Source organism: Coregonus clupeaformis, chromosome 10 (assembly GCF_020615455.1).
Source record: "Coregonus clupeaformis isolate EN_2021a chromosome 10, ASM2061545v1, whole genome shotgun sequence".
Classification (NCBI taxonomy): domain Eukaryota; kingdom Metazoa; phylum Chordata; class Actinopteri; order Salmoniformes; family Salmonidae; genus Coregonus; species Coregonus clupeaformis.
This window is the reverse complement of record NC_059201.1, coordinates 8,151,350-8,223,438: the sequence shown is the minus strand read 5'-3', so window position 1 is coordinate 8,223,438 and position 72,089 is coordinate 8,151,350. Positions and strand designations below refer to the sequence as shown.

Genomic DNA, 72,089 nt, shown 5'->3' with positions numbered 1-72,089 from the left:
TTCAAAAGAGCAGACGTTGAAACAGCTAGGGAGAAACAGCTCAGCATATTTTCCATCTCAGATATCCAAATTCTGTTGGCTTGGCACATCCCTGGCCTGTTAGAGTAATGCAACTGTCGTCTTCTCAGATTATTGCCACCAAGAGGGTGGTAGAGCTCCTCAGTCCAAGCATGGAGCTAGCTCCCCAGTTGTTAAGTGCCTAAAGCACTCCCTTTGATACTGTGGGGTATTTTTTCAGTAGACCATACAGAGCTATGGTACCGAGTGGTACCCAAGGTCAGACCATAGGTTAAAAATAGTAAATCTTTCTAGACTATAAATATTAAAATATAGCTAATTATAAAGACAAGCAGTGGTACAGAGGATGAGGCAATAAGACTAGGTGAGTGTGGTACCGAGTGGTACACAAGGAGGGAGTCTGAGCCAGAGTCAGGAGATGGCTCTTGATTGAGTATACTGTTATGTATGAGGCAATGCATTAGGAAAGTCTTAAATGTATATGGTTGAGAATGGATTATGGATCTGCTATGTTTAAACCATATTCAAGTATCGATTGATGGGTTCTGTTATTTTTTACATGAGAAAGTTTGGTTTGGCCACCATTGTATCCAAACTAAATAAATATAGGAGGAGAAGTCAGATTTCACCACTATCATAAATTAAGAGAGTGGGCGGAGCGGTCAAAAGATGAACGTTTGGAAACAATGGTGGAGAAACTGAACTGGGAGGGTTTAAGCTAAAAAGTATGTAAAACAAGCAGGAATGGACATTGTATATAAACTGAGGGCCGAGTGTTGTGAGTTAGTTGCTCTGCAGACCAGCTCGGCTTTTGTTGCTCTATGTAATAAAGTCTATCTAGATTCTACAAAAACTCTGGAAGAACTTTGATTTTTAATAGGTATAGTGATCATTTTCCACAACAATACCTTTTGGTTGCATGTTTTCACCAGTGTCTTCTTACTGTGCATTCAGGAGAAGTAATTTTTAGTCTTCCTCAATGATAACTGTTAATGGTTAGTCAAGCATCTTAATTTACCAACAAGCTCTCATAGTCTCACTGCAGAATTAAACATTTTTGCACTTTTCTCCAAACGTCAAATTGCAAAGTTGCTCCAAATGTCAAATTTCAAAGTGTTTTTGACATGCTGGGTTGCTTCTCTTGCTCCACATCGTTCCATTTCTCCAAACGTCAAATTTCGAAGTTGCTCCAAATTTCAAAGTTAAGGGTTAAGGGTAAGGTTTAAGGTTTGGCATAGGGTAAAAAATCCCTATGCCAAACACTGGGATTGAACCCTCGACCTTCGAATCCAGAGTCATAGGATTACACTCATCCCCCACCCCTCATCCACAATGCCCAAGCCTACTTGATTGTAATAGCGCTCACTGTTGCCCCTAGTGGCTGGTGGTGAAGGCATTTCCCTTCAACCTCAGGACATGGACAGACGTCCAATTTCGAAGTCAATCTTGAAGCGATCTGGCTGAATTTACAGCAATCATCATGGAATCAAGTTAATTTACTGTATACAGTGGTAGGCCCTGGATTTTGTGTTTTATTCAGAGTCAAAAATTCAGAACATACAGTAAAATAGAAATCTAAAAGAATTGGTAGACCTACAAAAAAAAAGAAGATCGATTAAAAAGTAAGTTATTTAATCAGGGATGTAAAGAGAGAGATCATCAAATGTGTAATGGAGAGTTTTAGTGGAGGGGAATGAAACCTGAACCCCAAGGACTTATACGAGGGACTGGCTGTCCCGCAATAGGAGTGTCCAAGTCCCACAGTCCCACTGTCAAACTTAACCGTTGGTCCACCAATAGAGGCATCTGGTTACCCACACAATGGAAAGACTTCTAACTTTCCCACAAATCATTTGAAAAATGGTTGGGATGTGTCTGCTATTAACACAGAACACAGATTCAATTCGGAAGGTTTGGCATAGAGTTGACTCCCTAGTCAGAATGCGTGCTGGAGAGGTGTCAAGCCAGCGATGGTGTGATGGTGACAAGTATAATCGTACAGGGCGGGGTTGGGGGTTGGGGACATTCCAAAGTGTCCACTCTACACAGAGGGGGTGGGGACAGGGGAGGGATCTAATGTCTCGTATGCCATCTAAGTCCTTTGAGATGACCAGGGACCCAGTGTTTATTTTTAAATATGCCACAGACTCTGACAGGGACAGGGCAGTTCTCTTTTGACCTGATCCCCCATAAGGAGTGTCAAGTCGGGACGCTCCACAGAGAAACACACCTAACTCTACCATGACCATTCCCCAGTGGGTTGGTTGTTTTTTTTCATCCATTTTCTAATAGCAGCACATATTTCTGCCTATAGCACTGGACATCCAATGGCACTAGTGCATAGATTTGTATAGGAGCGGGTTCGCAATTATAGTTTCTATGTTCTGTTATTGGTTAGTTACAAATACAACAGTTCTGTCCATGTTTTAACACATGCAGCAAGCCATTTGCTGTGATTGATGTGTTTGTGGGGAACCCTATGGTCTAGGTAGAATCTACAATACAGTATCAAGCAGAGTATGATTCTTAATGCAGCCTGTTCAACCGTGTGGGCTGGGGTAACTGTAGAGTATGATTCTTAATGCAGCCTGTTTAACAGTGTGTGCTGGGGTAACTGACCTATTTAGAGTTCTGATGCGATGGTGTGATTTCAAATAGGACATATTTAGAGCTCTGATGAGATGGTGTGAGTTTAGATAAGACCTATTTAGAGCTCTGATGAGATGGTGTGTTTAGATAATACCTATTTAGAGCTCTGATGAGATGGTGTGAGTTCAGATAAGACCTATTTAGAGCTCTGATGAGATGGTGTGTTTAGATAATACCTATTTAGAGCTCTGATGAGATGGTGTGAGTTCAGACAGGACCTATTTAGAGCTCTGATGAGTATAACTCTACTAGACTCAGCAGGTGGTTGGTTCCCACCCAACTAGATCTGGTCTGGAAGACTGGAGTACAGGATAATCTGTCTCCAATGTACATAAAGTGGGTTTTGAGGATTTTGTTTTTTATTAATATCTGATAAACATTCAATTGCTTGCTCTGAAGTGTCTCTGAAGTATCTCTGAAGTGTCACTGAAGTGTCTCTGAAGTGTCTCTGTAGTGTCCTATCCATAAAGTGTGTCAGTTTCAGTCATTTTACTTATTTGAACAGGTTGATTATTATTGTTATTCGTAACCTATTTTTGTTCCGTCTGTAGCTCGCCCCAAAGTCCGCCTGCCTCGTTTCCTGAGGCAGAGGTATGTCAAGAAAGTCGGTGAGAAGATCAACCTTGTCATCCCCTACTCTGTGAGTTTGCATTATGAGATGATGAGTGGGGAGTTTGTCTAGACGACATGACCTGAGCAGGATTAAAAACATTGGACCCTAGCTATAGTCACATTTACTATTTAATACAACTAGGGGCTAGAGTTTTATCACATTGTCAGGAAAGACTCCTGGCCATGATGATGTAAAATAATTTGATGTTATAGCATGTGTCCATGCAGATGGAAGTTAGACCATTGATTGAGCCCGGCCTTGTGTTCTTTACTGTCCTAGGGCAAACCTAAGCCGGTGGTTAGCTGGTTAAAGGATGGAGGGCCCCTTGACCCAAAGAGGGCCAACGTCCGTACATCTGACACAGACAGCATCCTGTTCATCCGTCAAGCAGAGAGAGCGGACTCTGGCTCATACGAGATGTGCGTGAAGGTGGACGACTTTGAAGACAAAGCTGCTATCATCATCCAGATTATTGGTAAGTCAAATTGTATTAGACTATCCAACCTTGTTTTCATTTCCAAACAGATCATGATGTAGCATTAGCCTCTGACTGTCATGGTATATTTTTTATCATAACTAGGGCCAGGGGTTGTTCCTGGTCAGGTCATGTGATCAGGAAGAAGTCCTGGACCTAGTCCTAACTGATCTGGAGAGTGATTGAGTTGTTGTGAGTTGACTGATACAAATGATGCAACCTTTTACCTCTGTGCCTGCTCTCCCACAGAGCTGCCTGGGCCACCAGCCAGCGTTAAGGTTGCGGATGTCTGGGGATTCAACGTTGCTCTTGAGTGGACCGCACCTAAAGATAATGGAAACACAGAGATCACAGGCTACACCGTCCAGAAGGCTGACAAGAAAACCGGGGTGAGAAACCCGCCGCTTACATTACAATGTCAAAGTCAATGACAGCTTCTGTAGCCAACTCGTTTACACAGTTCCCATTGATTCAGTAGCAAAAATTTTCCCTGTAATCAAATCTAATCCAAACTAACTTTATTTAAAGGTACATCTCAGTACACTTTACACAAAAAATAGACCCCAAAAGAAAATAAAGTTCCTGTAATAAAATATAATTAATGCTAATATGGTGTCTTGCCCAGGACTGGTTCAACATCCTGGAGCACTACACCAGACTAAACGCCACAATCTCAGACCTCATCATGGGCAACACCTACACCTTCAGGGTCTTTGCAGAGAACAAGTGTGGACTCAGTGAGGAATGTGCCGTGACCAAGGAAGAAGCCACCATTGTGAAGGAGGGTGAGACATTCTCCACACCACGCCTTTCTAAAAACATCCCCCTGCAACGTTAGAATGTTGGAGACGGTTAGAACGAGTAGGACAGAAAAGTCTCCTTGTAGCTAGTTGCTCCTATTTAAGACCTAATCCATGCTTGTGTCTCATTATTTTTCAGTTATTGACTACAAACCTACCCCGTTCGTGGAGCGTGACTTCACCGAGGCTCCCAAGTTCACCACTGTTCTGAATGACAGGTCCACCACTGTTGGCTACAGCACCAAGCTGCTGTGCTCTGTGAGGGGATCCCCTAAGGTAAACCTTCCCTCTCACAAACTCTCATACCAGCCCAGTACTGGAGGTTCTTCATGGAAAGGAAACCTGTGGGCTAGTCTAGCAGAACTGTCATGATTCTAACAGACCCACTCATTGTTTGTTGGGTGAGATTTTAGTGCCGATGGCTCCACATGCCAGGCCCATGAACACATACAGCTGCCAGTTGCGCCTTCACTTCACCTACACACTGAAGAAGGCTGTAAAGCCGAAACGTCCATGTACGCTATCTCTGATGCAGTGAAAATACTTAAAAACATCTAATAATGAAGTAAGCTTTTTTTTTTTGTGCGGATCCATTACATATTTTTGTGTGCCTTCACTTTTTCCCTGGAAAATATTATTGGATGGGGATACACATATATGTATCACACACACGCACAGACACAAACAGACACACACACGCATACCCCTGTCCATCCGTCCCTGTCAATATATTTACTTGTAGCAGAGTTGGAATGAGAGGGATCTTTAGTATCCTTGTCAGCCTGCTGTCTGAACCTCCAGCTTCCAGCCTGTCCCCTCCCCTCCCAGCAGATACACTGGGTTGCCAGTTGTCACAGCAGAGCAGCATTTGGCATAGGGGGGTTGGGAATGCAGCTCCGTACAGGGTTAGGTTCTGATAGTCTCTGAGCGGAGCCCTGGACCTCTGGACCCCTGGCCAGCTGGGTGTGTGGGTGACAGAGAGGAGGGGGTTGAGGGGTCAAATGTGTGACATTCCTGCCCTGAGGGGACCATGGGGGTCATTTACACTGAGCCACACGGTGCCCCTGTCACTGGACCCCCTGGCTCATGCACCCCAGAGAGAGTGTGTGTCTTCCGAATAGCTGTTACCATCAAAGAAAAGGGCTTAGAAACCAACATAGCTAGCCCTACATGAGTGTGTGGTCCTGTGTGGCTCAGTTGGTAGACCATGGTGCTTGTAACACTAGGGTTGTGGGTTTGATTCCCATGGGGATCAGTATGAAAAATAACTCAAATGTATGCATTCACTACTGTAAGTCACTCTGGATAAGAGCGGCTGCTAAAATGTGATGTTCCTTTATTGGGGGATTTGATTGATTGTTCATAGAGGTATGTTCCCTTTGCGATGCGTGGATCAGATTTGAGTAAGGTGCATGGTAAAACATACTCCAAGTACACGAAAGCTCAAGTAAACAATTGTGACTTTAACCACGTTTCCATCCACAGTTTTTATGAGTAAAGTCATACCGTATAAAAAAAAATCAATTTTATAAATGCTGACACTGTCACGATCGTCATAATAAGCGGACCAAGGCGCAGCGTGATAAGCATACATTCTTTTATTTAGTACACACACGAACAAAACAATAAACGATACGTGAAGTCCTAGGGTTAAACACAAACCTTACGGAACAAGATCCCACAAACAACAGTGCCAAACAAGCTGCCTAAGTATGGTCCCCAATCAGAGACAACGAGCCACAGCTGTCTCTGATTGGGAACCACCCTGGCCAACATAGAAATAAACGATCTAGAAAGAAACACATAGAAAACACAACATAGACACTACACACCCTGGCTCAACATTTAAGAGTCCCCAGAGCCAGGGCGTGACAGACACATAATTTGCTCGTTTGACATGGTGGGATCTTTTTGTGTCTGTAAAATTAATTATGCGAGAAATGGCAGTGGAAATGACTTTATGCACAGATATTGATATAATAACCATCATATCAAATTAAACTTGGAGTCACGCGATGACATGTTGTGTGGTCCTCCCACTATGATTCAGGAAAGCATGCAGTTTAGTAGGCTACAAATGAAATAAGTTATGATGAACTTCACAGAGTGGTGAATGTGCAAGGAGCTTGATGCTCCTTTCCAATAAATATCGAGGGTCTTATTCTGGTGACATGATGATCGATGCTTGACTGCCGTTTGACAAATACAAATATTCTCGGTCTTATCCATAATAATGTCATCATGTAGACTAGCCTACCTGCACAGCCTACCCACACTGTATCTGCAAGCTGTTGGCTAGAGCGCATGTGCCAAAACCAGCGTAGGCACATTTGCTATTTAATGCAACAGTTTGTGACAAAACTATCGGTAGAGTTGAAAATGGGATGGAAATACATTGAACTTTAGATTTTTATTCGGTACATGAAAACTGAAGCAAAAAAGTACATTTTGTGTGCACTACGTCATCACGCACTGATTTTTATCTGTAACAAGTCCGTTTGGTGGAAACACACCACTGGTGGGAAAATGCGCATATTTCTTTGGCGGATTTTAGAACATTTGCGTGATTGGATGGAAACCTAGCTGCTGACAATAAAACTTGAAACTTCAAACAATTGATCTGAAATGTAGAAATCACTTATTATGTCATTGCAGCCTAAGATTATGTGGATGAAGAACAAGATGATCCTCAACAACATGGATAACCCCAAGTACAGGATGATCAGCACAGGGGGCATCTGCACCCTGGAGATCCGTAAGCCCGGCCAATACGACGGTGGAGAGTATGTCTGCAGAGCTGAGAACGAACTGGGGAAGGTCGACACCGGCTGCAAGCTGGAGGTCAAAAGTAAGTAGTAGTTGTGGTAAAAAAAAATTTGCACTTACAGTCTTTTCCTACTAGTACTGACTTTGCTGATAACTTCTGTACTATTGAGAAAAATGTACTCCAGGGTCTAACATTAACACCCGCCACCGACCAAATGCGGGTAGATTTTGGTATTGGCGGGTAGAATGTTTATTTCAGCAGCCACGTTGGCTGGTGGTCACACAGAGCAAAATTAAGAATATTAAAGAATTGGTATAAGTTTTTCATAAGACATGAACAGAATACATCAATGATTCTCATTTCCTGCAGTTTTCTGAGGAAGCAACAACATGCGAATGTCTGTAAATCAAATCAGTGTTTATTGGTCGCGTTCACAGATTTACAGGTGTTATGCCAGGTGCAGCGAAATACTTGTGTTACTAACTCCTACACTGCAGTAAAATATCTCACAAATACACAATATTGAAAAAAATCTAAAGAAGAAATGAAGAAATAACAATCCAAGTAGGTGTATTACAGTGAGACTATACGTACGTGGTGTGTGGAGACTGAATATCATCTGGAAAATAAAATGGAACAGTATGTACAGTAGAAAAGGTATAACAGGATGATATATGTGGAGAATATAGTATATACATACACAGTGAGTAAACAACAGTATATAAACAGAATATGAGGTGACCAGCGTTCAATGACTATCTACAGTGGGGAAAAAAATTATTTAGTCAGCCACCAATTGTGCAAGTTCTCCCACTTAAAAAGATGAGAGAGGCCTGTAATTTTCATCATAGGTACACGTCAACTATGACTGACAAAATGAGGAAAAAAATTCCAGAAAATCACATTGTAGGATTTTTTATTAATTTATTTGCAAATAATGGTGGAAAATAAGTATTTGGTCAATAACAAAAGTTTCTCAATACTTTGTTATATACCCTTTGTTGGCAATGACACAGGTCAAGCGTTTTCTGTAAGTCTTCACAAGGTTTTCACACACTGTTGCTGGTATTTTGGCCCATTCCTCCATGCAGATCTCCTCTAGAGCAGTGATGTTTTGGGGCTGTCGCTGGGCAACACGGACTTTCAACTCCCTCCAAAGATTTTCTATGTGGTTGAGATCTGGAGACTGGCTAGGCCACTCCAGGACCTTGAAATGCTTCTTACGAAGCCACTCCTTCGTTGCCCGGGCGGTGTGTTTGGGATCATTGTCATGCCGAACGACCCAGCCACGTTTCATCTTCAATCCCCTTGCTGATGGAAGGAGGTTTTCACTCAAAATCTCACGATACATGGCCCCATTCATTCTTTCTTTTACACGGATCAGTCGTCCTGGTCCCTTTGCAGAAAAACAGCCCCAAAGCATGATGTTTCCACCCCCATGCTTCACAGTAGGTATGGTGTTCTTTGGATGCAACTCAGCATTCTTTGTCCTCCAAACACGACGAGTTGAGTTTTTACCAAAAAGTTATATTTTGGTTTCATCTGACCATATGACATTCTCTCAATCCTCTTCTGGATCATCCAAATGCACTCTAGCAAACTTCAGACGGGCCTGGACATGTACTGGCTTAAGCAGGGGGACACGTCTTGCACTGCAGGATTTGAGTCCCTGGCGGCGTAGTGTGTTACTGATGGTAGGCTTTGTTACTTTGGTCCCAGCTCTCTGCAGGTCATTCACTAGGTCCCCCCGTGTGGTTCTGGGATTTTTGCTCACCGTTCTTGTGATCATTTTGACCCCACGGGGTGAGATCTTGCGTGGAGCCCCAGATCGTGGGAGATTATCAGTGGTCTTGTATGTCTTCCATTTCCTAAGAATTGCTCCCACAGTTGATTTCATCAAACCAAGCTGCTTACCTATTGCAGATTCAGTCTTCCCAGCCTGGTGCAGGTCTACAATTTTGTTTCTGGTGTCCTTTGACAGCTCTTTGGTCTTGGCCATATCGGAGTTTGGAGTGTGACTGTTTGAGGTTGTGGACAGGTGTCTTTTATACTGATAACAAGTTCAAACAGGTGCCATTAATACAGGTAATGAGTGGAGGACAGAGGAGCCTCTTAAAGAAGAAGTTACAGGTCTGTGAGAGCCAGAAATCTTGCTTGTTTGTAGATGACCAAATACTTATTTTCCACCATAATTTGCAAATAAATTCATAAAAAATCCTACAATGTGATTTTCTGGAATTTTTTTTCTCAATTTGTCTGTCATAGTTGACGTGTTCCTATGATGAAAATTACAGGCCTCTCTCATCTTTTTAAGTGGGAGAACTTGCACAATTGGTGGCTGACTAAATACTTTTTTCCCCCACTGTATATACATGGGGCATACTGTAAGTCTCAAGATGCAGGGCTGAGTACTGGGCAGTTAGCCAGCTAGTGATGACTGTTCAACAGTCTGATGTCCTGGTGATAGAAGCTGTTCAACAGTCTGATGGCCTGGATATAGAAGCAGTTTCTCAGTCTGCTGACCTGGTGATAGAAGCTGTTCAACAGTCCGATGGCCTGCTGATAGAAGCTGTTCAACAGTCTGATGACCTGCTGATAGAAGCTGTTCAATAGTCTGATGACCTGGTGATAGAAGCTGTTCAACAGTCTGATGACCTGGTGATAGAAGCTGTTCAACAGTCTGATGGCCTGGTGATAGAAGCTGTTCAACAGTCTGATGACCTGCTGATAGAAGCTGTTCAACAGTCTGATGACCTGGTGATAGAAGCTGTTTCTCAGTCTGATGGCCTGGTGATAGAAGCTGTTCAACAGTCTGATGGCCTGGTGATAGAAACTGTTCAACAGTCTGATGGCCTGGTGATAGAAGCTGTACTGTCTCAGTCTGCTGGATGGTAGCAGAGTGAACAGACTGTGGCTCGGGTGGCTGAGGTCCTTAAAGATCTTCTTGGCCTTCCTTTGACATCAAGTGCAGTAAATGTCCTGGAGGGCAGGCAGCGTAACCCCAGCGATGAGTTGAGCTGACCACACTACTCTCCCGAGCGCCATGCCGTTGAGGGGGGTGCAGTTGCTGTACCAGGCAGTGATGCAACCCAATAGAATGCTCTTTTACATTTATTTACATTTTAGTCATTTAGCAGACGCTCTTATCCAGAGCGACTTACAGTTAGTGAGTGCATACATTTTCATACTGGCCCCCCGTGGAAAACGAACCCACAACCCTGGCGTTGCAAGCGCCATGCTCTACCAACTGAGCTACAGGGGACTACAAGGTGCATCTGTAGTAGTTTGTGAGGGTCTTAGCGGAAAGTCAAATTTCTTCAGCCACCTGAGGTTGAAGAGGCGCTGTTGTCCCTTCTTCCCGAAGGTGTCTGTGTGGTGGGATCATTTCATGTCCTCTTTAATGTGTGCCCAAGGAATTTGAAGTTTTTGACCCTCTCCATCACAGCCCCTGTTGATAGAGGCGTGCTCTCTCTTCTGTCTCCTGTTGTCAACGATCAGCCACTTTGTTTTTTTTACGTTGAGGGAAAGGTTATTTTCCTGGCATCACTCCATCAGGGCTCTAACCTCCTCCCTATAGGCTGTCTCGTCATTGTTGGTAATCAGGCCTACCACTGTCGTGTTGTCAGCAAACTTGATGATTGAGTTGGGTGAACAGGGAGTACAGGAGGGAGCTGAGCATGCACCCTTGTGGGGCCCCCATGTTGAGGATCAGCATGGCGGAGGTGTTGTTGCCTACCCTCACCACCTGGGGTCGGCATGTCAGGACGTCCAGGATCCAGTTGCACAGGGAGGAGTTCAGACCCAGGGACCTGAGCTTAGTGACGAGTGATGTACTATGGTGTTGAAAGCAAAGCTGTAGTCGATGATCAGCATTCTAACATAGGTATTCCTCTTGTCCAGGTGGGATAGGGCGGTGTGCAGTGCAACGACAATTGCATCGTCCGTAGATCTGTTGGGGCGGTATGCAAATTGTAGTGGGTCTAGGGTGTCGGGCAAGGTGGAGGTGATATGGTCCTTGAGCAGCCTCTCAAAGCACTTCATGATGACAGAAGTGAGTGTACGGGGTGATAGTCATTGAGTTCAGTTACATTTGTTTTCTTCGGTACAGGAACAATAGTGGACATCTTGAAGCACGTGGGGACAACAGACTGGGATAGGGAGAGATTGAATATGTCCATAAACACTCCAGCAAGCTGGTCTGCGTCTGCACTAAGGATGCTGCTTGGGATGCCATCCTGGCCAGAAGCCTTGCAAGGGTTAACATGCTTGAAAGTTCTATTCATGTCAGCTACAGAGATCGGGAGCCTGCAGTCCTTGTGAGCAGCGGGGCCCCCGACATTGGCTCTGTGTTGTTTTCCTGGAAGCAGGCGAAGAAGGTGTTAAGCTTGTCTTGGAGTGAGGCGTCGGTGTCCGTGACGTGGCTGGTTTTCCCTTTATAATCCAGAGATTTTTTTTTACATGCTTTCATTACTTAAAAGACTCAGGTCACAAAACAGTTAATGAAACTGAGCAATATACCACATTTCTTCTTACTAGTGATACATTTGCTGTTTTAGAAACATTACAAAGCATGCTGATCCGTTTATTTATTTTGTGTGTGTGTGTTTGTAATTATGGCAAGAACAAAATATTTTGGCCGGTAAAATATCTGAGTGGCTGATAGATTTTTTTATCTACCTGCCACAGTGGACCAAAAAGTTAATTTGTTGTATTTGAATCAGGCTGTGTGTAAATATTGCCATTGGTTCATGATCACTAAAATAATGATATTTACCTCAACAGAGCCTGTTTATGCAGATGCTGACAAAGATAAGGAGGCAGAGTAAATGCACATGCATACAGGTCAGTAACTCTTGTTGACATATTTTAAGGTTTCATGTGGAAAATGGGCTTCAATTTACAAAATTGGTCTGAATTCAGAAGTTGAGTGTGAATCAACAAATTATGGCCACTTTGTTACGAACTACACTTCTTTAAAATACCTACCTATAACATTTACATTTTAGTCATTTAGCAGACACTCTTATCCAGAGCGACTTACAGTTAGTGAATACATTTTTTTTTTTTATACTGGCCCCCCGTTGGGAATCAAACCCACAACCCTGGCGTTGCAAACACCATGCTCTATCAACTGAGCTACATCCCTGCCGGCCATTCCCTCCCCTACCCTGGACGACGCTGGGCCAATTGTGCGCCGCCCATGAGTCTCCCGGTCGCGGCCGGCTGCGACAGAGCCTGGATTCGAACCAGGATCTCTAGTGGCACAGTTAGCACTGCGATGCAGTGCCTTAGACCACTGCGCCACTCAGGAGTCGAAAGTCTTCACTTTTAAAAAATAAAATCCATGTTGGCATTTAATTTGCTTTGACTTTGGTCTTATTGGAGAGAACGTTTATATTTAACCATCATATTGTCACTTAGTAAAAATATAAAAATACCCATGAAACCTGAGAATTTAGCACCAAAGTTTATTTGAATAGGTATCAGTCTATTTGAGTCCTGGTACATCTTCTCCTAGGCCGGACTTACATGGAGAGCCCTAAACTGGGAGGGGGGAGGTGGCCTCTGCCATTGCAAGGGTCTGAGTGCCAGTACTAGCGGCTGCTCATAAATTACTCCTGTAATGACTCCACATGCACTCAGTTGGGGGACTACATCACATTTCCTTGACTCAGCAGCAGTGGGCCCATTAGGGACCAGCGAGACGCCGTGATTTACTACCAGGATCCACTGTAATGCAAGCAGCTTGTCACCCCCCAGGGTGTTGAATTTCCACGGTGGACACTACAAAAAAATATTTATGTGTGACATCATGAATATTTATACTGGCTGTAGTCTTAAAAATATATATACTTTGTCATACAGATGTAGGATCTTAATTTGATCACTTCTGTTGCTGAGAATTTTCCAGCACAGCAGGAAATGCGAATTGTAGTGTATTTGAGTTTTTAAAAGGCTTCTAATGTTTGTAATTTCCCCTTTGAAAATTCTATCTCGATTCGCTCTAATGAAAAATGTATCAACCTCTAGAAAAATGTCCAATAATTATCATCTACGTAATAAATCACATTTCCTGTTGCTGTAGTATTATTTTCCCGCTGTAGGAAACGGGCTCAAAATAAGATCCTACGTCTGTACACTGTTTATCTATTAGTAGCCTACTTAAGCTCTTGCAATATGCCTTTTGTAGGCCTGCTACTGCAGTTCTAGCCACCACAGTTGGCTAAATATGGCATGTGAATTGACAGCTGTTCTGTTATTTACACCTGTTACAGTCCCAAATTAGAAGCAAGTGGAATGAGGCCTTTACAAGAAAAGGTGAGGCCCTCTTTTCATAGTTCTCTCTTTTGATGTGAAATATGTTTTTGGTAAGATTCAGTGAGTTTTAAAGTTATAAATGCCACTTGTTTTCTTACAGGACGGTGCTGGATGCTGGAAAAAATGTACATATAACTGGAGAGAACATACAATCAAATGGTTTTACCTACATCCGCTGTGTCCTAACCTATCCTATATTTATGAAGATGAAACATTTGTTGCCTTTATTTGTATTTTCTTCCTTAGTACTCCCTGAAATAGTTAATATCCATGTCCACAACTCAGATGTAAACAACTGTCTGTGTCACTATGTAGTTGTGAATAGGTCTCCATTATATAGAATGAATCGATTGTTCCAGATTGGAGATTAAAGCTGTAAAACTTTGGAATGTTTGTTACAAAAAGATTTTGATTTATGTTTTTGTTTTGTTGAATAAACCTAAAATGGAATAAACCTTCTCTAACCTGAAGTGAAAATGACAATGTTGTCAACGGAAACCTAATGTACTTACTGACGTGGTAGAGGGATAGTGGCGGTTGTGACATGACATTGCAGTGGCATTTGATAGGGTGAATCCAAGATGATCAGATATCAGTCTACACGGTCCTGGCACTCTGTTACTCTCATGTGAATCCAGTCAAACAGACAGTAAAACCGAGAGTACTGAAAGAACCAGGGCAACAGAACTGCTAAATCAAGAGGCAGAAGAACTTGTCCAGCCTTTGGGCGCTGTCTGGCTCACACACAAAGTGTAACAACAGTATGAAGTATGACTGACCCTCCTGTAACTGTCTCATCACACAGTCATGGACTTATTGGCATAGTGATAAGAGGCGGTGTTGCCAGAGATATGTAGATTGTTGCCAACGATAACAATATGAACAGTTTGGATGATAATGTGTCTTTAAGAGAGTTGGAGAGAGAGAAAGGATGCTGTGACAGTGTCTTTATTCACAACTGGACTAACCTAACATAGCAGGAGGCATGGTAGGCACAAGAGCACCACTAATACAACACCTCCCTCTAGTGTCCTTACTTGCAAATGACAAGATACAGAGAGGTTACTTCTATTACAGTGAAGTTGCTATAAGGCACAGGAGATTGGTGGCACCTTAATTGGGGAGAACAGACTCGTTGTAATGGCTGGAGCGGAATAGGTGGAATGGTATCAAATACATCACATGGCCTCCAGGTGTTTGATGCCATTCCATTTGCGCCGTTCCAGCCATTACTACGAGCCTGTTCTCCCCTCAGCACCCTCAACTGCCATAAGGAGATTCTCTCTCTCTCTCTCTCTCGCTCTCGCTCTCGCTCTCTCTTTCTTTCTTGCTCTCTCTCTCTCTTGCGCTCTCTCTCTCTCTCTCTCTCTCTCTCTCTCTCTCTCTCTCTCTCTCTCTCTCTCTCTCTCTCTCTCTCTCTCTCTCTCTCTCTCTCTCTCTCTCTCTCTCTCTGTATCCCATGTCAACAGAAAAACCATAAACCAAGGGATTGGTAAACAAATGGTTTCATCTATCAAATGTATGTGGATAATCTTAATGCTGATCGATTACAGTCCAGTCAGTGTCTTACAGGCTACATGATTTATTAAAGTGCTACATGATTGATTAGTAAGGAACGGACCTTGACGCACGCACTAAAATGGTTTTGTACTAGTGCTCTCTCTTCCCTAAACAAGGCCACTTACTTTACCTTCAGAAACAAGCTAGTTCAAGACTCAAAATGTAGTATGGCGATGGCTCTGGAATGGGAACTTCATTTTGGTTCAAATGTAGCTCTGTAACACTGGGTTGCGTAGTTTTAATCACTGGTAATGTAGTGGGCCAGGGCTGGTGGCTGCTGCGTCAAGGGTATCTTTAAAAGCAATGAAATGGCCTGTTTCATCCTGGACCTAGAAGGCTGCCTGCCTGCCTGCCTGCCATTTGCTTAAGGATCTGGCACTGTGCCCAGACGGTGCAATAAGTCTAATGGTGGAGCTGGCGGTCACTCCCCTGTATTCATCTTCTATAAATAAATAAAAAAGCACTGTAGCTGGAACACTGGCTGCTAAATCAAGAGCAGAAGAACGTAGGTCTATTTATTTTAAATACATTGATGAAGATCAGCCTGTGAGCTCCCTCATGACATTTTCAAGTTGGTTGCCAGCTCTTGAAACACCTTGTAGCTCTAAACCATTATACACAGTAGTTTGTAAAGACACAATCTATAATTGATGAGTCCACTCCCATGAGTGCAGAATCCTGATTATAGTGTTTTGCTTCAGACAAAACCTATTGTGACAGGGTAGGAAGGAAACATAGTTTTGGTCAGTGTTTCCTAGGGGACAGCAATTATTTGCCAACATTAGACATTTATAAAACCATAACCTTAGACCTGTTCAGGTGAGAGGAGAGTTGTTGTACTGAATGTCTTGTGTAGAGTCTGTTTGCCGTGGCATTGCTTAACTGCTCTATTTTAGGTGAGCACCATCAATGCTGTCTTGAACAAATCAAATCAAATCAAATCACATTTATTTGTCACATACACATGGACAACAGATGTTATTGCAAGTGTAGCGAAATGCTTGTGCTTCTAGTTCCTGACAGTGCAGCAATATCTAGCAAGTAATATCTAACAGTTCTACAACAAAAACCTAATACACACAAATCTAAGTAAAGGAATGGAATAAGAATATATAAATATATGGATGAGCAATGTCATTATCAGAGTGGTATAGGCTAAGATGCAATAGATAGTACAGAATACAGTATATACATATGAGATGGGTAATGCAAGATATGTAAACATTATTAACATAGTATATAATACAGTATATCATACGAGATGGGTAATGCAAGATATGTAAACATTATTAAAGTGGCATTATTAAAGTGACTAGTGTTCCATTTATTAAAGTGGTCTGTGATTTTCAAGTCTGTATGTAGGCAATTGTTTGGGGAGAGGTAAAATGTCTGTTGGTTTATCTGAATCAGTGTTTCTTTAAAGAACTGAAGCACTTATTTCAGTTGAAGTAATACCTAAGAAGCCTTTTATGAACTTGTGTAAATATTGAGTACTGTTAGCATGTTACATACAAGCAATCCTAAACCTTTATTTTTCAAACTTTGCTTTTTTTTTTGTTATATATCAGTGGAAGCTCCTCAGAGGAGGGAGGGGAGGAGAGTGTAACATTAAAAAAGTTATCCTTTTTAGATAAAACTATACTAAATACACTACCGGTCAAACGTTTTAGAACACCTACTCATCTAAGGGTTTTTCTTTTTTTGTACTATTTTCTACATTGTACACGTGAAGAGGGGTGAAGGAAGGAGTCAGGCGCAGGAGGTAAAATACAGAAGTCCAGAGTTTATTCCGTTTACATAAATCAAACGCTCCAAGTGTCAAAACAAAACTAACAAGGGAACACATCCACCTTGGCATAAACACTTAGAATAGTAGCTCAAAAAAGCTACACGCTCTCACAAACAATCACTCACAAAGACAAGGGGAACAGAGGGAACACTTATACACATACTAATTAGGGGAATGAGCACCAGGTGTGTGTGATTGACAAGACAATACATGACAAGTGGAGTGATGAGAGTGGGATCGGCAGTAGCTAGTACTCCGGTGACGACGAAAGCCAAAGCCTGCCCGAACCAGGAGGGGGGGGGCAGCTTCGGCGGAAGTCGTGACAGTACAATAATAATTGAATACATCAAAACTATGAAATAACACATATGGAATCATGCAGTAAACAAATAAGTGTTAAACAAATCAAAATATATTTTATATTTGAGATTCTTCAAATAGCCACCCTTTGCCTTGATGACAGCTTTGCACACTCTTGGCATTCTCTCAACCAGCTTCATGAAGAATGCTTTTCCAACAGTCTTGAAGGAGTTCCCACATATGCTGAGCACTTGTTGGCTGCTTTTCCTTCACTCTGCGGTCCATCTCATCCCAAACAATCTCAATTTGGTTGAGGTCGGGGGATTGTGGAGGCCAGGTCATCTGATGCAGCACTCCATCACTCTCCTTCTTGGTAAAATAGCCATTACACAGCCTGGAGGTGTATTGGGTCATTGTCCTGTTGAAAAACAAATGATAGTCCCACTAGATGGGATGGCGTATCGCTGCAGAATGCTGTGGTAGCCATGCTGGTTAAGTGTGCATTGAATTCTAAATAAATCACAGACAGTGTCACCAGCAAAGCACCCCCACACCATAACACCTCCTCCTCCATGCTTTACGGTGGGAAACACACATGCGGAGATCATCCGTTCACCCACACCGCTTCTCACAAAGACACGGTGGTTGGAACCAAAAATCTCCAATTTGGACTCCAGACCAAACAACACATTTCCTACGGTCTAATGTCCATTGCTCGTGTTTCTTGGCCCAAGCAAGTCTCTTCTTATTATTGGTGTCCCTTAGTAGTGGTTTCTTTGCAGCAATTCGACCACAAAGGCCTGATTCACAGAGTCTCCTCTGAACAGTTGATGTTGAGATGTGTCTGTTACTTGAACTCTGTGAAGCATTTACAGTGGGGGAAAAAAGTATTTAGTCAGCCACCAATTGTGCAAGTTCTCCCACATAAAAAGATGAGAGAGGCCTGTAATTTTCATCATAGGTACACGTCAACTATGACAGACAAAATGAGAAAAAAATATCCAGAAAATCACATTGTAGGATTTTTAATGAATTTATTTGCAAATTATGGTGGAAAATAAGTATTTGGTCACCTACAAACAAGCAAGATTTCTGGCTCTCACAGACCTGTAACGTATTCTTTAAGAGGCTCCTCTGTCCTCCACTCGTTACCTGTATTAATGGCACCTGTTTGAACTTGTTATCAGTATAAAATACACCTGTCCACAACCTCAAACAGTCACACTCCAAACTCCACTATGGCCAAGACCAAAGAGCTGTCAAAGGACACCAGAAACAAAATTGTAGACCTGCACCAGGCTGGGAAGACTGAATCTGCAATAGTTAAGCAGCTTGGTTTGAAGAAATCAACTGTGGGAGCAATTATTAGGAAATGGAAGACATACAAGACCACTGATAATCTCCCTCGATCTGGGGCTCCACGCAAGATCTCACCCCGTGGGGTCAAAATGATCACAAGAACGGTGAGCAAAAATCCCAGAACCACACGGGGGGACCTAGTGAATGACCTGCAGAGAGCTGGGACCAAAGTAACAAAGCCTACCATCAGTAACACACTACGCTGCCAGGGACTCAAATCCTGCAGTGCAAGACATGTCCCCCTGCTTAAGCCAGTACATGTCCAGGCCCGTCTGAAGTTTGCTAGAGTGCATTTGGATGATCCAGAAGAGGATTGGGAGAATTTCATATGGTCAGATGAAACCAAAATATAACTTTTTGGTAAAAACTCAACTCGTCGTGTTTGGAGGACAAAGAATGCTGAGTTACATCCAAAGAACACCATATCTAATGTGAAGCATGGGGGTGGAAACATCATGCTTTGGGGCTGTTTTTCTGCAAAGGGACTAGGACGACTGATCCGTGTAAAGGAAATAATTAATGGGGCCATGTATCGTGAGATTTTGAGTGAAAACCTCCTTCCATCAGCAAGGGCATTGAAGATGAAACGTGGCTGGGTCTTTCAGCATGACAATGATCCCAAACACATTGCCCGGGCAACGAAGGAGTGGCTTCGTAAGAAGCATTTCAAGGTCCTGGAGTGGCCTAGCCAGTCTCCAGATCTCAACCCCATAGAAAATATTTGGAAGGAGTTGAAAAGTCTGTGTTGCCCAGCGACAGCCCCAAAACATAACTGCTCTAGAGGAGATCTGCATGGAGGAATGGGCCAAAATACCAGCAACAGTGTGTGAAAACCATGTGAAGACTTACAGAAAACGTTTGACCTGTGTCATTGCCAACAAAGGGTATATAACAAAGTATTGAGAACATTTTGTTATTGACCAAATACTTATTTTCCACCATAATTTGCAAATAAATTCATTAAAAATCCTACAATGTGATTTTCTGGAACATTTTTTCTCATTTTGTATGTCATAGTTGACGTGTACCTATGATGAACATTACAGGCCTCTCTCATCTTTTTAAGTGGGAGAACTTGCACAATTGGTGGCTGACTAAATTCTTTTTTTCCCCACTGTATTTGGGCTGCAATTTCTGAGGCTGTTAACTCTAATGAACTTATCCTCTGCAGCAGAGGTAACTCTGGGTCTTCCATTCCTGTGGCGGTCCTCATAAGAGCCAGTTTCATCATAGCGCTTGATGGTTTTTGCGACTGCTCTTGAAGAAACGTTCAAAGTTCTTGAAATGTTCCGTATTGACTGACCTTCATGTCTTAAAGTAATGATGGACAGTTGTTTCTCTTTCCTTATTTGAGCTGTTCTTGCCATAATATGGTCTTGGTCTTTTACCAAATAGGGCTATCTTCTGTATACCCCCCTACCTTGTCTCAACACAACTGATTGGCTCCAACGCATTAAATTAACTTTTAAGAAGGCACGCCTGTTAATTGAAATGCATTCCATGTGACTACCTCATGAAGCTGGTTGAGAGAATGTTAAGAGTGTGCAAAGCTGTCATCAAGGCAAATGGTGGCTATTTGAAGAATCTCAAATATAAAATATTTTGATTTGTTTAATACTTTTTTTGGTTACTACATGATCCCATATGTGTTATTTCATAGCTTTGATGTCTTCACTATTATTCTACAATGTAGAAAATAGCACAAATAAAGAAATACCCTTGAATGAGTAGGTGTTCTAAAACTTTTGACTGGTAGTGTATGTTCACATGACCCAAAATAATTGATTAAAACACACTGTTTTGTAATGAAGGTGTACAGTGGCCTCAACAGCACTCTGTAGGGTAGCACCATGGTGTAGCCAGAGGACAGCTAATTTCCGTCCTCCTCTAGGTACACTCACTTCAAAACAAAACCTAGGAGCCTTGTGGTTCTCACCCCCTTCCATAGACTTACACAGTAATTATGACAACTTCCGGAGGACATCCTCCAACCTATCAGAGCTCTTGCAGCATGAACTGACATGTTGTCCACCCAATCAAAGGATAGGAGAATGAGTCTAGTACATTTACATTAGATTTTACATTTACATTTTAGTCATTTAGCAGACGCTCTTATCCAGAGCGACTTACAGGAGCAATTAGGGTTAAGTGCCTTGCTCAAGGGCACATTTACGTCATTTAGCAGACGCTCTAGTCCAGAACGACTCACAAATTGATGCATTCACCCTATAGCCAGTGGGATAACCACTTTACAAATTTTTTTTGGGGGGGGTAGAAGGATTACTTTATCCTATCCCAGGTATTCCTTAAAGAGGTGGGGTTTCAAATGTATCCGGAAGGTGGTGAGTGACTCCGCTGTCCTGGCGTCGTGAGGGAGCTTGTTCCACCATTGGGGTGCCAGAGCAGCGAACAGTTTTGACTGGGCTGAGCGGGAACTATGCTTCCGCAGAGGAAGGGGGAGCCAGCAGGCCAGAGGTGGATGAACGCAATGCCCTCGATTGGGTGTAGGGACTGATCAGAGCCCGAAGGTACAGAGGTGCCGTTCCCCTCGCTGCTCCAAAGGCAAGCACCATGGTCTTGTAACGGATGCGAGCTTCAACTGGAAGCCAGTGGAGTGTGCGGAGGAGGGGGTGACGTGAGAGAACTTGGGAAGGTTGAACACCAGACGGGCTGCGGCATTCTGGATGAGTTGTAGGGGTTTAATGGCACATGCAGGGAGGCCAGCCAACAGCGAGTTGCAGTAATCCAGACGGGAGATGACAAGTGCCTGGATTAGGACCTGTGCCGCTTCCTGTGTAAGGCAGGGTCGTACTCTCCGAATGTTGTAGAGCATGAACCTGCAGGAGCGGGTCACCGCCTTGATGTTAGCGGAGAACGACAGGGTGTTGTCCAGGGTCACGCCAAGGCTCTTCGCACTCTGGGAGGAGGACACAACGGAGTTGTCAACCGTGATGGCGAGATCATGGAACGGGCAGTCCTTCCCCGGGAGGAAGAGCAGCTCCGTCTTGCCAGGGTTCAGCTTGAGGTGGTGATCCGTCATCCATACTGATATGTCTGCCAGACATGCAGAGATGCGATTCGCCACCTGGTTATCAGAAGGAGGAAAGGAGAAGATTAGTTGTGTATCGTCAGCGTAGCAATGATAGGAGAGGCCGTGTGAGGATATGACAGAGCCAAGTGACTTGGTGTATAGGGAGAAGAGGAGAGGGCCTAGAACTGAGCCCTGGGGGACACCAGTGGTGAGAGCACGTGGTGCGGAGACAGCTTCTCGCCACGCCACTTGGTAGGAAGCGACCGGTCAGGTAGGACGCAATCCAGGAGTGAGCCGCGCCGGAGATGCCCAGCTCGGAGAGGGTGGAGAGGAGGATCTGATGGTTCACAGTATCAAAGGCAGCAGACAGGTCTAGGAGGACAAGAGCAGAGGAGAGAGAGTTAGCTTTAGCAGTGCGGAGAGCCTCCGTGACACAGAGAAGAGCAGTCTCAGTTGAATGACCAGTCCTGAAACCTGATTGGTTTGGATCAAGAAGGTCATTCTGAGAGAGATAGCAAGAGAGTTGGCTAAAGACGGCACGCTCAATAGTTTTGGAAAGAAAAGAAAGAAGGGATACTGGTCTGTAGTTGTTGACATCAGTGGGGTCGAGTGTTGGTTTTTTTGAGAAGGGGAGCAACTCTCGCTCTCTTGAAGACGGAAGGGACATGGCCAGCGGTCAAGGATGAGTTGATCAGCGAGGTGAGGTAGGGGAGAAGGTCACCGGAGATGGTCTGGAGAAGAGAGGAGGGGATGGGGTCAAGCGGGCAGGTTGTTGGGCGGCCTGCAGTCACAAGTCACAGGATTTTATCTGGAGAGAGAGGGGAGAAAGAAGTCAAAGCATAGGGTAGGGCAGTGTGAGCAGGACCAGCAGTGTCATTAGACTTAACAAACGAGGATCGGATGTCGTCAACCTTCTTTTCAAAGTGGTTGACGAAGTCATCCACAGAGAGAGAGGAGGGGGGAGGATTCAGGAGGGAGGAAAATGTGGCAAAGAGCTTCCTAGGGTTAGAGGCAGATGCTTGGAATTTAGAGTGGTAGAAGGTGGCCTTAGCAGCAGAAACAGATGAAGAAAATGTAGAGAGGAGGGAGTGAAAAGATGCCAGGTCGGCAGGGAGTTTAGTTTTCTTCCATTTCCGCTCCGCTGCCCGGAGCTCTGTTCTGTGAGCTCGCAATGAGTCATCAAGCCACGGAGCTGGAGGGGAGGACCGAGCCGACCGGGAGGATAGGGGACACAGAGAGTCAAAGGATGCAGAAAGGGAGGAGAGGAGGGTTGAGGAGGCAGAATCAGGAGATTGGAGGGAGAAGGATTGAGCAGAGGGAAGAGATGATAGGATGGAAGAGGAGAGAGTAGTGGGAGAGAGAGAGCGAAGGTTGCGGCGGCGCATTACCATCTGTGTAGGGGCAGAGTGAGTAGTGTGGGAGGAGAGCAGAGAGAAAAGGAAACAAAGTAGTGGTCGGAGACATGGAGGGGAGTTGCAGTGAGATTAGTAGAGGAGCAGCATCTAGTGAAGATGAGGTCAAGCGTATTGCCTGCCTTGTGAGTAGGGGGACGGTGAGAGGGTGAGGTCAAAAGAGGAGAGGAGTGGAAAGAAGGAGGCAGAGAGAAATGAGTCAAATGTGGACATAGGGAGGTTGAAATCCCCCAAAACTGTGAGGGGTGAGCCATCCTCAGGAAAGGAACTTATCAAGGCGTCAAGCTCATTGATGAACTCTCCAAGGGAACCTGGAGGGCGATAGATGACAAGGATATTAAGCTTAAATGGGCTAGTGACTGTGACAGCATGGAATTCAAATGAGGAGATAGACAGATGGGTTAGGGGAAAAATTGAGAATGTCCACTTGGGAGAGATGAGGATTCCTGTACCACCACCCCTCTGACCAGATGCTCAATGGGGTATGCGAGAACACATGGTAAGACGAGGAGAGAGCAGTAGGAGTAGCAGTGTTTTCAGTGGTAATCCATGTTTCCGTCAGCGCCAGGAAGTCGAGGGACTGGAGGTTGGCATAGGCTGGGATGAAGTCAGCTTTGTTGGCAGCAGAACGGCAGTTCCAGAGGCTGCCTGCGACCTGGAACTCCAGGTGTGGGGTGCGTGCAGGGACCACCAGGTTAGAGAGGCAGCAGCCACGCGGTGTGGTGCGTTTGTGTAGCCTGTGCAGAGAGGAGAGAACAGGGATAGGCAGAGGCATAGTTGACAGGCTGTAGCAAATGGCTACAAAAATGCAGAGGAGATCGGAATGAAATGAGCTAAGCATCTGGGAGAGGAGAGAGCAGGGCCTCCCTCACCAAAAACTTCTACCTCAGAAACTAAAATTGTTTCACTGAACCACCCGAACAAAAACTCTCCCAACTTCCACCTTAGAAATCAGAATTGTTGTGAACCACAGCGGTTCAGTGTTTAAAGGAATAGACTCAACCCACTTTATTCAGGTAGCTAACTATGACACCATAGCTAACTAGCGTGCTAGCATCCAATAACAATAACACACAGTTTAGCACCAACACTTGGTCACAACAAACCACCAATAGTGTGTTAACTAGCTAAATAGCATGCTAGCATCCAGTAACACACAGTTTAGCACCAACACTTGGTCACAACAAACCACCAATAGTGTGCTAACACACTAAACAGATCATTCGTGTCTGTGTCAAGTTCCTTTCATGACGCAGCAATGATTAAACGTTGGCTAGCTAGGACAAGTATATTGTATTTAGCTACTACAGTACAGTTAGCTGGTCGTGTTGGGTAGCTAGCAATGGCCAATGTGTTGACTTTGTTTGAAGAACGGCTAGCTAGCTAGCTTCGTGCTACACCCGGCACACAATGGCTACTGTGTTGACTCTGACTCTGTTCGAAAACGGCTAGTTAGCTCCGCTTCGTGCTACAGCCGGCACGGCCGAAGACACTGCCAAGACACACCAATAGTGTGTTAACACACTAAACAGATCATTCGTGTCTGTGTCAAGTTCCTTTCATGACGCAGCAATGATTAAACGTTGGCTAGCTAGGACAAGTATATTGTATTTAGCTACTACAGTACAGTTAGCTGGTCGTGTTGGGTAGCTAGCAATGGCCACTGTGTTGACTTTGTTTGAAGAACGGCTAGCTAGCTAGCTTCGTGCTACACCTGGCACACAGTGGCTACTGTGTTGACTCTGACTCTGTTCGAAAAACGGCTAGTTAGCTCGCTTCGTGCTACAGCCGGCACGGCCGAAGACACTGCCAACCTACAGTAACTACCCACAACAACCCACTATGCCTAGCTATGACGCCATAGCTAACTAGCATGCTAGCATCCATTAACACACCGTTTAGCACCAATACTTGGTTACAACAAACTGCCAAGAGTGTGTTAGCACACTAAACAGATAATTCATGTCCGTGTCTAGTTCCTTTCATAACGCATAACGCAGCAAAAATTAAACATTGGCTAGCAGCACATTAACATTGGAAACAGCTCACCACCGTTGCTAAACGTTACCAGTAGCTACCCGCTAGCTAGCTAGCCTCGTGCTTCGATACTAACCTACAATAATTACCTACGGAAACCTACAATAACAACAATACTAACCTACAATAACTACAATACCTAACTACAACTAACTACCTACCTACGATCTAATACATGGTTTAAGCTTTACTCAACACCATATGAGAAGCTTACCTCCTGCTAGAGAAAAACACAACCTCTGTACTGAAAGCATAAGCTACAGCTAGCTAGCACTGCAGTGCATAAAATGTGGTCAGTAGTTGACTCAAAGAGAGAGAGAAAGACAAGCATTTCGCTTGTGTATGTGACCAATACAATTTGATTTGATTTGATTTGAAGACAATTGTTGAATTTTTTTTTACAAATTCATTTCTTCAAAAATGAAGGAGAAGCAAAAGAGAGAGAGAGAGCTAGCTAAAGATGAAGTCGGAAGTTTACATACACTTAGGTTGGAATCATTAAAACTCGTTTTTCAACCACTCCACAAAATGTCTTGTTAACAAACTATAGTTTTGGCAAGTCGGTTAGGACATCTACTTTGTGCATGACACAAATAATTTTTCCAACAATTGTTTACAGACAGATTATTTCACTTATAATTCACTGTATCACAATTCCAGTGGGTCAGAGGTTTACATACACTGAGTTGACGGTGCCTTTAAACAGTTTGGAAAATTCCAGAAAATGATGTCATGGCTTTAGAAGCTTCTGATAGGCTAATTGACATAATTTGAGTCAATTGGAGGTGAACCTGTGGATGTATTTCAAGGCCTACCTTCAAACTCAGTGCCTGTTTGCTTGTCATCATGGGAAAATCAAAAGAAATCAGCCAAGACCACAGAAAAAAAATGTAGACCTCCACAAGTCTAGTTTATCCTTGGGAGCAATTTCCAAACGCCTGAAGGTACCACATTCATCTGTACAAACAATAGTATGCAAGTATAAACACCATGGGACCACACAGCCGTCATACCGCTCAGGAAGGAGATGTGTTCTGTCTCTTAGAGATGAACGTACTTTGATGCCAAAAGTACAAATCAATCCCAGAACAACAGCAAAGGACCTTGTGAAGATGCTGGAGGAAACAGGTACAAAAGTATCTATGTCCACAGTAAAACGAGTCCTATATCGACATAACCTGAAAGGCCACTCAGCAAGGAAGAAGCCACTGCTCCAAAACCTCCACACAAAAAAAGCCAGACAACGGTTTGCAACTGCACATGGGGACAAAGATCGTACTTTTTGGAGAAATGTCCTCTGGTCTGATGAAACAAAAATAGAACTGTTTGCCCATAATGAACATCGTTATGTTTGGAGGAAAAAGGTGGTTGCGTGCAAGCCGAAGAACACCATCCCAACCGTGAAGCACGGGGGTGGCAGCATCATGCTGTGGGGGTGCTTTGCTGCAGGAGGGACTGGTGCACTTCACAAAATAGATGTCATCATGAGGAAGGAAAATTATGTGGATATATTGAAGCAACATCTCAAGACATCATTCAGGAAGTTAAAGCTTGGTCGCAAATGGGTCTTCCAAATGGACAATGACCCCAAGCATACTTCCAAAGTTGTGCCAAAATGGCTTAAGGACAACAATATCAAGGTATTGGAGTGGCCATCACAAGCCCTGACCTCAATCCTGTAGAAAATTGGTGGGCAGAACTGAAAACGCGTGTGCGAGCAAGGAGGCCTACAAACCTGACTCAGTTACACCAGCTCTGTCAGGAGGAATGGGCCAAAATTCACCCATTGTGGGAAGCTTGTGGAAGACTACCCAAAATGTTTGACCCAAGTTAAACAATTTAAAGGCAATGCTACCAAATACTAATTGAGTGTATGTAAACTTCTGACCCACTGGGAATGTGATGAAAGAAATAAAAGCTGAAATAAATCATTCTCTCTACTATTATTCTGACATTTCACATGATTAAAATAAAGTGGTGATCCTAACTGACCCAAGACAGGGAATTTTTACTTGGATTACATTTCAGGAATTGTGAAAAACTGAGTTTAAATATATTTGGCTAAGGTGTATGTAAACTTCCGACTTCAACTGTATATTTCGTATTTTTTCACTTTTACTTACTTAGTTAGCGAATGCAGCTAGCTAGCTTAGCGTAGTCAAACACCCGGCTCAAACAGAGAGGGATGCTATGTTACCTAGCTGGCTATGGCTATCCAACACTTGAACTCTTCCAAGTCAATGTAAGCTTTTGGTTTTATTAATTTATTGCTACTGGGGCCTGCCGGTGTAAATGCTAAACTGCTTGCTAACTGTACACTGTACTGCATGATTGTAGAGGGTTTACTAACGTGTTAGTTCTAGTAGCTATGTTGACTTAACGTTAGCTAATTTGATTTGATGTAGGCTCTGTGTAGCTCTTAGCGGTTATGATATGAAGGTTTGGCTTGAATTTTCTTTTTTTGGTCACAGACTGATGTGTTGTGTTCTGAAGTCCACAAGCGAAGGAAAAAAAGGTGAGAGGAGGAGAGCATGTAGATGCGAGAAGGAATTATCCAACGATCAAAGGGATCATGCTGTTTGTATGTGGCTGCTATGAAAGTGAACTGTGTTTGCGTGTGATCAGGGGTATATTTATTCAGCCGATTCTGTTGAAAAACATTTTTTAAACGTAAGCAAACGGGGATAAACATATCTGAATTTGTCCAATAGAAACTCTCATTTGCAACTGTTGGACTAATGATTACACCCTAGATCAGCTAGATTCAGGCAAAATTGAGCAAGGCAGTATTGAATGTGTCAATGTCTGTCACCTTGATTACTAAAATGTATCTTGACCTGCGCACCTACGTTGTAAACTTTCATTCATAGGCTAGGTTGTAGCAACCTCATGATGGGTATAGGGACAATTTAAGCATCATGTAGTATTCTGAACCTATCAACGTTACATTGAACTCAGTGAATGGAATATGAATGACAGTCATCCAATGTGCTATAATAGAAATAAGGCCATGCTCATAAAAATGTTAATGTTCTTCCCTGATCTTAAACGGCACTGACCACCACTGTTGTATACTGTCGATATCTGCCTCTGACTGTTCCCTATCAATGGGCCGAGAACCTGTGACTTTGAATAGATGTTACACTTTGCTCAACATGTCCCTCAGAAAGGCTGTAGGACAAACTGGATAAGTGAGGGAACTAATAGGGAAGAGCCAATACTGGCAGATTTGGTAGATTTTAATTATGTTGTTGTCTGTAAGCAGGAAGTTGTATGATGATGTCATGTTGCTGAGTCTACCATTCAATTAGTTTAATGTTACACATTAGTACAATTCCTAAAAATTAGATGAATGGAAATGTGAATATTCTAACCAAGAATGTGAAGAAATGTGTCAGTTATCAATCTGAATCTGGTTTACAGCACCCCTGCTGCGCCATTGGCTGTTTAACTGTGTGATGGCAGACAGGCCAGGCCTGAGGAGGGATCTCTCTTCCAGACTTCCAGAAACACTGCAGTGCATGTGATCAGGGATAGCCCTGCCCAGCTTGCCGTCTGTCCAGCCAGCCAGGGTAGGAACAAACATAACTCATTGATTTCAGATGGCGGACTTGGACTTCCGTTAATTAGCACTAATGCGAAGAGCTGTAGAGAGCAGCAAGGAGGTTATGAGAAACACATAGCATCACACTGCATGCTTGGATATAATACAGTGTGATGCATGACCACAAGTCTGCCAATGCAGGCATTTCTACAAATAGAAGGCATATGAAGGAATGTATTATAGATGAAGAATAAGACCATTATTCACAATTGTACACAACGCAAACGGTTTACAAACCGTGTAGTCCTGTGCCTGTCATAGTGTATCCTTACAATCACCTAAGGACTCATATTGCTGCGTTATAGCTCATTGGTTTATAGCTAATAGTCTTGTGAAAACAGTCAGGCAGTCAGTCAGTCCTACAGGCTGAGACATGCGGTGAGCTGTGTTACCCATGTAGTTTACCCCACCCTTCTTCCCTCTGGCATCTTAAATAATTCACTCGATGCGTATTAGCTGTGTGAATAAGGAAAAAGAGACACAGATTAGAGCCCTTTTTACAGAGTTTGCTGTAGCGTCATGGCAACCGTCATTGCTTCACACACCTCACTGCACTCTGGTCCTGCATAGAGACAGCGTCTCCGGGAGGAGAGAGCAGCACCTACGGCCAGCCTCTGAGCCCCTGCATTGTACCACGCACAGCGTCTGCATGGCACGTCTCTCCTCACTGCTTATCGATTCTCCCAGCTTTTGCTCCTCCCCTCGCTCCCTTACTCTCCCTCTCCATTCCATCCCTCCTTCCTTCCACCCTCCCTTTCACCCTGCGTCTAATTTTCAAAGCTCAGCATTCCCCTCTGCATGTACTGTAGACAGAGAGAGAACAAATGAACGATAGGAGGAGGAGCAGAGTCCAGAGTACGCCATAACCCCCCAATTCAGTAGCTCTTCAGCCAATGAGGCTGCAGTGCCGGGAAATACAGCAGTGAAACAGCACATAGCTCTGAGGCTGGTGCTGATTTGCGGTGTGAGAGAATGTTAATGTGCGTGTGTGTTTCTTTTCATTTCTCCCAGATCTGATTAACTCCTCACCACAGGCCCTTCCGCAACTGTTTGTGTGAGTGTGTGTGTGTGAAGAGGGCTTTTGGGAAGAGACCCCCCCAGGGGTGACTGCTGGGACTGAGCAGTTACAAGAGGCTTATCTTTTTCAGAGTGGGATAAACCAAAAAACTATTCATCTCAAACATTTCTTCTCCTAAGACCTTATCTCAAGTGTCCTGCAGGTACTACAGACAGAGGTCCCTCGCTCTCTCTTTTTTTCAGGAGACAACAGCTCTCCGATACAGGTAAGATGTGCCTTCTTACTGTATCTACATGTTTGTTGATCGGTGATGAGTGCCGTGGTCTTGTAGCATTTAGTCACAGCAGTAACCAGCCCCATTACACTGCCCATCTACCTCGAGGACTGCAGTGGGACAGGGAAAGGCTCAAGGTAATTATAGCAGACAATGATATCTTCCTCAGTTGCAATTTCCTCTGGTTTTAATGTACAGAGACACTGCAGGGAAAGGGAGGCTGCCAGCGGAACTTTCTCTCTCAGCATTGAGGCAAGTCCTCATGCGTAGCTTCATACAGTGCTGCAGTATCACGTTACATAATAGTAGAAAATGTGTGTAAGAGAGTAGAACTTGGGATGTGGCTATTTTTCACATTAGAAAACATTGAAACAACATATTTCACAGTCCGATACTTATTACGGATACCGTTCACTTCAAGTATGCTGATTCAACTATAACCAGAGTGATCAGTGGAGTGTGTTTTAGTCACAATTCAATGTTTGATCAAATGCCTTTAAAAAAAAAAAATTTGCATTTTATGTTTTACCCTGAACCAAAATGTGAGAGAAAATTACAAACAACCAATTCAGATTCTATTGATCTGTTGATATCAAGTTTATATAAAATTATCAGGTTGCTATAAGTCCATTAGTTTTCTAACTTGAAATGGTTGATAAAATGACATGATGGCAGCTTTGAGGTAACATCATGAGAGGAACAGCCCCACTATATATTATGCTGCGCTGGGGGAGCATGCAAGGTCAATTCTGCTGAACAAGCTATTCTGAAAGGGCCCATGCATGCATTGAATAGGTACTACCCTGTACTATAATGGATTAAATGTAATGATATTAACTGTCAAAGCTAGGTTTCTCATGCCAAATGAACCACATCGGCCCGTTCCACCATGTGTAGCTTGTACCTAAGGTCGTTGCATCATCATTGACTACACTGACTGCGTATCCCACATAAGCCTTTCTTTCTTGGGTTGATTTCAAAGTCTTCCACAGCCCTCTGAAGGATACAGTTTACCAGGTGAAAGTGGACCTCAGTGAAAATGCAGCAGTTTATATCAGGTTGTAAAACCTGATCTGCTGAGCAATTCCATATTCCTCATACGCATACTTTTGTCATGAGTCATTAGCATAAGGATGGAACCTCTATATACCACATCAGGATGTAAACGATTGTATTGAGGCAGGTGGTATCTAAGGTGACAAGTGAGTGTGTTTCTATGAGGCTGTGGGGCTGTTGTGTTCTCAGGTGATGTTTCAGGACTGGGAATCTCCTGGTTAAGATCCTCCTATAGCTCCTCCCACCAGCTTCCTCTGGTGTACAGGACTGCCTGGACTGGGACTCTCCTGGTTAAGATGCAGAGGGGTCTGCCTCCTCTGGCACAGCAGAGGTGATTCAGAGGAGCCACAGCCGCAGCACTCTCTCTCTCTCTCTCTCTCTCTCTCTCTCACTCACACACGCACACACGCACACACTTGCACACACACACACACAGTTGTCCAGGGAATAGTGCTGAGCTGGCCACGTCATGGGGAGGATACTGAGATGCGTACCAGTGCTGATGGTGATGAGACCACTCTAGTTCAGAAATCTATGAGATGGAGTCAGGGCTATTTTGGGATTGTGGGGTAAGAGGGAGAGACATGTCTGGGGTTTTACCGCTTGGTTAAAATGGATGGGTTTTGAAAGGAATGATGCAACACTACAGTAATTCCTGTAACCCTAACCCTTTTTTGTAAGTTGAGGAGGTCAATTGCTGTGTTCTCTCCTGGTCAACATAAAAGCATAAGAGTTTGGTAGAGCATGGCGCTTGTAACGCCAAGGTAGTGGGTTTGATCCCCGGGACCACCCATACACAAAAATGTATGCACGCACGACTGTAAGTCGCTTTGGATAAAAGCGTCTGCTAAATGGCATATTATTATTATTATATTATATTAAGAAATATTCCTCTACTCTTCACATTGGAGTGGCTGGGCAGCTGAAATGGAAAGGCCTTGATGCTTCACCACCACCTCTCTCTCTCTCTCTCTCTCTCTCTCTCTCTCTCTCTCTCTCTCTCTCTCCTTCTTTCTCTCTCTCTCTCTCTCTCTCTCTCTCTCTCTCTCTCTCTCTCTCTCTCTCTCTCTCTCTCTCTCTCTCTTTCTCTCTCCTTCTTTCTTTCTCTCTCTCTCTCTCTCTCTCTCTCTCTCTCTCTCTCTCTCTCTCCTTCTTTCTCTCTCTCGCTCCTTTCTCTCTCTCTTTCTCTCTCTCTCTCATTTCTCTCTCTCTCTCTCTTCTCTCTCTCTCTCTCTCTCTCTCTCTCTCTCTCTCTCTCTCTCTCTCTCTCTCTCTCTCTCTCTCTCTCTCTCTCTCTCTCTCTCTCTCTCTCTCTCTCTCTAGGATAGATTTTGTGCAGTAATCAAATGCTTAAATGATCTCTCCCAGAAGATGTTCCATTGTTATTAATTGTGAGTCAAACTGTATATAAGCTACAGAAGTCTTCATGTGTCCATGGTAGACATTTCAGTAACACATTCTATGAAGTACATACGTATGTTCTATAATGTGCATTGTAAACTGACTAAAGGGAACTATGTTTTTGTAAGACTAATGCACATTTTGGACATGCAATGGTCTGTTCTAATTCTCTAACAAGGACTTTGTACCGTAGAGACTGCAGAGGGGATGACTCCTGAACAGCTAATCATGGCTACCCGGACTATTTTCACTGCCCCCCCACCCCCACCCAATATTTTTACGCTGCTGCTACTCTGTTAATTATTTATGCATAGTCACTTTAACTCTACCCACATGTACATATTACTTAAACTACCTCAACTAGCCGGTGCCCCCGCACATTGACTCTGCACCGGTACCCCCCTGTATATATAGCCTCCCTACTGTTATTTTATTTTACTTCTGCTCTTTTTTGTTGTTGTTTTATTTTACTTCTTTATTAAAAATAAATGCACTGTTGGTTAAGGGCTGTAAGTAAGCATTTCACTGTAATGTCTGCACCTGTTGTATTCGGCGCATGTGGCCAATAATATTTGATTTGATTTTTTATTTGATTTAGCCATGTTATAGCCATCTGAGCCCATGATGTAATATGAATTCATTTGTAGCCTACTTTTATAGTGAGCCTGGACCTCCCTCTAAAAGTTACTTTGTTTCATTGGGAACTGCAGGCAAACCCCTGTCAGTTTACACTTTACTGCCACGGTAGAGGGTTTGTTTATATAGCCAGCCACTGGGGTCAGATAGGAGAGAGGAGAAGAAGAGAGTAAATCGAAAGGAAGGTAATGTGATGTTGTCAGAGTCCTATCTTCCTCTATTCTCCCTCTCCAGGTCTACTGGTACTGAAGCTAGCTGCTTGTCACTGCTTCCGGACAATAATGAAACCACCCTACAGGTTATTTGGCATTCACATTATGGCAAGCTACTTCTGTTATTCAGATACTCAGAGATAAAGGCCTACATTTTGATTAAAGTGTTTACGTGTCCTCGGCCCTATAGTATATAATACATACAGTATCTTTGGGATCCATAACATCAACATTGTATCGATTCTAAAGTTTGAACAATCCCAAAATACTATGTTCAACATGCTTTAAGTGTCTGAAATCCAGTCTGTTTGTGCTAACATTCCACTCCTTGACACTCTTTGTCATACATGACAAGGCAAGGAGTGGAATATTAACACAAACAGACTGGAATCAAGGCTGTCATATCTGTGTTTCTTGTTGTTTCATGCGCTACTGACCCTAAACAGACTCTGAATCTATGAATTTGAATGATAAACATGCTCTAGTCTTCAACCTTTTCTTGCCCAGGGACCCCATTCCAGGCAAACCGTTTACCCAGGGACCACCATCATATGTAAGCAAACATTTTCTTTTAAATTCACGTCTTGTCTTATCATCAGGTGAATGATAACGGCAAGGAGAAGTAATCAACATTTTAAAAGTGAATAGATTTCGTAGATCGTTTTTCATTATTTTAACCTCCCCACATTATAATTGGAAGAGGAAGTGTAAACTCTAACATAGCCTATTAGCTAGAAAGGTAACTCCAAACACATTTTCACTAAGAGCAGCTGTTTAGCTGGTAAACAAAAGTTAGCCATGTGTTGAGTCAAGAAAGCTTACACCTATTCATTGGTGCTTTTTCAAAGCCTATGTCCGATACTCCAGTGAGTCTAATTGGCTCCAATGAGTGTAATTTGCTCAATATTAGGAGTTGAGAAATAAATGTGACATTATTTACATCATTAGAAAGAAGATATTCTACTCTTTTCTACTGTAGATATGTAATTCACAATTAGTTTATTATGTTGTTGGTAGCGATATTAAACAACAGAATAGCAGTACCTCCGTGGACCCCTAGGGGGGCACAGACCCCAGGTTGAATACCCCTGCTCTAACGTGTGAATAACTAGTGACTGAGTGTTGGTTAGAGAACTCCTCACAGTTAGAGTGAGAGACAACCATACAGCTTTCATTGTTCCAGATCAGAGTAGTGTAGACCAACCCCTGCAGTCCCAGTAAGCACTGATCAATACATCCTGAGGCTCGGTTACACTTTGCACTAACATCTGGGTTTAGGATCTGATCACTATGATCCAATCACTATGTGATCAAGGTTTGTCGCGTCGACACACTCTTATTTTTCCACTCTGACCAGATTGGTGCCTCACTGTATACAAATTATTTGACAGATATTCTTTCAAAACGTTAATTAATTACTGATGCCATAAGTTAATGGTGCTGCCGGTCAATGATTTTAGAGGCTGGAATAATAATGATTTAAATGGTATCCAGATACAATTGATCCCTGACTACCTCTAGAGGAGGTCAGGAAGATCACAATCTTTTAATTGTCTCTACACCTGTCTAAAAATGTGGGCAAAATCAGAATGTGGACAAGATCAGCATAAAGGACCTATGTTAGCACCAGGTATAAACGTGGCTCAAGAACTCAAACTAGAGAGCTTCAGGGGCAAATGAATATGTTTGATGAGAGCCACAGTGAGCCTGAACAATCAGGCCTGTTGTTATAATAATATGCCATTTAGCAGACGCTTTTATCCAAAGTGACTTACAGTCATGTGCGCATACATTTTTACGTATGGGTGGGCCCGGGGATCGAACCCACTACCCTGGCGTTACAAGCGCCATGCTCTACCAATTGAGCTACAGAGGACTGTTGTTTTTCCTAACTGTTAGAAACATACACTGTCTGTGTTGTATGCCAGCAGAGTTGAAAGCTGTAGAGATGAGCGAGGAAGACATATAGCTGAGTATTCTCATAGCTGAGTTGAGTCCACATCAGCACAAACCCAATTGACTGGGGTAGGCAACTATTGCAGAAAGGGCTTCCCCCTGTACTTCACTACATCTAATTGATGCATGTGGGTAATCTCATTAAAGTTTTATCAATGACGTGTAAAACCATGATTGAATTACTGAGAAATGTATGCAGCCATGTTAATGGACAAACTGCAATCAAAAACGATATCATATGACATTTACCCTCCTCTGTTAAATAAGGACAATTCAACTTCACTGCCCCCTATTGGTCAGAAACCAGATCTTCAGTTCTAGACTTCTGCATTTTTGACATTTTGCATCACTACAACGTGCGTGCAAAGATCTCAGAATAACAACATAGTACATACTATCTTCAAATTATTTAATGAGACTGAGAATGTATCCATCCCATATTGAATGCTGTAAGTTAAGAATATTGACTGTGCTGACCAGGAACAGCTTGAAGAGACAGGGAGAGTGTTCTGCCTCTTTGTGAGGAAATACTGAGAATCATCCTTCCATAATGATGCCAATTTGTCTTCCTTTCTCTGAAATCCTGGTGAGCTGCTGAAGCAGGAAATAGAAGATGGCTTTTTTATTGACACATCTCAGGTTCTAGAAGTTGATCATCACATTCCTGTTTGTTCCAGACAGGGTTTTGTGTGGTTTATATAAGTTCCTTAGACATGATGCAGGCCTCCTGCTGATGATGTCATCTTTTTATATTCTTTATTTCACCTTTATTTAACCAGGTAAGCCAGTTGAGAACAATTTCTCATTTACAACTGCAACCTGGCCAAGATAAAGTTAAGCAGTGCAATAAAAACAACAACAACACAGAGTTACATATGGAATAAACAAAACCGTACAGTCAATAACACAATAGAAAATAGAAAATCTATATACATTGTGTGCAAATGTAGTACGTTATTGCTGATGCAGATGCATTGTCTTTCAACGTTGAATAATTCAGTCTAATGAATATTAGTGGTTCTCCAGTTGCCTTAGCAATACAGAAAAATCACAAAATCTTAAAATCTATTAAAATCCTCACTAACATTGTTGAGAGAACAAGGAAAAGGTAGATAAATGGGGTGCAAAGAGATCAGTTCATTAGTCAGTGAATTTGTGTCCCTTATGGAAGGCCTTTCCCTCAGTAGCCTACTCAGTCAAGTTGCCCCAGATCCGTTGAATAGGGCAACACGGTCTGCTCTTTGTGTAGGGTGATGAATTCAGACAGAGCTCTCTCTCTCTCTCTCTCTCCCTCTCTCTCTCCTCTATCCTCTCCCCCTAGCCCATCTCTAACTGTTTCAACAAACCAGCTCTAGTCGGTCAAGCTATTTTAGGTACCAGCAGGAAGCACAAAAATAATGAGTGTGTGTGTGTACATGTGTATGTGAGTGTGTGCATGTGTGTGTGTGTGAGAGTGAGAGAGAGAGAGAGAGAGAGAGAGAGAGAGAGAGAGAGAGAGAGAGAGAGAGAGAGAGAGAGAGAGAGAGAGAGAGAGTCTGACTGGCCTAATTTGAGCAACCTTGGAAAGACAAAGGAGACAGAGGCTCAGTGATGGGATGGAGGGACTGTGATGGTGATGGCATGGAGGGACTGTGATGGTGATGGCATGGAGGGACTGTGATGGCGATGGGATGGAGGGACTGTGATGGTGATGGGATGGAGGGACTGTGATGGCGATGGGATGGAGGGACTGTGATGGTGATGGCATGGAGGGACTGTGATGGTGATGGGATGGAGGGACTGTGAGACTGTGTCCAGGGGTGAGCCATGTACTTAGGTCACTGTCAGCCTCTCACAATTACAGATCCTGTCCTGAGACATTACTCATTTAAAATAATAGTCCTGAATATGAATCATTTTCATAATAATTTCCTATCTTTAATCCTTGACCCAGCCAATGTATTTACTGAAGGCAACTATTTTGATCTGAAATGTGAATTCTTCCAATGGCTTGGGTTAGTTAGTTGTTGTATTAATATCCAGTATAACTATTACCGTTCGTATCCAGTTAGTTGAGTTAGTGTTTTGACTAACTATTTCAGGTTTAAAATACAGTACATATATCTTACACCTTCTATAGAATATTGCAGTGGGCAGTACACATGATCTCGATTAATATCATAAAGATGACTGTCAAGAGGACAAGATGCAGAAGATTATGGTGTGTTTTACAAGCTGAAATAAGGTATTGTAAATCGTCATGGCATACATACTATAAAGTACTGGTCTGGCACAACATATTTGATATAATTCACTGGGAAGTGCACTTTTAGATCAGTGAGATTACTGTTGGCTTTGTTCACTGCTTTTCAATTTATCTTGAAGAAAGCAACTGCGGACAAGCATTTCTCTTGAAGATGGACAAGCACAGGAACATATTTTATTTTCAGCCCAGGGTCCTTGTCATGTGATAAAGTGTGTCACTCATATTCTGTTGTCCTTGTACGTCTGGATATCATGCTGCTGAAATGCAATTTTTGATCTAACACTTTCTGATTTTCCCCAGTGCTTGCGATAGCATTTTTTATTACAAAAGGGAAAGCATTTGCATAGTTGCCAGCCTGCCACAGAAGGACTGGCGATTGTACAGATCTGTACAGGCATTGTAGTTGGCACGAAGCAGCATGTGGAATGATAACTTTAAAAAAGGGCAGTTAACCAGGTTCATAGCTGATTTTGTTTTCTTCAGTAAGGCTCTCAGTTTTACTGGCCAGGAAAAACTGAGGGCCCTAGTCAGCAGTTGTGATGCTATATCTTTGTCATTATTGATAACTGAAAAAAAAAAAAAACTCTGACATAATCTGCAAGTTTGATTGTTGATGCCTATATGTTTTTACATCATTGATATGTTACCCAAATCTAGACCTAGTTATGTCACCAGGTGGTGACTAGCATATAGTATTCTAGACAAAGTTATGTCACCAGGTGGTGACTAGCCTATAGTATTCTGTTGATGATGTGAAAGAAGTTCAGGCATGCAAGGCCCCATACGGTAGATTATTTATGAATACATCTATTACTTTTAATGATCAGCGAATGTTCTATTTCACATTATCGTATCTTCCTTTAGTCTTCCCAGTGGTTGGATGTTTGGGAGGTCAGTTTATAAAGTAGGTTTTTGTGAAAGAGTAATTGAAAACGACTCCTCTTATTTCACAATTGATCTCTTAGTTAATTATAACAGAATTCTCAGGTCAATACGTTTAATTACAGTTGGAGACTGGAGATTTTAATGAAGAAGAGCATAATTACTAAATGGCTGCTGCATTTTCCAATAGTTTCAAAGTAAGGCGTATGACATAACTATGTTGTGACAGCTGGATCATTCTCCTTTCGATTTTTCTGTGATGTACATGCGGTGCTATGTGTAAGGTAATACATTGTAGAGCAATGAGGATGGACAGATATTTCCTCAATGTAACTTTTATTGCTTGATCCTGAGGCATTTACCAATATGGCCGATCACAACAGTTTTACAGCATTAGCTTACACCATACAATGTTCCAGGTGTACGATCTGGTCCAAACACAGTAAGTAGAACATTGCCTTTCACGTCCTGGGTATTTGGCCTGATTCAGGTAAACACCCTTCTTTTCCTCATACTTTGTGAGATGATAGTCATAAAAAAATGCCAACGGGCAATTCAACAGTAACGGAATTACGATCTGACACCGATTTTTCACTTTAAAATGAATGCCAAGCATAAAGCATTGATGTAAAAGTTTAACAAACCATACAACTATGCACAAGGAATACTTTGAACAATTTACACAGAACATTTAACCAAAACACATTTACAGGAAGAACTGTGCAAATGAAAAGTTTGGTAACAGAATTACGGTCAAATCTCCTTCAGTGTTTTATGTGACCACGTTTTCCCAAAAATCTGAATAAAGATTAAAATATATCTGCATAAGGAATGGGGTGCCGGCTATGGCATGACACCTTGAGTTTGAAAGAAAATATTTTGGTTATTGAACTACAGTAGGTGAAGTGGATTTACATCTGGTAACGGAATTACGGTCCCGGAATTACATCATTGGTCCTGTACTACACAGAAATACATCTGAATATCATTATTTTCATGGTGATGTACAGTCCTGGTTAAAAGTTTTAGAACACCTACTCATTCAAGGGTTTTTCTTTATTTTTACTATTTTCTACATTGTAGAATAATAGTAAAGACGTTCAAACTATGAAATAACACATATGGAATCATGTAGTAACCAAAAAAGTGTTAAACAAATCAAAATATATTTTATATTTGAGATTCTTCAAATAGCCACCCTTTGCCTTGATGACAGCTTTGCACACTCTTGGCATTCTCTCAGCTAGCTTCATGAGGTGGTCACCTGGAATGCATTTCAATTAACAGGTGTGCCTTGTGAAAAGTTAATTTGTGGAATTACTTTCTTAATGCGTTTGAGCCAATGACTTGTGTTGTGTCAAGGTAAGGGTGGTATACAGAAGATAGCCCTACTTGGTAAAAGACCAAGTCCATATTATGGCAAGAACAGCTCAAATAAACAAAGAGAAACGACAATCCATCATTACTTTAAGACATGAAGGTCAGTCAATACGGAAAATGTCAAGAACTTTGAAAGTTTCTTCAAGTGCAGTCTCAAAACCCATCAAGCGCTATGATGAAACTGGCTCTCATGAGGACCGCCACAGGAAAGGAAGACCCAGCGTTACCTCTGCTGCAGAGGATAAGTTCATTAGAGTTACCAGCCTCAGAAATTGCAGCCCAAATAAATGCTTCACAGAGCTCAAGTAACAGACACATCTCAACATCAACTGTTCAGAGGGGACTGTGTGAATTAGGCCTTCATGGTCGAATTGCTGCAAAGAAACCACTACTAAAGGACACCAATAAGAATAAGAGACTTGCTTTGCCCAAGAAACATGAGCAATGGACATTAGACCGGTGGAAATTTGTCCTTTGGTCTGTAGTCCAAATTGGAGATTTTTGATTCCAACCGCATGGCTACCACAGCATTCTGCAGCGATACGCCATCCCATCTGGTTTGGGCTTAGTGGGACTATCATTTGTTTTTCAACAGGACAATGGCCCAACACACCTCCAGGCTGTGTAAGGGCTATTTTACCAAGAAGTAGAGTGATGGAGTGCTGCATCAGATGACCTGGCCTCCACAATCCCCCGAACTCAACCCAATTGAGATGGTTTGGGATGAGTCGGACGGCAGAGTGAAGGAAAAACAGCCAACAAGTACTAAGCATATTTTGGAACTCCTTCAAGACTATTGGAAAAGCATTCCAGGTGAAGCTGGTTGAGAGAATGCCAAGAGTGTGCAAAGCTGTCATCAAGGCAAAGGGTGGCTACTTTGAAGAATCTCAAATATAAAATATATCTAGATTTGTTTAACACTTTTTTCGTTACTACATGATTCCATATGTGTTATTTCATACTTTTGATGTCTTCACTATTATTCTACAATGTAGAAAATAGTAAAAATAAAGAAAAACCTTGAATGAGTAGGTGTTCTAAAACTTTTGACCGGTGGTGTATTCTGAGTTGGTACACAAAGGTATGGATATGCAATATCCTTCTTTTGCATATTTGGGTATTATTCTACACACTAGTTAATATTGTAATGAGCTCCACCCCCAAACAAGACCACATTTGGTGGGTCCGGACCAGACCAAATCTGAAACTATCATAGACGTCTATGTTTCACCAGTGTGGAAATCACAGTACAGCTCAGTAGAGTAGAGTTTAGTACAGTCCAGTATAGTACAGTAAAGTAGATGTGTTCAGTACAGTACAGTAGAGTACAGTACAATATAGTAGGGCTGGCCAGGGACCTCATAATACGATATTATCATGATACTTAGGTGCCAATACGATATGTATTGCGATTCTCACAATTTTCACGATTCTGTATGTACTGCGATTCGATACTGTGATTTTATTGCGATTTGATGTTCTAAACATATTGCTCTCTATACTGTATGTCTTCTGCAGAGAGACGAGAGAGCATGAGAAAACGAGTTTTGATCAGTTAGGTAAATAAAAGTGCAGAAAACATTTTGGCTCACTATTTAAAAAGAAGATGGAGGACAAGCTATAGGATGACAAATACCGGGGTTTTGGCGCAGGTACAGCCGACTAGCGCTAGCTAACGCTACCTACAGAGGCCAAAAAAAAAAAGGATAAACAGTACATATTTTACAAATCGATACTTAGAGTCAAATATCGATATAATATCGTCCCAAAATAATATTGCAATATGTAACTGTATCGATTTTTCCCCCCATCACTACAATACAGTACATTAAACTGTACTGTTATCTACTGTGTGGTTTGTGACTACTATGATTCCCCATTGTAGCCAATTCAATTGCCGTAATCCCATTTCTGATTTTTTGGTAATTCCGTTACTGAATAATACATAAACAAACTTGATATCAGTGAAAACACTAACTAATTGGTAGGTCTACCTTTACTTGTTACTTCTGTCAACTTTTGTGTGTTAGACCTAGAGAAAAGGCTACTACCTGTTTGTATACCCAGTCTACAGTATCAGATACAGGTCAAACACTGTCAGTCCAGAGCTAATCACAATGCTACTGTCTTGCTGCTGAGACTACTGCTGCTGCTGGTTCACTGTGATACTATCTGCACATTACTGCCATTTGTAGACTACACCTCCCTAGTTTTATTCTTGGCTGTCTTGCAGTTGCACTGTCAGCATTACGAGGGGCCCGGAGAGACGTGTGTGTGTGTGTGTTTGTGTATCAAAGTCCCCCTTAATATATCTCAGCATTAGTTGATTTTCGAACTTTATCGTGGACCTTTATTTGTATAGTATATATTGTGTACTTTGAATTAGAATTAACGGTAGTCGTTCTTGCCAGCCAGGAATTCCATTTTGGAAATGAGCACCAGTTCTTTTTTCTCTCTCTCTGTTTAACTAGCTGCCCCTGCTGACATAATGTGGCCATTTTAGGACTGGCCTACGTGCTCGTATCACAGAGATATAAACACATTTACTGGTCAATTACATCAGAAGGTAACTTAATCAGAGGGGATCAACATAACAATATTTATCTGTAAGTGTGCATGAGAGAGAGAGAGAGAGAGAGAGAGAGAGAGAGAGAGAGAGAGAGAGAGAGAGAGAGAGAGAGAGAGAGAGAGAGAGAGAGAGAGAGAGAGAGAGAGAGAGAGAGAGAGAGAGAGAGCTTCATATTTCTACTTACACCCCTGCATTGCAGTGCTGCCAGCAGGAGCTGGAAAGGATGCAGTTTTTGTCCATCCTCTTTGCAGTCACAGCGGAGGGGAGTGAAACGTGGTCCAAATAACATTGACGACTAGAAGCCCCCTGCATGCAACTCAGCACAACCACACATTAACACTACGGCCTGGGTTTACTTTCTCTCGCTTTGATTTCGCTTGGTTGTTATCGTGTCCTAGCTTAGCAGTCCCCAGGGCTGAACCGAAGCGGTCGTGTGGATCCGGGTCCAGGTTGAGAGAGTTTCTCTCACAGATTGATGCAGGGGGGTTGGTTTGGTTTGGAGGAGCAGGAGGGGAGGGGGGCAGTAGGACGTGGAAGTGGAGGGGGGCGGGCATCCCATACGGCAGAAGGGCGGAATGGGAACCCTCAGGGATCAATAATTCAGGAGCTCCAGACCACTGTTATGTTTTCTATGCACTATGACCTTGCAGAATGGCTTGTCAAACGGCACCATCATACTAGAGCTGCTGAATCGATACAGTTAGAACGGTGACTGGTCGAATCTGGTTGGTCGTCACTGTCTGTATGTACTGTACTACCATCTAACACTATATTGACAACTCCACCTTGACTTCATCTTACAGGCCTACTGCAATATTTGTTTGATATTGATGGGTAACAGCATGTGAGTCTTAATTAGCTTAGTTACTATCATGGGGTTAATGTATCCTTTGAACGTTCCAAGAAGAATCTGCTCCAAAGTATTGCATTCATCAATAGCTTATTAGCCTTCTTTAACAACTGCGTTTGCAACTTTCCAAAGAACATACTAACCCACCCACTACCATGTACCGGATCATGGTTGACGCATGTGTGCTGTAAAATCTTCATGAGTCAGGATCGAACTGCCCTCTTCTTTATGAGCAAGGTTCTTTCTATTGATCCAGGTTTAATTTATGTAACATACAGGCTATCTACACCCGTTCTCTCTCTAGATCTATGGGTCTGTTTGAACACAGGATCATAATCAATCCCCTCTGGTCAGCCATATCTCTTCACTTGTGCTGGTATTATTATGTAGTCTGTGAGCTGCAGATGTTTAGCAAGGTCATGTTAAATAGGTACGAAAACAAAAGAAATGCTTTGAAACGGATAGTGAAAATGAACTCTTCACATGGGGATTCAACGCTTGCAGTGCTGGAACAATGTGATAAAACATGTTGTTAGATAAAGCTATCCCGAGTTGATATGTTGGGAGTATTCTAATTAGCTTCTGGAAAAATCACTTGCATTTAATTTGATTATTTCCTCCTGTTATCACAAAGACAATTATTTTTGCCTTTTCATTAGAATAATTGATATCCAAAGTAGTTTCCATCAAGTAGTCTTTTGGGAGTGTTTTTCTGGTTCAATAAAAATGCACTTAGAAAAATGGAGCTAAGACCCAGTTCTTAGATAATTCTTTGTAGTCCTCGGATGAAACACAGTTTGGTATAGATAGTTCAACCGGAATCATATGTGATATTTTCTCTAGGAAAAACACTGACAAAATATATGCCTAGTTATCTTCCTGTAATCTTTTCAATGAGCATAGAGTACTAACGTTACATTATTAAGTTGGGAAAGTTGGGAAAGTTGGTCTCATATTTATGCAATAAACTGATTTCCACAGCCACACGTTTCAATTCCGTCAATTAGTGGATTAATGAGATAGATGAAAGTAGCACATTAGCGTCACAACCTGATGTCAGTAGTGTCACAATGTGTTGTAGTCTATATAGACCAGATACAGTGGCTTGCAAAAGTATTCACCCACCTTGGCATTTTCTCTATTTTGTTGCCTTACAACCTGGAATTAAAATTGATTTTTGGGGGGTTTGTATCATTTGATTTACACAACATGCCTACCACTTTGAAGATGCAAAATATATTTTTTTGTGAAACAAACAAGAAATAAGACAAAAAAACTGAAAACTTGAGCGTGCATATCTATTCACCCCCCCAAAGTCAATACTTTGTAGAGCCACCTTTTGCAGCAATTACAGCTGCAAGTCTCTTGGGGTATGTCTCTATAAGCTTGGCACATCTAGCCACTGGGATTTTTGCCCATTCTTCAAGGCAAAACTGCTCCAGCTCCTTCAAGTTGGATGGGTTCCGCTGGTGTACAGCAATCTTTAAGTCATACCACAGATTCTCAATTGGATTAAGGTCTTGGCTTTGACTAGGCCATTCCAAGACATTTAAATGTTCCCCTTAAACCACTTGAGTGTTGCTTTAGCAGTATTCTTAGGGTCATTGTCCTGCTGGAAGGTGAACCTCTGTCCTTGTCTCAAATCTCTGGAAGACTGAAACAGGATTCCCTCAAGAATTTCCCTGTATTTAGCGCCATCCATCATTCCTGCAATTCTGACCAGTTTCCCAGTCCCTGCCGATGAAAAACATCCCCACAGCATGATGCTGCCACCACCATGCTTTACTGTGGGGATGGTGTTCTCGGGGTGATGAGAGGTGTTGGGTTTGCACCAGACATAGCGTTTTCCTTGATGGTGAAAAAGCTCAATTTTAGTCTCATCTCACCAGAGTACCTTCTTCCATTTGTTTGGGGAGTCTCCCACATGCCTTTTGGCGAACACCAAACGTGTTTGCTTATTTTTTTCTTTAAGCAATGGCTTTTTTTCTGGCCACTCTTCCGTAAAGTCCAGCTCTGTGGAGTGTACGGCTTAAAGTGGTCCTATGGACAGATACTCCAATCTCCACTGTGGAGCTTTGCAGCTCCTTCAAGGTTATCTTTGGTCTCTTTGTTGCCTATCTGATCAATGCCCTCCTTGCCTGGTCCGTGAGTTTTGGTGGGCGACCCTCTCTTGGCAGGTTTGTTGTGGTGCCATATTCTTTCCATTTTTTAATAATGGATTTAATGGTGCTCCGTGGGATGTTCAAAGTTTCTGATATTTTTTATAACCCAATCCTGATCTGTACCTCTCCACAACTTTGTCCCAGACCTGTTTGGAGAGCTCCTTGGTCTTCATGGTGCCGCTTGCTTTGTGGTTTCCCTTGCTTAGTGGTGTTGCAGACTCTGGGGCGTTTAAGAACAGGTGTATATATACTGAGATCATGTGACACAAAGATTGCACATAGGTGGAATTTATTTAACTAATTATGTGATTTCTGAAGGTAATTCGTTGCACCAGATCTTATTTAGGGGCTTCATAGCAAAGGGGGTGAATACATATGCACGCACCACTTTTCCGATATTTATTGTTTCGAATTTTTGAAAAAAAATTTTTTTTTCATTTCACTTCACCAATTTGGACTATTTTGTGTATGTCCATTACATGAAATCCAAATAAAAATCCATTTAAATTACAGGTTGTATAGCAACAAAATAGGAAAAATGCCAAGGGGGATGAATACTTTTGCATGGCACTGTACAGCATTGGGCTGGATGTGGGCTATGTTATTGTCAGAGATAATTCATACCCTGGGAGAGAGAGGTCACTACCAAAGACGAGGTAATACATTCTAGCCAACAACACGCTATCCCTTTCACCTGACATAACAGGACATTCCCGTCAGATGATTTGTGTACAGTACAAGCATCATGAGGTCGTTTGTTTGTCATTACTAATACTCAGTCAATGAAAACATGATCTGTACTTATGAGCAACTTCTACCAAGAGACTGGCTGCCGTCCGATTTCCTGCCCTCCTCCCCAAAGTGTGCACTTGTTCACTCCGTCTCATAGATGTAAAAGACATAAACTGGTGTTAAGGGAACTCCCTCTAACCCATTGTTACACAAATCAAATGTTTTTATATCCATGAGGGGGGAGTGAGTAAGTGGGTAGGGAGTGAGGGGGGATTAAGGAAGGTTTAGTGCAGTGGTGTTCAAGGTCGGGGGAACTGCAGTGGGGTCGCCCAAAAAATGTGTGTATATATGTATATATATCTCGTACAATATGATTTACTCCCCCCCCCAAAAGAAAATATAACAAATAATAATAATAATAATAATAATAATACAGATTATTGTAGGAGACAATATACAGTACCAGTCAACAGTTGGGACACACCTACTCATTCAATGGTTTTTCTTTATTTTTACTATTTTCTAAATTGTTGAATGATAGTGAAGACATCAAAACTATGAAGTAACACATATAGAATCATGTGGTAAACAAAAAAGTATTAAACAAATCAAAATATATTTTGTATTTGAGATTCTTCAAATAGCCACCCTTTGCCTTGATGACAGCTTTGCACGCTCTTGGCATTCTCTCAACCAGCTTCATCAGGTAGTCACCCGGAATGTGTTTCAATTAACAGGTGTGCCTTCTTAAAAGTTAATTTGTGGAATTTCTTTCCTTCTTAATGGGTTTGAACCAATCAGTTGTGTTGTTTACTACCACAAGGTAGGGGTGGTATACAGAAGATAGCCCCATTTGGTAAAATACCAAGTCCATATTATGGCAAGAACAGCTCAAATAAGTAAAGTGAAACGACAATCCATCATTACTTTAAGACATGAAGGTCAGTCAATACGGAACATTTCAAGAACTTTTAAAGTTTCTTCAAGTGCAGTCGCAAAAACCACCAAGTGCTATGATGAAAATGGCTCTCATGAGGACCACCACAGGAAAGGAAGACCCAGAGTTACCTCTACTGCAGAGGATAAGTTCATTAGAGTTAACTGCACCTCAGATTGCAGACCAAATAAATGCTTCACAGAGTTCAAGTAACAGACACATCTCAACATCAACTGTTCAGAGGAGACTGTGTGAATCAGCCCTTCATGGTCGAATTGCTGCAAAGAAATCACTACTAAAGGACACCCATAAGAAGAAGAGACTTGTTCAGGCCAAGAAACACGAGCAATGGACATTAGACCGGTGGAAATCTGTCCTTTGGTCTGAGTCCAAATTTGAGATTTTTGGTTCCAACCTCTGTGTCTTCGTGAGATGCAGAGTACGTGAACGGATGATCTCCGCTTGTGTGGTTCCCACCGTGAAGCATGGAGGAGGTGTGATGGTGTGGGGGTGCTTTGCTTGTGACACTGTCAGTGATTTATGTAGATCTCAAGGCACACTTAACCAGCATGGCTACCACAGCATTATGCAGCGATACGCCATCCCATCTGGTTTGCGCTTAGTGAGACTATCATTTGTTTTTCAACAGGACAATGACCCAAAACACACCTCCAGGCTGTGTAAGGGATATTTGACCAAGGAGAGTGATGAAGTGCTGCATCAGATGACCTGGCCTCCACAATCTCCCGACCTTAACCAAATTGAGATTGTTTGGGATGAGTTGGACCGCAGAGTGAAGGAAAAGCAGCCAACAAGTGCTCAGCATATGTGGGAACTCCTTCAAGACTGTTGGAAAAGCATTCTTCATGAAGCTGGTTGAGAGAATGCCAAGAGTGTGAAAAGCTGTCATCAAGGCAAAGGGTGGCTACTTTGAAGAATCTAAAACATAAAATATGTTTTGATTTGTTTAACACTTTTTTTGGTTACTACATGATTCCATATGTGTTATTTCATAGTTTTGATGTCTTCACTATTATTCTACAATGCAGAAAATAGTAAAAATAAAGAAAAACCCTTGAATGAGTAGGTGTGTCCAAACTTTTGACTGGTACTGTACAAACATTTTTTATAAAGATAATTTGAAAAATATAACTTCATTTAGTAAATGTATTTATTGGTTTATTTTCATCATAAGAGATGAAAATATAATGAATTGAAGGTTATTTATTAATGTACAATTCTACATTTACGGGGTCTTCAGATTTGGGGTGGTGTGGGATCGCAATAACTTCTTGGGGTCACTAGAAATTATTCCGTAAACAATGGGGTCCCCCGCTGAAAAATTTGAATACCTCTGGTTTATGGAATAGGAACATAGCACAACAACAAGTCATGACTTATTCCAGCCGAGGGCATAACCGGACCATGCACAGTGAGCTGTGAGTTCAGTACTGCCCCCCTCTGTGCAAAGGGAGTCACGACATGCTGAAACATGGCAGAGACAGAGCCCCTGCTGGGCGGCCTGGCTGCCACCAGCTGTTCACTTCCACACAAACACATGGATGAGGTATTCCCTCTGGGGGCGTCTGGGAGAGTTCTGGAGATGGATGAAGCCGAGGTATTCCCTCTGGGGGCGTCTGGGAGAGTTCTGGAGATGGATGAAGCCGAGGTATTCCCTCTGGGGGCGTCTGGGAGAGTTCTGGAGATGGATGAAGCCGAGGTGTTCCCTCTGGGGGCGTCTGGGAGAGTTCTGGAGATGGATGAAGCCGAGGTATTCCCTCTGGGGGCGTCTGGGAGAGTTCTGGAGATGGATGAAGCCGAGGTATTCCCTCTGGGGGGCGTCTGGGACAGTTCTGGAGATGGATGAAGCCGAGGTGTTCCCTCTGGGGGCGTCTGGGAGAGTTCTGGAGATGGATGAAGCCGAGGTGTTCCCTCTGGGGGTGTCTGGGAGAGTTCTGGAGATGGATGAAGCCGAGGTATTCCCTCTGGGGGCGTCTGGGAGAGTTCTGGAGATGGATGAAGCCGAGGTATTCCCTCTGGGGGCGTCTGGGACAGTTCTGGAGATGGATGAAGCCGAGGTGTTCCCTCTGGGGGCGTCTGGGAGAGTTCTGGAGATGGATGAAGCCGAGGTGTTCCCTCTGGGGGTGTCTGGGAGAGTTCTGGAGATGGATGAAGCCGAGGTGTTCCCTCTGGGGGCGTCTGGGAGAGTTCTGGAGATGGATGAAGCCAAGGTGTTCCCTCTGGGGGCGTCTGGGAGAGTTCTGGAGATGGATGAAGCCGAGGTGTTCCCTCTGGGGGCGTCTGGGAGAGTTCTGGAGATGAGCAGAAATAGGATTCTTCCACCAAAGTCCTTACTGGAATACTGATGTTGGCTTCGGCTCAAACTAGAGGGGTTGGGAGGACAGGAACATGGCAGCTAGTTAGAAGACAAATCTATCATTGTCATTCAAAGGAGAACAATAATATTTCATTTTTATTTCATGTAGCCAATTTGTTGTGCATATGAAGAATACAATATGCTGGAAGGGTGATTTCCGCTAGAGTTAAACAGATGAATGGCTGGGGTATGCAAAACTGCCTTATCTTACAAAACAAAACATACAGGTCACAACATGTGATTCACCAGTAGATTAAGCACAATGTTGACTCTGTAGAGCAGACTAACTCAACATACTGGGCAGGCTAACTCAATACCATAGAGCAGACTAACTCCATACTGTAGAGCAGACTAGAGCAGACTAACTCCATACTATAAGGAAAGGCTAGCTCCACATACTCTAGAGCAGACTAACTCCATACTCTAGAGCAGACTAACTCCATACTGTAGAGCAGACTAAATCCATACCGTAGGGAAGACTAACTCCAAACTGTAGGGCAGACTAACTCCACATAATGTAAGGCAGACTAACTCCACACACTGTAAGGCAGACTAACTCCACACTGTAGGGCAGACTAACTCCATAATGTAGAGCAGACTAACTCAACATACTGGGCAGACTAACTCCACATTCTGGTCAGATTAATTCTACATTCTGGAGGGCAGACTAACTCCACACACTGTAAGGCAGACTACCCCCATACTGTAGAGCAGACTAATTCTACATGCTGTAGAGCAAACTAACTCCATACTATAGGGTAGACCAACTCCATACTGTAGGGCAGACTAACTCCATACTGTACAGCAGATTAACTCCACAGACAGGGCAGACTAACTCCATATACTGGGCAGACTAACTCTCCATAATGTAGAGCAGACTAACTCAACATACTGGGCAGACTGACTCCAAATAATGGGCAGACTAATTATACATACTGGAGGGTGGACTAACTCAACATACTGCGGAGTAGACTAACTACATAATGTAGATCGGACTAACTCCACACAGTAGGGCAGGCTAACTCCATAATGTAGGGCCGACTAACTCCATACTGTAGGGCAGACTAACTCCATACTGTAGGGTAGACTAATTCCTATCCATGTAATGTACTGTGGGGCAACGCCACATACTGCAGAGCAGACTAATTCCATACTGTAGAGCAGACTAACTACACATACTGTAGGGCAGACAAACTCCATAATATAGGGCAGACCAACTCCACATACTGTAGAGCAGACTAACTCCACATACTGTAGAACAGACCAACTCCACATACTGTAGGGCAGACCAACTCCACATACTGTAGAACAGACTAAATCCACATACTGTAGGTCAGACTAACTCTATACTGTAGGGCAGACTAACTCCACATACTGTAGGGCAGACTAACACTATACTGTAGAGGAGACTAACTCCATAGTATAGGGCAGACCAACTCCATACTGTAGGGCAGACTAACACTCACATACTGTAGGGCAGATTAACTCCACTTATTTTAGGGCAGACTAACTCCTTACTTTAGGGCAGACTAACTCCATGCTGTAGGGCAGACTAACTCCATGCTGTAGGGCAGACTAACTCCATACTTTAGGGCAGACTAACTCCATGCTGTAGGGCAGACTAACTCCATACTTTAGGTCAGACTAACTCCATACTGTAGGGCAGACTAACTCCATACTGTAGGGCAGACTAACTCCATACTGTAGGGCAGACCAACTCCATACTGTAGGGCAGACTAACTCCACATGCTGTAGGGCAGACTAACTCCACACTGTAGGGCAGACTAACTCCATAATGTAGAGCAGACTAACTCCACATACTGGGCAGACTAACTCCACATTCTGGTCAGATTAATTCTACATTCTGGAGGGCAGACTAACTCCACACACTGTAAGGCAGACTACCCCCATACTGTAGAGCAGACTAATTCTACATGCTGTAGAGCAAACTAACTCCATACTATAGGGTAGACCAACTCCATACTGTAGGGCAGACTAACTCCATACTGTACAGCAGATTAACTCCACAGACAGGGCAGACTAACTCCATATACTGGGCAGACTAACTCTCCATAATGTAGAGCAGACTAACTCAACATACTGGGCAGACTGACTCCAAATAATGGGCAGACTAATTATACATACTGGAGGGTGGACTAACTCAACATACTGCGGAGTAGACTAACTACATAATGTAGATCGGACTAACTCCACACGGTAGGGCAGGCTAACTCCATAATGTAGGGCCGACTAACTCCATACTGTAGGGCAGACTAACTCCATACTGTAGGGTAGACTAATTCCTATCCATGTAATGTACTGTGGGGCAACGCCACATACTGCAGTGCAGACTAATTCCATACTGTAGAGCAGACTAACTACACATACTGTAGGGCAGACAAACTCCATAATATAGGGCAGACCAACTCCATAATATAGGGCAGACAAACTCCACATACTGTAGAGCAGACTAACTCCACATACTGTAGAACAGACCAACTCCACATACTGTAGGGCAGACCAACTCCACATACTTTAGAACAGACTAAATCCACATACTGTAGGTCAGACTAACACTATACTGTAGGGCAGACTAACTCCACATACTATAGGGCAGACTAACACTATACTGTAGAGGAGACTAACTCCATAGTATAGGGCAGACCAACTCCATACTGTAGGGCAGACTAACACTCACATACTGTAGGCAAGATTAACTCCACTTATTTTAGGGCAGACTAACTCCTTACTTTAGGGCAGACTAACTCCATGCTGTAGGGCAGACTAACCCCATGCTGTAGGGCAGACTAACTCCATACTTTAGGGCAGACTAACTCCATGCTGTAGGGCAGACTAACTCCATACTTTAGGTCAGACTAACTCCATACTGTAGGGCAGACTAACTCCATACTGTAGGGCAGACTAACTCCATACTGTAGGGCAGACCAACTCCATAATATAGGGCAGACTAACTCCACATGCTGTAGGGCAGACTAACTCTATACTGTAGGGCAGACTAACTCCATACTGTAGGGCAGACTAACTCCATACTGTAGGGCAGACCAACTCACTACTGTAGGGCAGACTAACTCCATACTGTAGGGCAGACTAACTCCATACTGTAGGGCACACTAACTCCATACTGTAGGGCAGACCAACTCCATACTGTAAGGCAGACTAACTCCACATGCTGTAGGGCAGACTAACTCCACATGCTGTAGGGCAGACTAACTCCATACTGTAGGGCAGACTAACTCTATACTGTAGGGCAGACTAACTCCTTACTTTAGGGCAGACTAACTCCATGCTGTAGGGCAGACTAACTCCATACTGTAGGGCAGACTAACTCCATACTTTAGGGCAGACTAACTCCATACTGTGGGGCAGACTAACTCCACATACTTGGCATACTAACTCCATGCTGTAGGGCAGACTAACTCCTATCCGTGTCATGTACTGTGGTCCTCAGCTGGTAGAGCACGGCGCTTGTAACGCCAAGGTAGTGGGTTCGATCCCCGGGACCACCCACACACAAAAATGTATGCACGCATGACTGTAAGTCGCTTTGGATAAAAGCGTCTGCTGAATGGCTTATTATTATTTACTGTGGGGCAATAACCTCAAGGTGCACTTAAACAACTTGAGATTTCAGAGTTAAGGTGACATGTTTACAATATCCTTTTCTATGCAGCTACTGAAATATGAAACAAGGTCTCGTGCTGGATCAATAACATAGTAGCTCAATGATCTTGTAATTTGATATAGCAATTTAATAACGAATTGTGACATCTAATCAAATCATCTTGGTGTCCTAATCATAACATGTCAAATTGATAATTTAGTGTCTGTCCATTATTAAATATATTGTGTGAATTGTAACAAGATAACTGTCATGATTCCCCCAAGGCCTTATCGTTGTTACATCCTGTCGTCACCTTTCAAATCCTCCCATGTAAGATATGTGTTGTGAGGAGGACATGTTCACCAGGAGCCGTGTGTAAAGCATCTCAGAGCAGGAGTGCTGATCTAGGATCAGGTTCCCCCTGTCCATGCAATCTTATTAATTTTGATCTAAAAGGCCAAACTGATCCGAGATCAGCACACCTATTCTGAGACGCTGATCCCTCTCCACTAAACCTGCATTCTGTCTCCTGCATTTCGAAGGGGTTTCTTGGCTAATAAGGAGTGATTTTAGACTCTTCACATGGCATATCAAACACTACTACAGACGGAAGACTGAATGTTTATACATGGTTATTTGCTGAAGAGGAGATATTGAAGAGGAGATATTGAAGAGGAGATATTGAAGAGGAGATATTGAAGAGGAGATATTGGTATACACAGTAGAGTGAAGGGTATTACCCTATTTACTTCAGTGTAAATAGTTTACCTCTACATGTTCTCTCTTTCCCTCTATCCTCACCACTATCTCCCTCCCTCTTCCCCCTCTCTCTCTTCCTCATACTCTTCTCCTCTTGTCTCTTTCTCTCTCCTTCCATGCCTCTCTTTTCATCCCTCTTTCATCCCTCTTTCATTCCACAGCCCCTAAGAACAGAAAACAGGGGGTTTACGTATTGATCATTTACGATGGCCATCAGATGCTAGACTGATGCACAGTATACTGCATTCAGCAGTGTGAGCAGCATCACAAATGAGGAGGGACGGAGTAAGAGAGAGACAATTGGAGAGAGTGTGTGTATGTTGAGGGAGAGACAGTGAGGGAGGAGAGAATTGAGAGAGGGAGGTGTGTGATTGAGGGTGGGAAAAGCGGGAGAAGGTTTTTACAGGAGAGAGAGAGAGAGAGAGAGAGAGAGAGAGAGAGAGAGAGAGAGAGAGAGAGAGAGAGAGAGAGAGAGAGAGAGAGAGAGAACTGCCCTGCTCTGCTGCAGTGGAGAGAAGTGAGGGGAGAGACTGCAGTCTCTGCTTATGGGAGAAATAAGTAGATATTACCACGGCACTGAAACGTTAGCCCAACGAGCCTGATTATTGGATGGGTCACCCAGCCAGTGGGAACATCACATTAGACTGGTAATACTTTCTACCTCTCTCTCATTTCCTCCCTGGAAATGATAACCGACAGGTAATATAGACATGCAGATCATTTAATGAGAACTAGCAGGGAATATGGACATGCAGATCATTGAAGGACAACTTTGATACTGATTTCGTTTTTTATTATACAGAGTGTCAAATGATTGTCAAATGATTCTTCTGTCGTGTGAAGATTTGAACCACGAATGTGCAAATCATTGGAAGATTCGAGGGGTTTGTATTGGGTTTGTATGGTGTGTTTCTGGGGCTTTAGGTTTGTGACTAGCTAAGTGGAGCTGTCCAGAGCTGAACTGCAGAAATGTAGAAACTGGTATCTAAGTGCTGAGAGTCCCTGCTGTACCTGCAAGGTTGAGGTACTGTACATACCACTGCTATAGATAGGATGGATAGCTTTCTCTTCTTGTCTCTGTAGCCTTACAGTCGCTACACAAGATGAGAGTGAGACAAGGGCTATTATACTATGATGGAATATAGCCTGTTGGAATTGCTGTTATGACTGTTATTAAAAGTATCCATTTATGTCCATTTGTTTGGCAGGAATCATTTTAATTTGTCATATAATTCTCCTTATCTGTTAAGATTGGCATAGTGATTATGAACTGATACGCAAAACGACACCGGATTCAAAATGTAGGATTAGAAAGTTATAATCTATCTGCAACATTAAAGCAGATCTTTTAAAAAAGAAAAAAGAATAATTAAAAAAGAAAAAAAAGATTGGCATATATCAATAAATGAGAGAGAGTACAGTGTAAACAGCTGTGTCTCTACTAGACATTTTCATTCTGTCTGTGATGTCAAACAATTAGTAATTCGATTGGTCCGACCCCAAACTCCATTGACTAGCATGGCCTCAGGCAGGCTGTAAGGTATCAGACAGAGGCAATTTAGCTGGATCTGATTTGCTCGGCAACAACTAGTTTCTCTGCGGTAATGTTTCATTAGGAGTCTGGAAGTGAACGCATCTTGTGGAGTGGGGTAGCATATAGCCTTTAGCTGTTTGAAGTTTTTTTTGAACACTTTAAACAATGCACCTGTTGGAGATGAAAAGTTTATTAATTTGTGGCCTATAGGTCAATGCAGATGAGGTTTCATTACGAAGACACAGACCTGGATTCAAGCCAAGCCACGTTATAGAGCAGCGTACTATATAGCCGATAATTCAGCATTTGCGGAGGTCGCATTCACGGTAAACGCTGCGCATGTTGGCTCAAACATAAATTACCTGTCTGTGCCATAATGCGCCTTGCATTGAATCACGGCCACAGACTAGTTATGAACTACGCTGACAGAATGCTGTTTTACTGTTGCTGCTGACCCATGTCTTGATCATTTCACTGTCTGTTGCCACTTTAGACAATGCACATACAGTATATCATTGCCTTAATGCTTGGTATCTTAGGTAGACAACTGTACAGTTTAACACAACGTTTCTGAAACCACAAATATGTCAACTGCATGTAAACACCTCTTTACATCCAAACACTACAACAAAAGACTGTTGGTTTGACAAGGTAACATTCTTCTTTGATGGTAAAATCTATATAAAATAGAATGCACGTGGTGATCTGGCTGGCTGATCTAGAGCAAAATAGAGTGCAAATGGTGATCTGGCTGGCTGATCTAGAGCAAAATATGGTACACATGGTGATCCCTTATTGATGTCACTTGATAAATCCAACTTCAGTCAGTGTAGATGAAGGGGAGGAAACAGATTAAAGAATAATTTTCAAGCCTTGAGACAATTGAGACATGGATTGTGTATGTGTACCATTCAGAAGGTGAATAGGCAAGACAAAAGATTGAAGTGCCTTTGAACAGGGTATGGTAGTAGGTGCCAGAGGTATCGGTTTGAGTGTGTCAAGAACTGCAACGCTCCTGGGTTTTTCACGCTCAACAGTTTCCACTGTGTATCAATAATGATCCACCACCCAAAGGACATCCAGCCAACTTGACACAAGTGTGGGAAACTTTGCCATCAACATGGACAAGCATCCCTGTGGAACACTTTCGACACCTTGTAGAGTCCATGCCCCGAAGAATTGAGGCTGTTCTGAGGGCAAAAGGGGGAGCAACTCAATGTTAGGAAGGTGTTCTTAATGTTTTGTACACTCAGTATACGTTAGTAGAAGCATATCTTCATTTACAATATATCCAGTTTCTATCCCTTTTCAATAGTTGACAATACTCCTTTACTGTTTGTCAAAGTATTGTATGCCAACCTTCTGCAATAATGGTATTTTGTATCAGCTACTTCTCAGAGAGTGTTAGTAGATGTCAGGAGAGATGGATAGGGTTAGTCTATTACCAGACTAATAGGATTTAGAGACGTCTCTTTATTGTGATGTGCACATCTACTCTCCTCGTCATCTGCCATTATCGATTTTGTGAGTCATGGATCCACAACCAATTCTGTATGTGCAGAATAGAGGAGCAGGCCTTTGTCATTTTCCAGCTTAGATATCCTGAAGGATACAATAGGGAGGCAGAGCTGTGTGGGAACAAATAGCTCTTTATCCTATACGTTGTTGAGTGGGCTGGTTCAAGGTGAGAGGTACGCTTTTCACACTGCCGTGCCATTTCTCAGCCCTGCTTTAGTCCTACCCAATCAAAGATGAGTATGACTCACAATGAGTATCACCGTGATCTGTAAATGTTAATCATATGCTGGTGTCACCCCTGAGACACCAGTGTAGCTAGGAATTCTGGGAAATAATTTGTCAGACTTCAATGTAATTGGGCAACGTTCCCTACTCTCCCCTCCTGTTGCCGCCCCTGAGAGCAACACAGAACTGGCACAGAATGATATGATGCTTGCTGAGGCCTGAGAAGAGAATTTATTTGGCCAACTGTTTGTAGTCTATAGGATTCCCAGAAGAAGACAGACGTGTGGCTATAGCGTTTCATGCATTCTTATTCTTTATGATTGTGTTTGGTGATTGCGGATAGCAGTCAGATTGCTAAACACTGTTGTTACCGTAGCATCCATCTGGGTAGCAGGGCAGTCAATTCAGGAAGTAAATTCAAATTACAATTCAATAATTGAAAAAAATCAATGTTAAAACTGCCTTCAATTTGAGTTGAGCCCAACCTTGCTGGGTAGATGAGAATATACAGAAATAATTTGCTTTATGTTATACCTTTCTATTTACACAGTGATCTCATCCCTCACATTTGACTGACTTTTAATATCCTTTCACTGAAAAATAATCCCTAATTAGACATGAGAAGCCATTCACTGTTATGTGTGTAGTAATTATGAGTCATTAAATGAAAAAGGTAACTCCTGAGAACTTTTTGTGAGCAATAGCTGGCGCTAAAGCAGTTGGTCTAACAATCATCCAAAGGTGATAATTCCCAATCAGCCTCTCCAGCTCACCTTCTCACAGAGTTAATTGTTTCAGTACAGTACATTGCTAATCCTATTAGGATTCAAATTAAATTAAATTAAATTGTATTTATCACATGCGCCGAATACAACCTTACTGTGAAATGCTTACTTACTAGCCCTTAACCAACAATGCAGTTTTAATGAAAATAAGAGTTAATGCAAATAGTCCGGGTAGCCATTTGATTAATTGTTCAGCAGTCTTATGGCTTGGGGGTAGAAGCTGTTAAGGAGCCTTTTGGATCTAGAAAGAAGGATGTTTTAGTCACGAGTGCCTCATTTCAATTTGGTGGAGATCATTGTTTCAGAGGAGACATAATATGTATATTATAACTGATATATTACAATCACCTTAGTCTTTGCCATTCCTTCAGAGGGAACAGATCACACATCATAAATGGAAAATAGTCCTCTTTAGAACTCATTTTAGATAGGGAGCCTTAGTATTTATTTAGCACATTTTCCACTTCAAGTAGAATATGTGTTAACTCCAACCATTCATTTGTATTTAATCCCTAACAGACCGTGATGTAATGCTGTAATGTTGAATATCGACTTTCACAAGGGACTGAGTCCCATTGACAGAATTTTATTCCATTGACATTGTTGTAATATTAAAAGATACTGTGTCTCATTCGTCAAACAAATGAGATTAGCCGTTTCATCCCTGAGTTAAATCAATTTAGGAGTTTATAGTACATTAAGGATGCAGGTCTACCGGCTGGCATTTTACACACAACTATTTTTATCCTCAGGGTCTGTGATGTGGACAAATGTCAAGGAGGCCATTTCCCTACAAACCACTCCAGCCTGGTCACTGTGCTGTTCTACTGTCTGACACATTGCTAAGGCATTGAGTTGGGTCACAGTGCTTATTCACTTGGGAGATCCTCCATTTTGTTACTTTGTGCAGCAAACCATTACTCAGCTAATTAATTGTGTCTGTTGGAGTGGAGTGCCAGAGAGTTCAGGATTAATCTAACTTCTGAAGTAAAACTCTAAAGGACGCCTGTTTTTAATTCACTAACATTGCCATGAAGTAATGTTTTTATGATAGTGATACATGTATGGTGATAGGTAATGAGTGATGAAATACATGTCTTTTTGATGTGTGTGTGTGTGTTTGTGCGGTGTGTGTGTGTGTGTGTGTTTGTGTGCGTTATACTAAAGGTTACACACTTCATTGCCTGTGCTGCTGGTGATGACAACTGACTGTCTCTCTGTGTGTCTATGACTTGCCCCAGGGACTGTGTGTGTGGCCTAGTCATTGAGGATGAAGTGGAACTTGTTCAAGAATAAGCCAGAGGCCATGGTGGGTCCAGAGCCCACGGGCACAGGCGCCACCATGACCGCGGCCCCAGCTGTCGCCATCGCCACCACCGTGGCTGAACCCCCAGGCAATGGCACAGTTTCCAAGAACGACATGTTCGAAGAGATCAAGAGCAAGTTCATGAACGAGATCGATAAGATCCCACGTAAGTCTTCCCTGGTTAACCAAAATAGTTCATTCTTTCCCAACCCTGACTCATAACTCGTGTACATGGAACAGAGAAGCCAAAATCTGAATGATGTCATAGGAGCTCAATTAAATCCAACCTGTATTGAGGTGTTTACATAGTGGTGTCCCCCCCGTGTGTTGCAGTGCCCTCCTGGGCCATCATAGCCATCGCTGTGGTGGCTGCCCTCCTCATCCTCACCTGCTGCTTCTGCATTATAAAGAAGTGCTGCTGTAAGAAGAAGAAGAACAAGAAGGGCAAGAAGGGAAAAGATGGCCTCAACATGAAGAACATGAAAGGGGACGAGGTATGGTGCTTCGGGCTCCGCATAGAAACTCAGTCCACAGAGTACATGCAGCTCCCACAGACATAACTTATATCACACTCAGGATACTTATTTAAATTGAACACAAAACTCATATGAAAATCAATAAGTTACGTTTTTATTTTTAGATGATGAAAGTAGACAAACATGACAAGGAATGAATCTCGGGATAGCTGACAGACAGGGTTGAATCTCGGGATAGCTGACAGACAGGGTCTGTAATTATAAGCCTACAAAGCAACACACTCCATTCCTCTATAACAATAAGGTTACCTGTTTTATTAACTGTGCAACCATTTATATTGTTGGACGAACTCAGTAAAGTTTCGGTCAATATGTAAAGATGGAAGATCTTAATTAGACCTACATCGCAACAGATAAATACGCTACCTGACCAAAAGTATGTGGACACCTGCTCGTCGAACATCTCATTCCAAAATCTTGGCCATTAATATGTAGTTGGTCCCCCCTTTGCTGCTATAACAGCCTCCACTCTTTTGGGAAGGCGTTCCACTAGATGTTGGAACATTGCAGCGGGGACTTGATTCCATTCAGCCACAAAAGCATTAGTGAGGTCGGGAACTGATGTTGGGCGATTAGGCCTGGCTTGCATCCCAAAGGTGTTCGTTGGGGTTGAGGTCAGATCTCTGTGCAGGCCAGTCAAGTTCTTCCACACCGATCTCGACAAACCATTTCTGTATGGACCTCGCTTTGTGCACGGGGGCATTGTCATGCTGAAACAGCAAAGGGCCTTCTGTTGCCATAAAGTTGGAAGAACAGAATCGTCTAAAATGTTATTGTATGCTGTAGCGTTAAGATTTCCCTTCACTGGAACTAAGGGGCCTAGCCCGAACCATGAGAAACAGCCCCGGACCATTAATCCTCCTCCACCAAACTTTACAGTTGGCACTATGCATTCGAGTTTTACACCACTTCAGCCAACGTTGGCATTGCGTATGGTGATCTTAGGCTTGTGTGCGGCTGCTCTGCCATGGAAACCCATTTCATTAAACTCCTGACGAACATTTATTGTGCTGACATTGCTTCCAGAGGCAGTTTGGAACTCGGTAGTGAGTGTTGCAACCGAGGACAGACCATTTTTATGCTCTACGCGCTTCAGCACTCAGTGGTCCCGTTCTGTCAGCTTGCGTGGCCTACCACTTCACGGCTGAGCCGTTGCTGCTCCTATACGTTTCCACTTCATAATAACAGCACTTACAGTTGACCGGGGCAGCTCTAGCAGGGCAGAAATTTGACGAACTGACTTGTTGGAAAGGTGGCATCCTATGACGGTGCCACGTTGAAAGTCACTGAGCTCTTCAGTACGGGCCATTCTACTGCCAATGTTTGTCTATGGAGATTGCATGGCTGTGTGCTCGATTTTATACACCTGTCAGCAACAGGTGTGGCTGAAATTGCCAAATCCACTAACTTGAAGGGATGTCCACATACTTTTGTATATACTGTATAGTGTAATTGCAGCAACATAATTTGAATGTTTAGTTCATAATGTTGCTTGATCAGTGGTTAGGCCAAAGGTAGGCTACATGAAAAGTGCAATACTGTTAATATAACTGTGTGTTAGTGTGGGTTTTCTGTGAATTCTCAGCAACAAAAGAGTGATCAAATTAAGATCTAACATCTGTATATAGATTTGACCAACAACAAATGCTCTTTATGCATCCCTTGGTGTATCAATAACAACCTTTGATCTTTCATTGGCAGCACTTAGACCAGACTTAGGGAGACATATCGATAACCTCCTATCCTCTCTGTTGTCCTCTCTTGATGTGGTTGTTGTTGTCGTTTTAAACTGTGTGCTGTACTTCATTGTGACATACAGTGAAAAATGACACATTTGTTATGGGAAAGTGACCAGGGATGGGTTGGATAATGGGTAGAGAAGGTAATGAAGCCCTGTCTTTTGTGGCATTCCAATTAGCGGATGACTGCTAGGGTAAGCTGGCCTCCGTGCTTAAGGATAATAGACATGATACCCATGGATCAGAGGAGCCGTATCTCAGACAGAGCAAAATAAACGGGGGAGGACTGTGAAAAGTGCTCCTGCTTAATTCCAGGCTGAATGTGTCCGATATCATTAAGAGGGCCCCATGCACCAGTAACAGTTAATTAAAACAATTAATTGTCTCCACATGGTGAAAGATTGTCCTGGAAGTAGGACTTTTTGTAATTATGTTTTTAATGAACAGACAATCACTGTGTCGTTTTTCATCGTGTTTTGCCGGTGGTTTGGTTTGTTTTTCTGGTGTGTCGTAAGTTCAAACCTCTTCCTCTGCTCTCCTCCTCTTCACTCTGTCTCTTATGTGTGCATCGTGTTTCTTGACTGTGATGGACCCCTGATCTACGGTAGGTGGAAGGATCGCGGTGATGCTCTCTGGCCCATGGGCAGATGATGATGATGATGATGAGGGGGGGTTTCATGGAATGAAAATCGTAGCTTCTTTGCTTTTCTAACATGTTTTGCAATTATGGCTTGAGAATTTAAATGAGAAAGCTATGGTCTGCTCCATAAAACCCTGAGAGAAAACTAAAAATGATTGAAATAACGTATCGCTCATGATGAGACAGTGTGATGCCAAACTCACCCCAATATGAAACGTATTGGACATAGTTTAAACGCAACCCACGAATGACACTATTAATATCTGCATGTGAAAAAGGGCATGGTTGGTTGTTTGTGGAACATGATGACGACAATGATAACCGCATGACCAATCAATGAAGATTTTTCATCTGCACCCCAATTACTTTGTCACTCAATGAAGAGTGAGAATGAGAATAAAAAAATAAAACAGTTTTTCAGATGAAATAGTCACGTAAACTTGAACATGTCAGAAACAGGGGTTACCATAACTGGCTGTTATCGAACTGAAATACTGCTTCTACATTATGCAAATAGCTGGCTATGCCCTTTAATCCTGTAGCTACCATTTGGCTGGAAAAATGGTGACCTGACTTGAGAGGAACATTCCTTGGTGACACATTCATGGAATAAAAAGGAAGCAAGTATGATTATACAGGCCCTGCTTTTGGAGGATCAGTTAGCTAGTTCCTTGGGAATTTGGGGTAAGATGTAAAAGACCGGTTAAAACAATTGTGTCACCAAAGAAATTTTGAATTCAAGTCATTAGCTAGAACATATCATTCCTGAGTCCCTGGTTGCATTAGAGACAGGATGGTATTCCACTATGCCACCAGGTGAGGAGCAGGTAAGCGGGAGCAAAAACAAGCAGGTCCCGGTGCTATGCAATGCAAGGCAATGCAAGGCAACGCAACAAACCCTGGTGCTACGCAGCGCAAAGCAACACAACACAAGCCTCCTGGACGTCCACTGTCTGTCTGTGGCATGCTGTCTGTGGTGGGTGGGCTGGGACACCCTCCTTCTGGCTCCTACAGCTAACCCCTGACCCCTGAACTCTGATCCCTGTGTCCTGTGTTCCACTGCAGAAACAGGACGACGACGATGATGAAGGCGAGACAGGCCTGACGGAGGAGGAGAAAGAGGAGGAGGAGAAGGAGGAGGAGAAGCTTGGCAAGCTGCAGTACTCGCTGGACTATGACTTCCAAGACAGTAAGGTCAGTGGCTGATATTTCCCCTTTTAGTCATTGTAGGCACTGCTCAGCAAAACCTGTATTAGACTGTTTTACTGCTCAGCAAAACCTGTATTAGACTGTTTTACCGTATTACAATATTTGCAGCATTGTCAGTAAGACTCCATCAACTTCTAGGGATGAGAAAAAATATGTGCACATTTATCTATATGCCAACAGTGCATTTATCATAACCATTTAAAATAACACATCCTAATGGCTAAATTGCACCATATATTCAGTCAAGTGACATTTTAAGATTTGTTTACTGAAACCGTAATATCAACTAGTTATATTATATCGTGGAACACAATCTTCAAAAAGGGTAACCTCAGCAGTGGTGCTTGCTTTTAGAAGTCTTATGTTAGGAATCAAAAGGACTACTAAAGGTAAGTTGACTAATTAAATATCAACTTAAATCAAATAGCCCCATTATATATTCAGTTTTTTTTTTAATGATTTGAATCATTCATTGAAACCGTAATGAGCTGTGTTACCTGCTCGGCTTTGGCGAGGTCACAGCGACGCTTTGCAGCGGCAAAAGATGTGATGCGAGATTGCTGCACCTACATATGCCTAGTATGTGATCTATGGTTAAAGATTGAGTTTTGATGTCCGTTCGAGTACTCCATACCCATCCCTATCAACTTCTAGAAGTTAAAGGCATAGTTAGTCTAATTGACAGATTTATGGATACCCAGAGAGTAGAGTGGTGGACCTGGTGGTGAGTCATCCATCTAGAAATTAGTGTGTGTTTACTGAGCTCAGCTTTGGTATTGTTGAGTACAAACCAGTGGGCATGGTGGGACCCTTGTGGGTATGCTCCAAATAGCATGCCCACATCCCCTCAAAGTACCTTGAACAAACAAACATCTTTTATCAACATAAACCCTTGAGAGGTTGAGGGTTTATACGTGTGAGGATGATGTGTCAGTTGATTTTTTAATATTTTCTCAGTTGCTGAATGTGGTCCTTTTTGACAGAGAAGCAAAGTGCTGTTTGAAGATGTGTTCCTCATCCTGAAGATGGGTTAAGGCCAGTCACGCTAGATGTTCAGCTTATCATATTCTTCGTTGATTTCTTCGTGACGTGTCGGTTCTGAGAGTAAAAGCGGCTATTGAGCTGTCCAATTAATTCAGGGCAAATTCTTATATAAGCTTTGCAAAAAAAAACTGCTGCTCTGTAAAAACATCAGCAGAATTGCGCACCGACACTTTTGGGGAGTGACAGCTGACAATTGCTGGATTTAGGATTGATGAATAAAAATATTCAAGAGAGTAGTGAATCCAGATCAGGGTTATGGGAATGAGAGGGTTTCTCTAGTATATTCAGCATCTTTGTGAATGAATGGGTAGAGTCAGTGTTACAGTGACATAAGTCCAAGAGGAGTGAAAATGCAGAGTCATTCTGAAACAAGGAAGTCCCTCATGAGATACTGACGCAGGATCAGGGCTTGGAGTCGCTGATGCAGGATCAGGGCTTGGAGTCGCTGACGCAGGATCAGGGCTTGGAGTCGCTGACGCAGGATCAGGGCTTGGAGTCGCTGACGCAGGATCAGGGCTTGGAGTCGCTGACGCAGGATCAGGGCTTGGAGTCGCTGACGCAGGATCAGGGCTTGGAGTCGCTGACGCAGGACCAGGGCTTGGAGTCACTGACGCAGGACCAGGGCTTGGAGTCGCTGACACAGAATCAGGGCTTGGAGTCGCTGACGCAGGATCAGGGCTTGGAGTCGCTGACGCAGGATCAGGGCTTGAGATGAAAATGTACATTAAAGCAGGTCCTTTCTTTCTAACTGAATCAATTACTGTACCTTAAAAATAATTAATCTCTCTGTCATTCAGAGCATAATGATACTTGGCACAAGTACCTCTTTTTCAGATATGCAGAACTACTGTAACATGATATTCTGTGACTTTCTGATGACATTGCAGCAAATACATTTGGCAGCTCTAGTGTGGATAGCTTGTATCTAATCTTGGTCATCTAAAGGGGCTGTGGTGATTGTTGTTGGAGCTTTTGGTTGTCAGCCAACAGGCCACAAGTTTATGTAACAAGGCTGCAGCATTTTTTTCTGCAGCAGTGACAGGAAGCACACATTAATAGATTAATGCATGTTGTTTTATCACCTGATATGGTTGGTTTGTCTCAATGCTGTCTCTGACCCCTGTCCGCTCTGCCCCACCCCTCACAGCTGACTGTGGGAATCCTCCAAGCTGCTGATCTTATCTCCATGGACAGCGGAGGAACCTCTGACCCGTACGTCAAGGTCTTCGTCCTCCCAGACAAGAAGAAGAAGTTTGACACCAAGGTTCAAAAGAAAAACCTGAACCCTGTCTTCAATGAGTCATTTGTTTTCAAGGTAAGTCATAACACAGTTTCTAAACCAGGACTGTACTTGCACAGAAGTTATTTGGAACATAAAAAGGTATCAATCATCCTGCCAAACTAAAATGCTGAAAAATATTGTGTCTGGCTAGGACAGCGGAGTCTCAAGCTAAATCTAATGTAACAGTTTTTGTAAAAGAATCAGACATAAGAAGCTACATGGTATAAGACTTTGTGGTTGTTGCCTACATTTCTTTTTCATTATGAAGTCACAGTATGTGTTCTTGTTGTGGTCACGGCATAGTGTAGAGCAGTGCTGGCCTGCCATGCCTGCCTGCCTGCCTGCCTGCCTGCCTGCCTGCCTGCCTGCCTGCCTGCCTGCCTGCCTGCCTGCCTGCCTGCCATGCCTGCCTGCCTGCCTGCCTGCCTGCCTGCCTGCCTGCCTGCCTGCCTGCCATGCCTGCCTGCCTGCCTGCTATGTACCCTCTTGCCTGTGTACTAACTGCAGCTTCCTGTACTACTCAATGAGGTCCATGGAGACTGAATAAGCCTCTCAGGGTCAATGTGAAAGCACTCTGCAAACTTACCACCATAGTTAAGAACACTATTGTCTATTCTCTCAGCATAACAGTCATTTAGAGACCTAGAATGAAGATACAAATCTGTATTATTGGACCTAGGTAGAGTAGAGACCATCCATGAACAGTTTGGAATTTACAGTATATGAAATCAGATGCATGCCTTTAGAATGTATTTGTTTTATATATATTTATCATTGAGACCCTTTACCACAGGAAAATACATTGAATGTTTAGACCTGCTTTAGTGTATTATACATTTGTTAGCAATTTCGACCTGTAAAGCCAGCGCTCTGCTATATTCCAACCCTTAAGCCAGGATCGGTAATTTCCTGTCTTATGTGAGCTCGCTTGCGCTGAGGTGAGAGGGGTGGTAATATCTGAGGTCTGTTTCATTTTATTGAAAAACAAGCCTCTCAGTAGGCTACACTTACCATAACCAAAGCTGGTTCAACAAAAATGCGTCTGGTGTCTTTCCTATCCTGGCCATGCATTAGCCAAGTAGCCTATCCATAAAATGTTTCTAAATGGTCTACTTGTGAGACTTTTGCCGTCATATTTTGCATTATTCAGAATTCACATAGGCCTACCTGCAGTGCATACTCCATTCAGCTTGCATCCATCCCCATTTCCAAAGAGAGCCTCTTGTCCCGTTATCAAAGACGCGCTCCTCCAAACATATTCAAATTAGTCAGTCCTATAACACCATATCAACGGTAGGCCTAGGCTATATCTTGCTTATTGAGAACGTTCCTCACACATACACTACAATTTACGGGAGCCTAGAATTTGTTATTTGCGTAAAGACATCCCACTGGGAAAAAACTGGTTGAATCAACATTGTTGTCTTTTTGTCAGCAGAACTTTTAACCTAAATCCATTGACATGGTGAATTATTTTGTTGATTTACCATTGCGTAAGGTTTGTTAAAATAGAGCCCCAGGTCTGCAAGGGCTGGAGTGAATCAACAGAACCCATATTAGATACACTAATTATGCTTTAGTGCTTTAGAGCTGAATAAATCTCTCCTTAGATGTTTCCTGAGTAAAAACAAAGCTACACATTAGAATTCAGCCTAACCCATTTTCTGCATGTCCTATTCTGTGTTGTAAAACTCTGTATGTATGTTGGCTGACATTGTGCCGTATTACTGATATATCAGCAGCCCATGTCACCAAGTAACATGTATATTTCTTAAGCTTTTTTTTTTCATCAATATGAACAAAGTCAAATAGCATACAGCAGGGACATGTGGTTTTACAATCAGATTTAACAATCAAGTTGTGTTGTTGTTGTGTTGTGGTGTTGTTGTTGTTGTTGTTGATGTGTTCCTTCATCAGTTACCGTATGATGAGCTCGGTGGGAAAACCCTGGTGATGTCAGTCTTTGACTACGACCGATTCTCCAAGCATGACATCATTGGAGAGGTGAGGATCCCCATGAACACCATTGACCTGGGACAGCCCATCGAAGAATGGAAGGACCTGGAGAGTGCAGACAAAGAGGAGGTATGCTCTGAAAAGAAACACAACCTATTTATGCTAGTCATAATTTATTGATTGATCTTTCTGTGAATCTATCTAACTAAGCTAATCGTTGGACGGGAGCGTTGCCCCATCAGAATTAACAACAGCCAAGCTCTGACAATTGTAATATGCATTTTTTGCCTATCTTTCCCTCTCTGTGTCGTTGCTCTCTCTGTGCTTGCCCTCTCTCTATCCTTAATCTCCATGCAGCCTGAGAAGCTGGGAGACATCTGTATCTCTCTCCGTTACGTGCCCACCGCTGGCAAACTCACTGTCTGTATCCTGGAGGCAAAGAACCTCAAGAAGATGGACGTGGGTGGACTGTCTGGTACGTTAAGACTTCCACTGGACGTACAGTTTACTCTTGAGATTCTTAAAGGGTTCTTGAAAGGTTCTTTGCAGTGAGTGATGGTTCTATGTAGAACCATGTCTTCTCAAAGAACCATTCTCTATATAGAACCCTCCCCTTCCAAATTGTTCTTTACAATGTTGAAGCAGTCCTTCGCTAGATGGTTGTGGGTAATTATGAATTCCTGTTCTTTATGTTGCATTATTTCACTTACTGTGTGGTATCTATGATTTTGTTGTTTTATTCTACCTGTCTTGTGTCTGTGTTTATGTTCATGGGTTCTGTTGAGGTGGCTAGTCCGATACCATCAGTGAGAAGGGTCTGCAAGTATATGCGAGTTTATATTTTTGGACTAACTTCATCATTTGACATGGTTGAGTCAGGTTGATACAACTCCCAGGTGAGAGTAATTAAGCATGATCAACCCCATATTACAACACAGTAGCATAACAATGTTAAAAACTGAATATCTTCATCATCATACATATCATATACCAATTACTCGTAGATAACTGTTACAGAAGTGAAATGTTTATGGTGCTATTCAGAACCATCTCATGAAATAATTGGTTATTTTTAACTTCTATATAGCACCTTCAAGAAAGGAGTCTACAAAGCCCCAATAAGGGTGCCGCCCTGGTCACAAATCAAAGAACCCTATTTTAGTACTAAAAATGTATAGTTTGTCTGCTGTTAAAACAACTTGTGGGTGGACTGTCTGGTAGGGCAAACCACTGGACATAACAGTAGATCATTTCCAACCAATCAGGCATGTCAATCTGCCATTAATTAAACAGCTCAGTGATGCAGAATCTCTGATTTATTTGCAGACATTGTATTACTGTATGTTACATTAATGAGCTCTCTGAATTATTTTTCTAATTAGCAAGCAACTCACATCACGTCACATGTTTGCTCTGTCGAAGTGATGCATTTAAAACATGAAATGAGAGATTGAATATCTGTTTTTCTTTCTTTGCAGATCCCTATGTGAAGATCGCGTTGCTGCAGGGAGGCAAGAAACTGAAGAAGAAGAAGACCACTGTGAAGAAGAACACTCTGAATCCGTACTACAACGAGTCCTTCAGCTTTGAGATCCCAATGGACATGATGCAGGTACATACACTTTGCTGCTATTTTTCCTTTTTCTCTAGACCTACAACCACATTTCAATTTTCGCTATGCTTTGATGCTTTACAGAAATTCAACCATGAAAGAAAATCAATACAATTCATTGGAATTTTTAAGGAAAATAACACTCAAAAACTATATTTTGGTGTTTCTTTCATTGGTCCACTGTTGATACAGTTCCAAAAAATGTTTTTGCTTGTCAGCAATCAAGTTTTCAAGATATAGAACCTTCAAAATACAGAAAGTGGTCACACTATGATGCGACTATCATTTTGGAACTGTATAAACAGTGGACTAATGAAACAAACACCTATAGACAGTTTTTGAGTGGTGTTTTCCTTTAAGCCCTAGTAGTTTAATACCTACTGTATGCATATGAATGGCTATGTGATTATGTGAGCGCACACATGTACAATCTACTACATATATACATGTTTTTCTCTCTTTCCTCTTTAGAAAATATTGGTGGTGGTGACAGTGTTTGATTATGACAAGATTGGCAAGAATGACGCCATTGGGAAGATATTTGTGGGCAGCAAGGCGACGGGCCCTGGTCTGAAGCATTGGTCTGACATGCTCTCTAACCCCAGGCGTCCCATTGCCCAGTGGCACCCACTACAACAGGAGGAGGATATAGATGCAGCATTGGCAGGATTAAATGCAAAAAAGTAACTTAACTTGTCCAATTGATTACCAACTAACCAACTAACTCAGAAACCCTCCCTCCCCAATCGTCCTACACTGCATGAAATTCATGACTTACACATGATTCTGTCATGTCTACTTGAAACACTGAACAACAAAAAAAATGAAAGATCTAGAATATCAGCTTATTCATAGTTAAATCGAAGAACATAAACAACACCATAGCATTTCACGTATTTAGTGTATAGTGAGAAGAGGGAGATTGAGCGATAAATTGATTGATTGATTGATAAATGTATCTGTGTTTCATTTGAACATGCTTTTTAGGAACAGATGCTTAGATGCTGACAATGAAAGTTTGGACTCAAAGAATATGATGCTGGTTATAGCTTCTTCATTTAGTTTATAGAACATTATGCATGCTTTACTTGTGATCTCACTGCACTACATAAACCATGCCATACCGATTCCCAATAGCATATATCTTGTTCTCAACCCATCAGTGTGCCATATCTTGCAGTAGAGATTAGTATTGGGACATTTCTCACACAGAACAGTTTTAAGTCTACTAATGGAAAGGGTTTAGGTGAGATGGTAGGTATTAAGGTAATACAATGCAGCAATCCATTCCAGAATGTCTTTCTGGAAGAACTTCACAATGCAATGTTTTTTGTTCCAATTTCATTATTATTATTATTATTATTATTATTATTATTATTATTATTATTATTATTATTATTATTATTATTATTATTATTATTATTATTATTATTATTATTGTATGTATACCCATACATATGAGAGAGAGACATATTGTGGCAAAAATGACATTTGGCTTTGCAGTTAATCAAACACGATTAACTTCTATGCCGTTATGGACAGGGTCAGTACAGCTTCCAGTGTTTTCAGTGTGATACACAGACTGGGAGGAATTCATGGGTGCCTTTAGGCTCTCAACTTAGAGTGTGCTGAGGGAAACTGTAAATCTGGCAAATGTCATAATGACACAGTCCAAGGAAACTGCAAATGTGCTGCAGACCTACTTTGACCACTTGGATGTAAAAGTGATTACTTATCCATGTCCAAAGTAAAGACGATTGAAGAATTATCGCTGTCATCCAAAACCATGACGACTATGCTTTGTTAGTGATGAGATGTTTACTACTAATAGCATGTGTTGAAAACACATTTGACCTTTTACTATTTTAAGTCAAAGATACAAAATGTTGAGGATGTATGTTCAAGAAAATAAAGAAAAGTTATTAATCATATTCTACTAAGACAACATTGCACCCTGTACGCTATTGTGAATACATTTTTGGCATTAGTGCTATCGAGATGAAAGGGGTGTATGTTATAAGATGGGACCATATGCTTGTTACAGCCACTGCCTGTGAATTGTAAAGCAATCTGCATCTCTGAAATGACTGACACAAACATACTGGAGTGGATGTTTTCTCAGTTAAAATGTATGTTTGCATGAAGGCCCAAAGTCTATTTCTCTCTGCTGAGGATGACTTTAGTGGTGTGGGTATACATTCAATTCTTGGATGTTCACATTGTACTGATGAAAAAGTCATCATCAAGCAACCGGAAATGCAGCATTTGCTTGAAACAAATGGGAGTAAAGTAAGCATGATTTCTACTTTGTGCTTCTCTTCATGTCGTTAGCTTTGACTTTTGCACCATGCACTCATCAGCAACCTGCTTAGTATGTAACCCTTTCTGTAAGAGGCCAAAGTCCGGAAACATTGTGGTATTGTCCGCTGTTTATTCAAACCTGTTTTTCCCAAGGGCGTTGTTCGTTCAGACATCCTGTGATTTTGATGTCCAGGAGGCCATGGTGTATAAGGTGATCAAACTGAAAAGAGGGTGAACGTTGGCATACTAATAAGTCCATTGATATGTAGTTTTGGCCCCCTCCCTCTTGTCCTGCTGTAAACATTATACATTGAGCAAATGTGTTAATACAGCGTGTATCTTTGAAATGTTGTAAATAGCAGCATGTTTTAAAGAGGAACCAGAATTAGTGTGTATGTGCGTTTGTGTCTAATGTCATTTGGATAATAAAATGGAGAGAAAATATGCACTGACTGCACATTTGATGTATTTTCCCTTAAGGGTATAATGGGACTGAATGTATGTCTGCATAGTATATGTTGTTTTACAGGCTATATTCTTGCCTGAAATTCAACAGTGTTGCTTATTTTTTGTATTTTTTTTTTTGGTGTGGATATTCATTT

The 72,089-nt window shown here is 42.4% G+C and overlaps 2 protein-coding genes across 4 annotated transcripts in view; both read left to right on the top strand.

Annotated features, from left to right (window-relative positions):
• The window catches only part of mybphb (myosin binding protein Hb), a 22,157-nt gene extending 8,053 nt beyond the window's left edge, over positions 1–14,104 (top strand). For both annotated transcript variants that reach the window (XM_041887599.2, XM_041887600.2), the window contains exons 4-12: positions 3,219–3,307; positions 3,560–3,755; positions 4,005–4,144; positions 4,381–4,540; positions 4,695–4,831; positions 7,211–7,403; positions 12,105–12,164; positions 13,598–13,640; positions 13,741–14,104. In XM_041887599.2, coding sequence (XP_041743533.1) covers positions 3,219–3,307; positions 3,560–3,755; positions 4,005–4,144; positions 4,381–4,540; positions 4,695–4,831; positions 7,211–7,403; positions 12,105–12,148 — 959 coding nt within the window. In that variant the 3' untranslated portion in view covers positions 12,149–12,164; positions 13,598–13,640; positions 13,741–14,104. The remainder of the gene's footprint in view (positions 1–3,218; positions 3,308–3,559; positions 3,756–4,004; positions 4,145–4,380; positions 4,541–4,694; positions 4,832–7,210; positions 7,404–12,104; positions 12,165–13,597; positions 13,641–13,740) is intronic.
• Positions 14,105–29,637: 15,533 nt separating this feature from the next.
• On the top strand, positions 29,638–70,120 carry LOC121574916 (synaptotagmin-2-like). Of its 2 annotated transcripts, none has more exons than XM_041887603.2 (9): positions 29,638–30,015; positions 59,104–59,334; positions 59,502–59,662; positions 63,155–63,277; positions 65,484–65,651; positions 67,536–67,703; positions 67,932–68,049; positions 69,053–69,186; positions 69,658–70,120. In XM_041887603.2, the coding sequence occupies exons 2-9, from the start codon at positions 59,133–59,135 to the stop codon at positions 69,871–69,873; spliced, it is 1,290 nt and encodes a 429-aa protein (XP_041743537.1). In that variant the 5' UTR covers positions 29,638–30,015; positions 59,104–59,132; the 3' UTR covers positions 69,874–70,120. The 2 variants fall into 2 exon arrangements, with proteins under 2 accessions (XP_041743537.1, XP_041743536.1); XM_041887602.2 differs by having other exon boundaries at positions 63,149–63,277.
• The last annotated feature ends 1,969 nt before the right edge of the window (positions 70,121–72,089 follow it).

Coding starts and splice junctions, on each gene's coding strand:
- LOC121574916 (XM_041887602.2), top strand. CDS start 59,133: ATGAAGTGGAACTTGTTCAAGAATAAGCCAGAGGCCATGGTGGGTCCA. Junction 59,663..63,148: donor AGAACATGAAAGGGGACGAG/GTATGGTGCTTC, acceptor GTTCCACTGCAG/AAACAGGACGACGACGATGA. Junction 68,050..69,052: donor GGACGTGGGTGGACTGTCTG/GTACGTTAAGAC, acceptor CTTTCTTTGCAG/ATCCCTATGTGAAGATCGCG.